This window comes from Salvia splendens, chromosome 11 (assembly GCF_004379255.2).
Source record: "Salvia splendens isolate huo1 chromosome 11, SspV2, whole genome shotgun sequence".
Lineage (NCBI taxonomy): Eukaryota > Viridiplantae > Streptophyta > Magnoliopsida > Lamiales > Lamiaceae > Salvia > Salvia splendens.
Window position 1 is genome coordinate 28,295,194 of NC_056042.1, and position 71,932 is coordinate 28,367,125.

Sequence of the window (71,932 nt, forward strand, 5' to 3'; positions counted from 1 at the left end):
GACAGTGGCTGACGCAGAAAATCATATTGATAGAGGCTATGTTGACTATATTTTGCTTAAAAGTATATTTTTAGATAATTAATAGGGGCTATACATAGTAATTTATGTTAAATTTGGACAAATGCAAAATTTTTATAAAAGAAAATATCCAAAAAATAGGTTTTAGGGAGGGCTTAAGCCCCTTGTTAGCTACACTTGTGCCCGCCAATGGTTTTGGGTGCATAACGCGGCTAGATACGCCTTAATGAAGTCTCCTAAAGGGGCAAAGGCTCACAACGGGGCCCAGCTCCACAAACATTGGGAACAGATGAGGGCAACATCACCAAATTCTATGGCATTTACGAGAACAACCTCCAATCGATGAGCAGCAGCCAGAGTATGGATGACCTGAAAGAACTGTCGCTACGGAAGTTCTCCCAAGACGACAATTTTCCTCTGTTCAAGTACTGATGTCTGGCAGATCCTGAGGGCACCTCCGAATTCCAGTCGGGGTTGGTGCAGAACGCCCCAAAGCGGATGAGGCTGGGGGTCTCCGGCAGTTACAGCAGCAGCACCGACGATAACTCCATCGATAGTACTGAAGATGTCGACACGTTGCCTTCGCCTCCTACCCAGAGGCGTTCAATGGGCGTTAAAGTGACCAAGCGGAAGAGGATTGCAGCAGCCAGCAGGTCCTCGGATGCCCAATTGATGATGTGGGCACAAGATTTGTCAAAAAGCGTCAAGATCCAACAGATGAGAACGTTGTTTGAGCTGTTAAAAGCCAAGGCCACTGTAACCGACCCGAGCATGAAGAGGAAGTATGCTTCTCTCATCCGAGAGCTGAAGCGCGATTTGTGGATGCCTGACGTTGGGGATGATGCCGACCAGTGATGGGACTAACTTGTAGAATTTTTTTTATCATAGAATTTTTTTTTAATGAATTATGATTCTTTCCAATGTTTTATTTCTTCAATTTATTTTGTATTTGTTTTTTTTATACGGAGTATTTGATGACACTAACAATTAAAATGATATAGGGATAGTGATGTGGAAATTGATAAAGACTGAGGATGTGCTGAAGATGGGCTACAGATAGGATGGATTATATAATGCTGATGTGAATGACCTAAGTTTTAGCGGAAGTACACATTATTAGATTGAAAACCTATGACTTGATTTTAGGAGTATAGTGGCTATCCACATTGGTTTACTGTTAAGGGTGTGCCCCTTAACAAGTCCAGCGGCAAGTGCTCGCTTGGCGGAAGAAGAATCCGACGACCTAAAGGCTTGGCGGAGATAGGGTTTGTCCTGCGCGAAGTAGTTTCTATAGGGCAGATTTTGGTAGCTAAGATAAAACACGCATAAATTAAGCAATTTCTTATCATTGATTAATTGGAAAAATATGATAAATGCCTTATTTATACTTCCATTGTCCCTAAAAAATAGACAACATTTAAAATGACCCTTATTTCAATGCACAGTTGGTAAAATAAGAGATAGATAGAAAGAAAAAGTGATTAAAGTATTATTAGTGGAGAATGTGACCCATCTCATTAGAGAGAAAATAAGTTTCCTTAAATACAATTGGTCTATTTTTAAGGACATCCTAAAATGGAAAATATGGTCTATTTTTAAGAGAAAGATGAAGTATTATTTAGGACCCTAGGTTAGTTCATCGTCTTATTAATCTCGAAAAGAACCAACAAAAATCTGAAGCGGAGCTTATAATTACGCTCGACTCAACAATGATTAAATAAATAGCTTAACTACAAATCATTCAAAAATAGAATAAAACATTCAAAAATAAGTAACAACTTGCGAATGGAAAATAATCATGTCGACGTATCCTCACAATCTCGCTGACGGTCGGTTTGCGTTTCGGTCTCGAGTTCTTCACTACCGACTCTACGTACACTTGGTTGGTCTCTACCTGATCCTCGTCGTTGCCCGTCAACTATGTTCAAGCTGGTCCTCGACTTCATGTTGGTCAATCTCTAGCAGTGTTGTTGATGGGGACGTCGTATCATTAACATTGCATGGAACTTCAATACAAAAATGGAATTTGAGAAAACAACTCAACTAGCTAGCTCTAATTTCACAATAAGTAGTATTATAGAATTGAAAAAGAAGAAGTATGCCCAGAATTAGAATAATTATAGCTAAATTTTTAGTGATATATTTGTAGAACCATAGAGTTGTATCAAACTCAAGAAATAGACATGATTAAGGAAATGTTTACTGCAGTTATAAGGCATTGACCCATTGTTTTGGTAAGGTCCTATATATAGTTGGAAAGAATCTAGAATTGCTATTCTAGTAGTAGTATGAAAAACCTAGATTTACATAGAAATTTTCTAGTGTGAAAAAGCTAGATAAATTAGAATATCATCTAGATAATTTTATTTGTTTGAGAACTAAAAGCTAATTATTTTATTCTTTTTCAAATGTATGATTTGGGGTAGCTTGTACTTCAAGGGTGTCTAAATCCTTATTAATGTATCGATCGATAGTCTATATATAGACACATTAAATAGATGAATAGCAAACCTACGATAGTTATTGTAGTGATATTTGAGTGTACACAGATCATATGGAGATTAGTTGTTGTTATAGGCACTGCTAATATGTTTATGTTGTTGTCCATGGTAATATAGATTTATTGTTTGGGATATATTCCGCATGAAAATTTACTGTATCTATTTATTAAAAAATTAAATGAATACTGGCCGAACTCCAAAGGTGACAAATTTCTGATGGAATTAATTGGTCAGTAACAATTCTGAGTTTCTCATCTTCAGAAAGAAGCCCATTCCAATTTCATATCACCAGGTTTCAATTCATGTTTTATTATTTTCCCTTTAATTATGAGTGGAATTTTTATGAAATACATAGATTTTTTTATCTACTGACGTGGCCACCGCTGCATCATTGTTTTTCGGTTAATCAAGTGCTAATATTATTATTATTATTATTATTATTATATTGATGCGCAGTATTAATTATTTAATTCCCACAAATAATTCAAATAAATAGATAAATAAATGATCCTATGCACGCGGGTGAATCTTTCAATATGGGGCGTATATATAATTGCATGAGATTGGTTAGGTATTTAATAGAGGCACCATTGTTCCACCGACTGCAAACAAATACTTCAATTTAGTTTCTAATTATGAATTAATGACACAATATCGTATTTCAACCCTATCTGTCAATGTTTTCTTCCTTTTGTCATAATTTGTATATCCTGCATTACAACTAACGAGTCAAAAAAATTATGTTTTGTGGGGCCCAATTTATAGTTTGTTTAATATTAATATCTGACTTTGAGATGTGGTAAAATTTATGTGTCGGTGGACAAAAGGAGTAGGTTCTCTTTAGCCACCTTTTAATTAATCACAATTAACTTAAATTTTTTTTAACATTTAAATTTTGTCCACTTAATTAATAAGATAGCGTTGAGTAGGGTAGAAAATTGCACTTTGGATCATCTAATCATTTTCCTAATACATTTCCTACTTTACTTTCTCACAAACATATTATATGAGGGTGAAGAAGGAAATGTATTAAGAAAAGGATTAGGTGATCATTAATGAGAAAATTGTAGTGGAATGTAAGCAAGCATCAATTTCTGCTCTCCAACTTACAATAACAAGTCTTCACCTATACTATTCCACCAAATTGTATAAAATGATGTTGACATGCCTGCCACCTTCAAAGTAAAGGCACTCAGATAAAAAAATGTGATTATATGTATAATTGTAACTATCGGTGTAATTATAAAAAAATATTATTAACTCCTTCTAGGAATAGCACGAAATTTTTATCAAAAATATTACTCCCTTTGTACCAAAAACATACTCCTTCTTTGAATAACATGAAATTTTATAATATATTATTATTTCTTATGCTAAACAAAAAGAGAATAAAATATTACAGAAAAATAAAATAGAAATAAAGATATTATTATTTTTAGTAATTAATCATTTTCATTGGGACAAATTAAAAAGAACAATGAATTATTTTCATTAGGAACAGAATTTTATCTTTACCTATTATAAGATGTATAAACGGAATACGAATTAGAATCATAATATAACAATGAATGATTACCTTATTGTTTTTCATTAATTGAATATACATAAATTTTAAAAGCTGTATTGTGATAAAATTGAACCCAAAATCTTTGACTTCGAGTATCAATTATTTTATTCGACTTCGAGCATCAATTACTTTATCACTAAATGAACACACACTTACCTTATTGCATTTTGATTTAGTTTGTTGAGTATATATCTAAATGAGCCATCTTTAATTTTGTTTTCCATAAATAACTCACGGGAAAATGTCAGGCACTTTGTATTTATTAATATGAACACTATTCATTTAGCTAGCTAGAACTTACTGTGCCGACAGCACAATGAAATTGTATTAAAACCAATATTTTATTCAAATGGTAAGAATTTGACAGAGTGTCATTAGCACTTAGTGCAGTGGTCACTTTCACCATCCCAATTTCTATAATTGTGCTCAATAATTATATTAATAAAATAAATTCAGAAATACTACAAAAAATACAGCATCTTCACAGCTCAATTCCCTTCCATTTTTATTACAGTCCAACACAGTCCCCTTTTTTCTCTTCATTCCCACACTCATCTCTCTACTTCATTAACTTTCTCTCTCTCTAAACTTACGTTTCCAGATCCCGGATCTATTGATTGATTTCACAGATCCAAAACCTACCTCTTAATTTTGTTGAAGATTTTGGTCTGAGAGAGAAGGTGCGAGTATGTATGGTAGGGATCCATGGGGAGGGCCGCTGGAGATAGCGGCCGATTCCGCCACCGACGACGACCGCAGCCGGAACTTGCAGGATTACGACCGGGCGGCGCTGTCGCGGCCGCTCGATGAGACGCAGCAGAGCTGGCTGCTTGGCCCCGGCGAGCAGAAGAAGAAGAGGTATGTGGATCTCGGCTGCATTATCGTTAGTAGGAAGATCTTCGTCTGGACTGTCGGCACCATCTTAGCTGCCGGATTACTTGCCGGATTTATCACCTTGATCGTCAAGACGGTGCCGCGCCACCACCACAAACCTCCGCCGCCGGATAATTACACGCTCGCGCTCAACAAGGCCCTCATGTTCTTCAATGCTCAGCGCTGTGAGTGTTTTTCAAACCTGATTCGCTGCTTAATTTTGTTTTTATGCTTTTTGCATCTGATGAGTTTCCTTAGAATTGGGGGTGATTTCTCTGATTTGAATTAGTCAGATATTATGATTTGATTTGTGAAGCCTTATCAATGTATTCTCGTTTTTGATGGATGAATTGGAGTTTGATCAGAAGGAAGGTTCTATTTTGATGCAGCTTCTGCAGTAGAAAACTGATAAATTGATGATTCATTGTATGTCTTTAATTATCAAGTTATGCACAGTCTAATTAATGATGCTCCTGTTCACAGCTGGAAAACTACCGAAGCACAATAATGTATCGTGGAGAGGCAACTCTTGTGTGAATGACGGTGAGCCTGATACTCTGTTTAAAGACCTGTCGGGTGGCTACTATGATGCCGGAGATGCAATTAAGTTCAACTTTCCGCAAGCTTTTGCCATGACAATGTTGAGCTGGAGTGTAATTGAGTACAAGGGGAAATTCGAAGCAGCCGGAGAGCTTAACCACGTCAAAGATATAATCAAGTGGGGGACTGATTATTTTCTCAAGACTTTTAATCACACAGCTGATACTATAGACCGAATCGTGTCACAGGTATAACTCGGGAACTGTAGAAAACCAATCCCATGAATCTTCACTTGTAGTATCATGCTAGGATTTTCCTGTGCTTCAATTAATGTCTTGCCTCTCTTTAGCTTTCCTTCGAAAGTGGCACAATTTATTCTTTTGTTTTGGATATCCTCATCAATTGATCACCCTTACACAGCTTCTGTTGTTTAAAAGACTTCTCGATAGATTTCACCAGATACCTTGAATTGTCATGGGCTTAAGTAAAATATTGAGCATCTATAGTTCTTTTTATGCAGGTAGGAAAAGGGGATACAACATCAGAGACAGAAAATGATCACTACTGTTGGATGCGGCCGGAGGACATTGATTACGATAGACCTGTTGAGGAATGTCACAGTTGCTCAGATCTGGCCGCAGAGATGGCTGCTTCGTTGGCTTCTGCATCTATAGTTTTCAAGGACAACAAGGCATACTCACAGAAGCTTGTCCATGGCGCTAAGACTCTCTTTAAGTTTTCTAGGGATCAGCGTGGTAGATATAGTAATGGTAATGAGGCAGCAAAGTTCTATAACTCTACGGGTTACTATGATGAGTTTGTTTGGGGAGCTGCTTGGTTGTACTATGCCACGGGCAACAATTCGTATCTTCAGCTTGCTACACATCCTGGTATTGCCAAGAATGCAGGTGCATTCTGGGGAGGCCCCTACTATGGTGTGCTTAGTTGGGAAAACAAGCTTGCCGGTGCCCAAGTAAGCAACATACATGTTAACATGTTTCATCTGACGTTGGACTTATTAGCTACTACTTCTGTTTTTGTTTGCTAGTTTATTACTCCGTATTACTTAGATTGACATTAGCAAATGTCAGTTTGTGTTTTATCATAATTGATCTTGTCAACCATTATCATGGGAAAGTATTGTCTCTTTTCTGCAGTGTTGCTGTTTAGTTTCTACTTGTGTGTGGGATTCGTGCTAATCAATTGCATAACCATCTTTTGTTTCCCTGGCAGGTGCTTCTGAGTCGTCTAAGGTTATTCCTGAGCCCTGGCTATCCTTACGAAGAAATTTTGAAAACATACCACAACCAGACCAGCATATTCATGTGCTCATTCCTGCCATATTATACGTCCTTTAACAGAACAAGAGGTAATCTAATTTTCTAGAAAGCATCTCACCCATAGTAACTAGTAATTGGTTTATTTCTGTTGGATGTTTTAGTGATTTTTCTGATAATCATGAGCAGGTGGCTTGATCCAGTTAAATCACGGGAACCCTCAGCCTCTTCAGTATGCAGTCAATGCAGCTTTCCTGGCTACCTTGTTTAGTGACTACATGAAAGCTGCTGATACACCTGGCTGGTATTGTGGGCCTCGATTTTACTCAACAGATATCCTCCGTAACTTTGCAGAGACCCAGGTATGGTTCACTTCATATACAAAGGATGCTGTTTTGACTTTAATATTGGTGATGGTTTAACAACTAGTATATATCTTTACTCCCATTTCTCCAGATAAATTATATCCTTGGTAAGAATCCTAGAAAGATGAGCTATGTTGTGGGTTTCGGCAATCACTACCCGAAGCATGTCCACCACAGAGGCGCCTCCATTCCAAAGAACAAGGTTAAGTATAGCTGCAAGGGAGGATGGAAATGGAGGGACACGTCCAAGCCGAACCCTAATACTATTGTTGGAGCTATGGTTGCTGGTCCTGACAAACACGATGGTTTCCATGATGTTCGCTCTAACTACAACTACACAGAGCCAACGCTTGCAGGCAATGCCGGGTTAGTTGCAGCCCTTGTGGCCCTGTCCGGAGAAAAAACTGCTGGCATTGACAAGAACACGATTTTCTCGGCTGTGCCACCCATGTTTCCGACGCCACCACCACCACCAGCACCTTGGAAGCCATAGATCCTACTTCCATCTTTTTCTTTCTGCTGTGTGACTGGACGATTTGGACACTTGAAGTTTTTGCTAATTTTGGGGAAGAATCTTCAACTTAAGGAAGGAACAAGTAGGCTGAAGATCGGAGTTGGAACATAGCTGGGGTTGTGCTGGTTATTTGGAAAAATGTCCAAATCTAGAAAGAAGAATCTTTGCCAACTCAATTTACTTGGAAATTGTGATAGTGTGTATGTATATGTATTATCAACACTAACATGCATTCTTTGAACAATAGAGTTTGAACATGAACTGCCAATTTGCTGTTTTGTTTTAAATGTTTTTGATGAATGGTTTTGGGAATAATATTTATGAATGGTTATAGAGTTTGAACATGAACTTCCATATTCATGGTTCAGATTTTTGATATACAACGCACATATTAAAATCAATGTATTGAAGCCATATATCCTTTTGCTACTACATGACAACAATAAGAATATATTTCTTTTGTACAAATATATAATATGAAAACATGTCTTCTATTTTACATGTACTTGTAGGCTAGCAGCCGATATACATATTTAAAATTGAAATATGTTTAGCAAGGGAAAGCACCACATCACCTAGTACATATGTAAGAGTATATTTTCATATAGTTAGTGATGATTTAAAGGTCGAAACTATGGCTGTTGAAATGGAACACAGGCTGGTTAGATCGTCGACCGAGATTCTGCGTCCTACACTCCTTAGCAACACTGGTTTGAAGAGTCGAAGGCCCACAAACAACCACACCTATGTCAACACACCCCCATCGATCTCTCATTGCTCCAAATATTTCAGGAAAGTCGGGTCTCTGACCATAACGAATAGTGCTGAGGTATTGTTGCTCCTTTGACGAAGCCTTGTGCAGCACCTCTCTCTTTGTCTTATTGTTGGACACATTTTGAACGCTGCGAGTTTTCATCTCCCAAAAATGCCAGAAAACGATAACCACGCCACCGAAAACAAGGACACTTAGGGTCATGCAGAGGAGCAACAGAAGGCCTTTATACCAAGAATACTCCACATTGTAAGGATTGACGTAGAAGGTGTTCACCAATGCCACCGTTGCTACTAAACCAACTGTTGACACCAACACGTACATCCCCGACCATAAAACGTTACCGGTTCCTACCAGCACGGACATTCCACACCCCTTGGACTCGGAAGCAGGGAAGGTGTCAGGATTAATTGCCTCTACTGATGGTGGTTTACCCTCTTCCTGCAATCAAAATACAATCATCTAGATACTCATTTTGTAATACACAATCACGCTTGAAAACACTTACGAGTGAAGGCTGCGACTGGCGAGTGACATAAGTCTGGATCTCGAGATTTAAGGAGAGGTTGAAGTTGTCCATGCCCACAACTGTTTGCAGGAGAGGAAGCTCATCGGTTTGCTTGACCGCCCAAACGATCAGCACGTTTGTAGGTAGGCACGGCTTGCCGTCATTCATCCGCTGCAGAATATCACTCAACATGGCCAAGAAAGGCGATATTCCAATGCCGCCTGCGACAAGTATCAGATTCTCGTACTTCAAATGGTACGCGGATTCATGGCCGTAAGGCCCCTCCACAGACACCTTCAGCTTGGAATCTTTCTCAGAGATGCGTTGTTCCAATTTCTGAGTCCAGTCTCCCAAAACCTTTATCAGCACCGCCAGATGATTTTCGCCGTCGAGAGGGCTCGACGACACGCTGAAGGGATGCCACTGGAGCCAAGAGAGCTCCCGGACTTGGAGAAATATCCAACCAAGAGCATTGTAGTGCAAATCTGCGCATGCATATATATAATTAAACATCTTGTATACGGAGATGGTTAATTTCATAACTCTTCTTAAAGTTAGAACACAGGACCATAACCGTTTGCAAATACATCACAAAACATATCAGTTCGTCACTGAATATTAGTTCATTTGTTCATGAATATCAGTTTCTGACTCAATACCAGGAACTGATATGCTTTGTGATGCCAATTGATATTAATGTGTCAACAACCGCAGACATTGTAAATACATACTTGGTGGTTTGGAGAGGACTAGTTCTAGAGTGCCGCAAGGGAAGGAACGGGCGGAGAGGACGTCGACAGTCCTCCGGGACTGGCAGAAACGGAGGAAACGGTCGAGCATGAAGAGGAAAATTCCGGCTGCAACGTAGCAGAAGCTGAGGCTGCCGATGTGTAAGGCCATGAAGACGACAAAGACGACGTATAATTGGTGGGTGTAGAAGAAGAGCTCGAAGTTGACTCTCCTAACACCGGGGAGAGATGTGACCCACATGAGCAAACCAGCTGCAAGGCTGATCACACCGGGAAGATTCGCCACGCCTTTGTTTTTCCATTCCATTAGCTGCATCATCAAATATTTGGGTTACAACTACAATATTTGTATTAGTTTGTAAGGAATGAACTAGTGAAGAGAAGAAACTGACTTGATCGAGAAGACGGCCTTCGATGGTCCATGCGATGGCGTAGAAAAGGCCGTGGAGAGTGAAGAGGACCATGGTTAGATGGCCGAGCCAGACGTGATATCGGGCAGCATGCTCGAAGGGGATGTCGATGAGGCGGAGAAGAAGTGAGCCTCGAGCAACCGGGAGAAACAGAAGGGCGACGCAGAATAATCCGATCACACCCAATCTTAGGCCTATTAGTTCTATCATGAATATCCTACAAAACCAAATATTTTGGTTAGAAAGAAACATCTTACCAATTAAATTGTATTTCATCGTTACGTCAAGTTGTATAAAGCAGGGTATTTAAGTTACCCTGATGGATATATTTGGTTTCTATTGTCCATTTTTCATATTTTGAGAATTAACTAAATTTGTTAGATATTTTGGCTTTAAATACTAACAATGATGCATATCGTTAGGGGAAATAGCCTAATTACATGTATTTTCACATGACATAACAGGATTTTGATATATGTAAAACTCATTTTTAATACAAAAATGCAAAATCATCATTTTTAATACAAAAATGCAAAATCAAACATACGATGGTCATTTTTAGGTTATTGTTAGCTTTTCTTTAAGTCATTATAGTAAGGATGACAAAAAATGATCTTAACATGACTTCAGACCCGAATTTTATAATATAACCTAAAAATACTTTATAATAACACTCCTTTTTTTATTTAATTATTAGCTGTTAGATCATCAAATTTCATGTTCAGAATTTGGTCTAGAGTTTGTATTGAGATCAATTTTTATATTGATCATTTTCCAGACATTATATACGCATTTGCATCACACCACTACGTGTGTTTGCACATAATACAATATTATCAAATACTAGCTAATGGTGTGACGAACTAAAAAAAATAATGAAACGTTTAATGGCGGCCGGAGGGTATATTTTTAAAAATAGATCTCATTTCCTATATTAAAATAATACTCCCTCATATTCTATCATTCTTTTTTTAAAAAAATTAGACCATAAACACTTAAAACAAAGCTACTCCACTTTGTTACGAAATGGTTGCATTGAACAGTTGCAAATCTATAAAGAATCATGGTAAACGCACTAAAATAAATGATAAAAACCAAAGCATTATTAAGGCAAACTCTAATTCTACGTTGGTATCCGATTGTAAGATTGACAACTATTCCGTTCCAGTATACTCGAATTCCTAAAATATAGTCCATTTTTGTTATTTTAGGAATTAGTTCAATTCCAATTTTAATAACTTTTCTTATGGGGTGCACTTTATTTTTCACTCTAATAATTTTTTTTCTCATATTTTATTAATTTTACATTAAAACATGTGTCATTTTCAAATTTTTATTTCTATAAGCCAGATGAAGTATTTAAAAACTAAGGAGTTAATTAAAAAATACAGCGCATTTATGAAGCAACAGAGGAACAATATTTTGAAAATCGAATCAAACTGACCGGCTCAACCGTGAACCTTCACAATGTTGATCCAACTTTAATATATAAACCGCTCACCATTTGGATTATTATGAACCAAAAAATGGCCAGTTGAATCTTGAAATGGCTAAGCAGTTGACTCGGTTTTTGAATTTTGGAGTTTCTTTTAAGTTTCTTAATTTTTTAAAAATAACAATGATCATTTGAGTTGCAGTAATCTTCAAGTTAAAAATAAAAGTGAAATATATCATTAGTGCATATCATAAAGTTTATAATTTTCAATTTGTTGCTATGTTAAATTATTTTGATAAATATTTCGTTTATTATTTGATAGTATTTGAACTGTTTTCGTAAACATACAAAAATATTGAAATTTATTTTGGGACCATTTATGGAGTCATATTTTTATTTTGATAAAATTCAACATACTTAATCTCTACTTTATTTACCTACTTTTAGTTGTCCACTTATTGTGGTTTGCAAGTGATATTGGAGAGAGTCAATTGGAAGGCGAAAATTGGGCATAAAAATCGAAGATTGGTTACCTCTCTTCATGAGTAGGCAGATGAAAGTTGGACAGCACCTCAAAATTCTTCACAGTTTCTGCATAAATCGCCCACACTATGTAAGTCGTAAACACCGCGATTCCGATCACCTCCCCCGCCGACACCACTCCAAACGCCCCATCCACCAGAATCGGCATCGTCCACAGCCGCAGCCGAGCCTGCTTTCCACTCTTCTTCCTGCATAATCAGTTCATTTCCAATTCATACACACAGCTCAATTCATCTCTCCAATATAAATTTACATACCCATGATTCTCGTCTTCCTCGTCTCGTAAGTAGATGTACGCGCTAGCAAGAAACGCAATGAGCAGCACCGGAGCACTGTAAATTAGGAATACGCCTCCTACATCGTATTTAAATTGATAAGGTAGATAACTCATCTATCTTGAAATTATTAATTTTTTTTTATATTTTATTTATTTATCTTTCCTACTGAACTGTCACGGTAAGTCAAAATGGTACCTGACACCCCGAACGTAGGGGTGCTCAAAGCTTGAATCAATTTGAGATAAGGTTTATGGACAGCATCGGATGGATAGAGAAATATGAGAGCAGCCCATGCAATGAAAATCACCCACATTGAAACTTTTAAGATCCATTTTGTTGATGAAACAAGAAAATTGGGTGTGGGTTTTAAATTCTCATTTCTTGAGAGAAGAGGCTGTTTGCTTGATTTCTCGTCCATTTTTGGCTAACAAAATCTCAAAGGAAATGCCAAGAGGGCTTTTCTAGGATATGGAATTTCGTCTACCACCATCTATAAATATAGAGAGAATTTTATATTATTATTATTATTATTATTATTATTATTATTATTATTATTATTATTATTTTTAAATGGTACTACAATTTTCGAAATTAAAGTAAAAAAACAAAATACAATTTGGTACTATCATGATGTAGTAATGGCGGGATAACGAATCAACATCAAGCCATATTCATCATGTGTATTCATGAAAAGACAGAAATGAACTTGAACCACATAAAATACCAGAGGCCTACACACTTCTAAATGATTTTATTTATATTATTTTAACGTTTATCGAGCACTACCGCAGGAATTTTTAAGGGAATATATGGGGACAATTATTCCTTGATTTTCTGTTAACTAAGATATATGACGCCAAAAAAAATAAAGGAGAAAAAAAATAAAAAGTAAAAAGTAAAAAGAACCTGCTATATTATTGTACGTCAATAATTAATTAAACCAATAATAATACATAAGATGTACAATAGAGCGAGTGTCGGCCGAGACCCCCACTACCCTATATTTATACGTACATAGTATTTTAATTTGAATTTCTTATGATTATATTATTTTTCACTAAAAAGTCCATTGTTATGTTTTCAAAGATATCATTAATTTTTTATTCAAACAGTTTATGAATTGTAGTAATAAATACTGTACAATTTATTTATGAACATAATTGTATGAAGATTGTTATTAAATTAAAAACTCGTGTATACAGATTACATTATTTAAAAACAAGATTGGGTTCATCTCGCGTTTTTAATCCTAATATTTGGGAGAGTGTGTTATATTGTTAACTTATTCCTAAATTGCTAACTATAACTAAATGATAGACATTGGATCATGAAATCAATGCACAAGATCATTCATTCATAAGTATCAATACAATACATATAAAATGTCAATAAAGGGTATTAGTGTCAATTGACCAAAAGTTAGTTATAACTAACTTTCAAAAAATATCTAAATTTTAAATGATTATCTCTATCTCAGTTTAAATTATTTTTAAACAACTTATATCAAATTAAAGATAATTTCATAAAGATAGCAACGAGATCTCATTGCATATGTTTTGATTGTCAAAATTAGAATTTTTTTTTGAATTTTCGTATTTTTGAAGAAGTAGCTCAATGTCAATGTAGCTATCATAATATGTCAATCTAATGCATATACATTGTCAATGTTAAATTATGTTGACATATTGAATGAATCGTATTGATATGTTTAATACACTATATTCACATTTTGATCCAAAACCCTAATTTTAATAGTTTTCTTATCTTTTTAAACTTAAATAGTAATAAAACAAAATTACACATGACAATTTATAGACCACTAAATTTTTATAATTTTTATAGTTAATAATTAAAGATTGAGTTAGCAATTAACAACTCATGGGAATGAATATATATGTGGGGCGTGGAAAATTGTTTTCATGGGTGTATTTGAATTTTGAATGTTTCGAAGTATGTTTGTTAATTTTAGTTTAATTTTATATGTTCCTATGTGATATTGCAGATATCATTATGAAAAAATTGATCTTTTTCTTAAATGATTGCAAAAGGGTTAATTTATTTTCAATTAGTTAAAATAAATAAATTGATTTTAAATATAAAATACTTCAAGTTTTTAATTATGCAAAATTGTCACTACTCTTCCCAAAATTGACGATTCTTGTAATTGAATAGAATTTGAATTTGAATTTGAATTTGAATTTGAATAGGGGCACCGTGTTTTCGCAAACACAATCTTTTTTCGCTTGTTTTAATATTTGTGAATTTTGTGTTACTGTGTCTCGATGGAGAAAGAAAAAATAAAATCCACAAGTTTCCGTTATGTCACATAATATTATTTCATCATAGGCAAAAATAAATACTACGACTAAATTAAAGAAAAGGGATAAAGTTACTATTTTTTTGTGTTAGTGCGCCAAGAATATAAGCATGCATAAAGTAAAACACTTTTGATGTCAATCTATCATACTCTCTATGTTTCTTAAAATTTTATGCATAAATTTTAAGAAATATAGTACTCGTGAGTTGAAAAGATTAGTGTAATATAAATTTTTAATTTAATTTTATGATAAAATATGAGTGAAAACAAGTTCATAATATATGAGTGATAAAATACATAATGTGAGGTCCACTATTAAAAATGGTAAAAAATAACATATGACAAATTAAGGTGAGATCCGTTATTAAAAATGGTAAAAAAAATAACATTTGACAAATTAGGTAGAATAAACAGAAATAGAAATATTTGATAAATTTTCATAGGTAAAGAATTTACAAATATAATAATGATGAGAAAAGTAATAGAATAATGAAGAACTTAGAAGAAGTAAACGATTATAAAATGTGAAGTGCGTCAACTCATTATTAAGTCACACTCACCTATGTTTGTTATGCGCGCGGGCCAAGTCGGTCTAGACCCGCTTTAGCCTGCCCAGGCTTGACTAAATTCAAACCATTAACTATTTTTAGAGTATAAAGAGTGGTACTTTCTTTGTTGTCTTTCTATATAGATAGCAGTATTTTTTATCGGTAAATAAATTTTCCCTCCGTTATATAATAATAGTGACATTTTTGCAGAAATTAAGAAAAAATTATATAATATATTAAATAAAAATAATAATAATGTAGAAGAGAGAAAAAAATAGAGGAGAGATGGTTAGGTAAGAGTGAGAAAATGTGTTTTTATTTGAAAAAAGGAAATGATTCTACTATTACGAAATGTCTAAAATAGAAAAATGACTCTATCACTATGAAATGAAGGAAGTAGAAATTTAGAGATCCCACTATGGTTAAATTGAAACCGAAAACTTTAGCTTTGGATATTAACTATTGTATTAGTAGGTCAACTACACATTTATTTGGATTAGCTCTCGTTCACTTGTCAATGTCATGTTATTCGGCTGAGGGGCTGAGGAGTTTTGGCGGAATTCTCTTATGCTTATTTTTTTGTTGTTATGAACATGTTGCTAGTAGGGATATCAATGTAACCCGGAATCCGTGGGCCGGCCCGAATAACCCGGTAAAAATATAGGGTTAGGGCTGCAATTTCGTTGCCCGAATTTTAAATCGGGCCATTCGGGGTTGCCTGGTCGGGTTACGAGCAGCGCAGTCTTTGTAACGGCCATAACTTTCTTTACAAAGCTCCGATTGAAGCGTGCAAAATACCCACGCGAAGCTCTTTCGAAGACGAAGAGAATGATATGCATTAGGGGCTTATTGGACTTCAAAATCGCGAGAAACATTGACTCGAACAACGTTGCTGCACATCCACATATTTAATATACATTTTGTAATCTATTTCTATCAATTCTCAACAAACATGTAAACATACAAAAATATAGTATTATAATCAAAATTATCCGCGACAACTCTTTAAAATCATGCAAAATCCAAATACGTCAACCGACTATATAAGATCACGAAAAAAATAATTATGTGGTTCATGGATTAATAAATACTCGTATATAAAAACTTTCTTTTAGTATATATATTTCCAATATAATAGTGCAAAGTGTTTTGGCGTCACTTCGTCATTGAATTATGTATACTTTGATAATTCTTAAAACAAAGATAAATTAGTATTTGACTTATTTACGGCTGAAATAAATTAAATTTGACCAATCATAATTCAAGAAAACTTTAGAGTTACTCCAATTAGCTAGCATCTTGATAATTCACTCTTCAACAATTCAAAATATTCAAAATATTTTCGTTACATTTACGCTCCACCTCTCACGTTATGAAAATTTTATTCAGTTTTCTAAGAATTGATTTATGTTTTGAATTTTGAAACATAGTGTTGATTTATGTTTTAAATACATAAACATACTATTGATAGATATTTTGTAATTAGTTACATTAATATGTAATGAACCAGTTATTTCAATTTGAAAAACTTAATCTTTTTTCAAAAATATTAAAGAAAATTAAAATACGTATTTCATGCATGACTAATTAAAAATGTATATAATTAAAGGAAATTAAAATCACATATTATTTTTTGAAAATATTAAAGAAAAGTAAAAATATGCATTGGCCCGAATAACCCGATGGGTAAGACCGAAACCCGAAGGGATAGGGTTGAACTTTTATAACTCGAAAAAACATAACCCGAATAGCCCGTACCCGAATGGCTCGACAACCCGAACGGATTGGCCCGAACCCGAACGGGTTTGCCCGATTGACATCCCTAGTTGCTAGCCAACTAGCTTGGATTTGAGCAGTTATATATAAATAAGTGATACTAATGTAATTTTTGTTTTGTGTAAGTGATTATTAGTAAGAATAATTGTTGTTACAAAAAAGTGATTAAGTTAAGAGCATCCGCAACGGTGGCGGTGCTCGCCACCGCCGTCCGCGCCGCTGGCACGGACGCCACCCGCCGCCGCTGCGCTCGCGCCGTGCCGGTGAGCAACTGACGTGGCGCGCCCTCATTCGTCAACGGCATAGCCGTTGGGTTTAAATAATTTTTTTTTTAAAATCGGTTTTTAATTAAAAAAACCGATAAAAAAAAATTTCACTTCCCAAAAAATTATATCCGTTTATAACCGTTTTTTCCCACTTTTTAATTTTTTTTATTTTTTTACCCCAAAAATACACACTTTCATCTATAAATACCCCCAATTTCACTCCCAAAAATTCACATCAAACTACACAATTCTCATCATCATTCTCTCATCTCCATTCTCATCTTCAATCTCTCATATCCATTTTCATCTTCATTCTCTCATACCCTACAACATCACTATGTCCGGCCAAGGCGATAACCCTACGGGCTCCCACGGTTGGAACCCCGAATGGTTCGGTTCAAAACCGTTTCCTAGTCCGGAAACAGAATATTCGGGCCCCTCCTCAAACCCAAGATTCGGCCGTTCCGGGTGGCTACCGTCCATACCCAATCGACGACCAAGGTGCCTCCGAAGGACGATACGGGTGGACACCGGAGCCTAGGCCGACCGCCCCTCCCAACCTCCGCAAGCTCCTACTCGCGGCAGCGGTGTCCGCACACCGTATACGCCGGCGGAGATGGATAAATTGTTCAAGGCGTACTTCGAAATCTCTGAAGATGCGGCGGTTGGCACGAACCAATCGGGCGATCACTTTTGGTGGGCGTATCTCGCAGGTACAATGCAAACCGGCCGCCGGGAACGATCGAGCGCAACGAGAGTATGGTGCGCAACTGCATCGGCCGAGCCAACGACGAAATTGGCAAGTTCAATGGCTATTTCCTCCAGGAGTCGCGGAATGCCGGGAGCGGCCGGAGCGAAGTCGACATCATCACTGCGGCGCTGAGCACATACCAATCCATGAACCGTAAGTCGTTCAAGTACCTCAACGTTTGGCAGGAAACGCGGTTCCACCCGAGGTATCTGGGAGGCGTAACATCCTCCTCTAGCGGCTCCGAAGAAGTGACTAGCCAACTCGCCGGAGCTAACTTGGGTAGCCCCGACGCCGGACCAAGCGGTTCCCAACGCCGACCGCAAGGAAGGAAGAAGGCGGCGGCCGAGCGCCGGCGCTCCGCGACTCCATCGGCCCCCGCCCCAGAACCAGCACCCTATGTTCCACCTCCACCCCCGAACAACTCGTTGTGGGCCCTTTTGGCCCAACTCAATATGGCCGATAGGTCAACTATGACCCCCACGCAACTTCAAACGCACGAGGGCATGATAGTGGGTCTCCAAAAACAATTGGGGTTGTTGCCACCGGATGAGTAGTCTTCCTCGGGTAATATTAGCCAATAATTATGTAATTTTTAATTTTTAGTATTTTAATTATGTAATTTTTAATTTTTAGGATTTTAATTATGTCTTTTTTATTTTATTTGTATTTTGTAATATTTATTGTGATTTTTTAATGAATTTTAGTATTATGGAAATGTTTATGTTTAATTGAATATTAAATTAATTGTGCTCGTTCTTGCGGAAGAGCACAGTTGTGGGTGTTGTGCTCTTGCTAGAGAGCAGACATGAATAGTACCGCCCGGGCCCACAACCGTGCCGCTGGCAAGAGCACGGTTGTGGATGCTCTAAAAACAGGGTTAATGGATGCGCACTCGAACTTCAAATTACTATATTAGTATGATATTGTTCTTTTTTGGATATGTTCCCACAATTTTATTCTTTGGGCGAATCCCAAAAGGCTTTATACAGTTGTACTAATGTAGTAGCGGTTGTACGGTTGCACTTGCACTTGTACATTGCAAATTTTCTAATTCTCCAATATGAGATGATTTGAATCCCAACAATATTCCCCTCAAACAATAACCACAAGACAAAGACTACACACTGTCTCAGGTCATCACTAATCTTGATTGAGCTCACACAAAAACACCAGATAACGTGCAAGCAATCAATCGAATCCCAAACCACACAGGCCCAACTCAACTACTATGAGGATTCGTCGATGCACACCCAAACTCCACATTAATAAAAAAATTCGCTTTTAGACAATCCCCATTGTTGTTTTTTTTTGGAACCTTTCAGAATAATGTCATACTAATGAAACAGAATTGCATTTATATGGAGTATTAGTATTTTTATCCGTGTGGGATGGGTTTAGACTCCAACCAGATCATACTATCAAGTAAAGTATTTGAGGTGACTGTCAAAATTTTAGTATTTGTATGTTTAATATTTTGAAGTAACAAGCTTATCCATATTTCAGGAGTAGTATTTATTTATGATCCATATAAAATGTGCTTTTAATTTAAATTATATGGACATGACTTTTTCAAAAAAGAGAGACAAGAAGTGATTATTGCGGCAATGCGGAGTCCACGCACACCATCTTTTTATATAGTGACGCGGGAGTCGGTAGGACCCACTTATTAAATGGAATATGGTGCAACCTCGACTCGTATTTCTATTCATTATTATTTCCCTTTGCTTCTATTCTATTGACAGTAACTATTTTTCCTTGTCCCATATATTTAAAATTATTTACAACGCGATACGACAGCATTGTCTTTAAACAGCATATAGTTTTAGTTAGTGTAAAACAATAAAATGTTTAAAACATTTTTTATTTTGGGTAATACTATAAAAACCAAAATCGCTTCAATGGTTTAACTAAATATTTGTGAACCACAAATTAAGAAAATTATATAACATTTTTTTTAATAATTCATCGCATTAAAAAGAATTACTACTGACTAAAAACGATAAATCAAGTTTTCGAGAAAAAAAAACTAGCAAACATAATCATTTCAGCTATATACTAAATCATGTTTCCGAGTATCGGTTTATTTTACTCTGTGCGATTGGTTAGTCGGTTTCAATTATTTGATGTATGTTGGTAGCCCTATTTAATGAGTTTTAATTCATTTCATAATTTAAGATATAGCATTTGTTAAGCTTCGAATTTTTAAATTCAGATCGATTTTTATAATTCTGATTCAAGTTTTGATCAGTCACGGTCCAATTCATATTCAGTTTTCAGATTTTCTATTTTTCGATTGGATACGAAAATGTTAATCTACAGCATAGCCTATTTAAATGAGTGGACATGTAACCATAATAACTGATGAGGACATTGCAAAATAATGTGAATGAAATAGAATAATAGTAGTAGCAAGAAAGAAACTGGTATGGCTGGCGTATGTTTCCCAAGTAAGCATCACTCAATCACTCAGCTAAACCTTGTACACATATTGCCTATCGGCATGCCTACTAATCAATGCTACCAAATTAATATCCCTATGGCTATCACATCACTTCAAATTTATATATTGCTTGTCTGCACAACCGCATAAATGTTGGGATATATATTTGCTTTGTAATGGAGTACCATTTAAGTAGAAGCAATTAGTATAAAGGGATAAAAATTTTAATTTCACTAAATTTATAAAATAAAAGCTTGATTTGATCTTTTACTCTATAATTACAATAAAATAATAAAATAAAAAATTAAGCTTCAATTTTTATGAATTTTGTAAAATTAAAAATTTAAATAACATTTCTTAATATATTGGAATCAAACTAAATATATAAAACAAAATAAAAAATGCTAAATGTGCGGCAAGCGAGGGTGATATTCACATAAAGAGTTCACATAAGGTATGTAACATATCATTTCACTCAATATAAGTATCCTATATATAAGGGATGGTTATACTTAACTTTTTATCCTTTGTAGAAACTAACAAACCATATTCTTAAAGTGGTACTCCCCCGTCCCCAAAGAGTATGTACTTTGGGTTCAGCACGAGCTTTAATGCATTATTGGTAAAGTAAGAGAGAGATAAATAGAGAAAGTTTTTTAAGTATTGTTAATAGAGAATGGATCCCACCTCATTAGAGAGAAAAGAGTTTCCAAAATTAAAAGTGCATACTCTTTGGGGACGGATGAAAAAGGAAATAGTGCATACTCTTTGGGGACAGAGGGAGTAGTGTAATACTAATGTTTTTCTGAACATAGTAATATTTTTATGTTAATGTATATTATGCTAATTACTAGGGAAAATATTTATTTGATCTTCTTAGCTTCATTAAACAAGTCATTACTTGATAGTAGTAATTTTTATATTTGTGTGATAAATGAATATTATTTCTTTCATTTTCAACAATCAATATAGAAATAAATGGACTGTTAGCAACATTTACTGTGTGATAGGTCACCTCTTTTAATAAGTTGATGAACAATGCATCAAACTGCGTAAGGCCACATTACAATTGATTACCCAAATAGCAACCGGCACTTTGATATTTTTAACTAGTTTGCTTATTTACTTAGCAAGAAATAGTACACATCATTCTTTTTTTCTTTAGCAATATTGCCAATAATTCTAGTATAAAATTACGTATAATTATTTATTGAATAATAAGAATAATTTACATATTAAAGTTTGAAATTGTTTTTCATAATTGTACTATGATGTATGGAATTTTAAAAAGTAAGTTAACTCTTTTTTATCACAAATGTACTGCTACTAGTACATCATCTTTTAAAACAAGGACTTTTCAAATAACACATGTTTTAATGTATTATTGATAAAGTAAAAAAAATTAAAAAAAGGTGATTGAACCACTATAAATAGAGAATGAGAATCACCTCAGAATTAAAACAGAATTAAAAGTTTATATTTTTAAAAGAGGAACTAAAATGAAAATAATTTTTGTTTATAAAGGGTAGGGATATTAACACATTCTCACATGCACACGTGTCAATGATAAAACAACAGATTCTTTATTTCTAGCATTGATAGGAGATTAGGAGTGGAGATGTCAATTTTAAAATCAAGTCGTAGTGTTCTTGATTATTTGCAATGTCAGACATGTGCGACGAAGGATAAGGTCATTTTTATTTCCTTGCGTCAGGAGGTAGATGGTTCTGCACAATGAGATGTTGGGTTTTCATCATATATTTGAGGATATGGTTTTTTTTTTCTTCGGAAATCAGTCTTATTTTCAGTATCTTTTGTTTCAACTTAGGCCATCCACAATGGGGCGGACGAATCGGGCGTGCTATCGTCCACCACCGTGGCTCCGCGGATGACGGACGATGCGTCGTTCACGGACCGCACCCGACGCTTAGTCCGCGGACGATGCGCGGACGATAGGGCATCGTCCGCGTAATCGTCCGCCCACTGTGGGAGGCGCGAACGATGCAAAGCGTTTTTGTTTTGTTTTTTTTTTAAATTCGAAATTTGTCTATTTAATCCGTATTGTAATGTATTAATTTTGTAAATGAAATGAAGGTTTATCCCAATTTTTATAGTTATTTAAATATTCAAATAGAAGAAAATGCTTAGGGCGCGCCTTAGGACACCCCACTGCAGGTGGAAGGGCAGGAGGATAAAATGCTGACGTGGCGGTGCATAGGTCGTGCTTTAGGGCGCGCCTTAGGGTGCCCCATTGTGGATGGCCTCAGTGAGGATCCAAAAGTCTTAATTTAAGGATTGAACATAAGAAAAAATTAATAAAAAAAATATAAAAAAATAATTATTACGATTATCCATCTTTAAAACGACTGAAATTCTTTTATTAGAAATAACAACCAATATTTCCCTCTCGCTTCGTTAAATATTTTTGAAACTGAACTAATTGTATTAATTAACTTTTTAATTCAATAGTAGAATCGGTTGTGAATTTAAGAACACACAATATCAATTCATAATTAATTGTATTAAAAAATAGAAGATATAATAATTTTTATATAATAAAATAATATAAAAAATAAAAAAAGTAAAGCTTATGTAATCAAAATTTACAAATGAAATTAAATGCACCATTTATATGAATAAATAAAGATGATAAAAAGACAAAATTAAAGAAATTCAATTTTCATAGTTTAATACCTGAAAATTTATTCCTAAATGGATACCACAGCCAACACAAAACTGGAAGAACAAATACGTTACTGTTCTCTCCGTTTCCTAAAATAGAAACTTTCGAAACTACACACGTTTTAATATAAAATTAATAAAATAATGGAGAGATAAAAAAAAGTGTTTTAGTTTTAGTAAAAAATGGGTCACAACTCATAGAGAGAAATTAAGTTCTCTAAAATGGATAGTGTCCAATTTTAGAAAACGGGTAAAAGTGAAAAGAATTTTTATTTTTAAATATGAAATTAGGGATGAAATTTCAATAAAAACAGGAATAAATAACAGGTAAATGGGCCATGGGCGATTTAAAAAGCCCAAGAACTTTTTATTAATAATATTAAGAACTTTTTTAAATGGGCCATGGGCCATTTAAAATTAGATTGAATTCAAATTATATATGGAAAAAAGTTAAACGATTTTTTTATTATAATAATCGATAAAATATAATTCAATATTCGCGAAGGAGTAAAGTAAGGTAAGCAACGAAAAATAAAATACGAACCCGTTATTTTGGCAATGAGCATTTGTCCAATACAAAGATTCCTCATGAAAATTTGTAGAATTGTTTATTTCCTTGAGCTGAATAAACTAAATCTCATATTGGAATCAACCATATCCATTATTGAAAGATCCCATTTTTGTTCAGCCAAATTAATTATGCATGCCCAATTTCCCCGTGAATATATGCTAGTGTCACATACTCTAATTTATTGACAATGCGACCATAATTTTGTTTAATAATTGGAGTGGCGTGAGGCTCTGAGATTCCACCTGGTTAAGTATGACACAAGCAAGCAGGAATTAGCTATTTGTCTTATGTTGGGAAAGTTATAGTGATCATATTTATTATTAGGATGAATTGGAGACTGAGTCATTTTGGACTTGTTCCCTTTCGTTGTCTGGTTAGGCATTGTGGTCAACAGAGGGATGGATTGTTTATATCTTCTTTCCTCTTCATAAACATTACTTTGTTTTCTTCACCGGTTTGTAGAGCTCCCAACTCTGTAAAATGGTTTGTAGATTCTTGGTTTGCTTGCTGCTTCTTTCTTGTCAGACTCTTCTTGCATTCGCACTCACACACAGTGGTGATGGTATGTTTCTATTTTTGCTATCCTTTAACATGCTTTCAGTTTAATATGGAGTGTTTGTTTTGAATTTTTACCAATTTTAGTTGAGGCTGAACTGGCCATGCTTGACTTTGTTATTGTTATGTTACTATTCTTCCAAGAATTTGTTTAGTTGATTAGAAACTGCAGTTTTATTCAACATGTAATTTAGGGTTGAGAATTTCCTTTCTGTAATAGAATAAGCAAGTCTATTTGAATTGGTAGATGAAATTAGGTATATTAGGATGTAGAGTATATGGGACTGAATAAACGATTATCAGAAAAATGTAGATACGGACGTAGAGATTATCATCTACTCACCATGACGCATAGCATTAGTCGAAGTACTTGAGACAGTTTTGTGGATTCATGCCTTCCCTTGAGGTGAATTATATCCAAAGAAGAAGGATTGTGAGTGAAAATGAGCTTGTTAGACATATGTTTTAACTCCATAGATGATGTTCCTGTTGTGTGAGTGATCCCTTATAGAGATTGCAGCAATTTCTCTCTCTCGCTCGTTTAATGGAAAGAGTTCAATGTGTATATATTCAAGGTTGAGATACATTTTTATCGATATTCAGAGGTACAACACGCTTAAAATGTATATATACCACCATTTCACCTCTGTTGCAGTTGCTGCTCTAAACGCGATCAAAGCTAGCTGGAAAAACCTTCCCCCAAACTGGAAGGGTGCAGATCCTTGTGGCAACAATTGGGATGGTATTAACTGCACGAATACACGTGTGACCTCCATGTTAGTCGCCATTTGTGTGTTATATGATCCTGCTCAGACTCTCTTATTCTCTACTCTTCTTGGTTTGATGTGATTACTTCAATTGCAGAATGCTGGCAGGACAGCTTTTGGAAGGTAGCACCTTCAGTGACATATCATCGTTGACTGCATTAGTCGAATTGTACGCTCCTATTTCAATTCTCGCTTCTTCATTCCTCAGCTTCTATCAGTTTAAACTGCATTTCCCTAATGAGTAACTATCCCGAATCCAAACATTCTGGATTGTCATTGCAAACTCTGTTCAATCCACCATTTTAGCAACAGTTTAATTTGTATCTTTATTTTCTGATATATCGTTTCTCGTGGATTCAGGGATCTCTCGAATAACATTGGTCTCAAGGCGATTCTTCCGCCATCTATACAGAACTTGAAGAACCTTACCACTTTGTAAGGAAGACGTTGCGACTTTCTTCTTGTATGATGATCATGTGAATCATAGCCAACATTGAATTTTTGTTTTATACTTTTTGTTGTGTGTAGGATATTGATCGGTTGCAGCTTCTTCGGTCCCATTCCAGATTCAATAGGCTCCCTCCCACGCCTCGTATATCTGTAAGGAGCTTCATTCAATCATATACTCATTTTCTTCCCCAAAAGTTTAGAAATAATCAAATAACTTAATCATCAATATCATATGATCACGTGTCTTCAACTTACTGGATTTCGTTACAGATCCTTGAACTCTAACAGCTTCACTGGTCCAATTCCGGCTTCCATTGGCAAGCTATCGAATCTGTCTTGGCTGGATCTCGGTATGAACAAGCTTAACGGCACCATTCCCATCTCTAGTGATACTGCACCTGCTGGTTTGGATAAGCTACCTGTTGCTAGACACTTGTAAAGTTTCTGTATTACTACCATCACTCATTGTTTCAGTATTTTTTTTTCTTTTTCCATTTTTTTTATATTCCGGTTTATAACCTGCAGCCATTTATCGAATAATCAGCTGTTTGGAGAAATTCCTGAAAAGTTGTTCAGACCAGATATGACCCTCATACATGCGTGAGTTTGCACACTTCATATGAACGACTCTCGTACCAATCTACATCCTTTATATGGCAAGTAAAGTTTGTTATTTTAATTGATCACTCATTAGCAATAAATTTATTTGGTTAAGGATATTTGACAACAACAAATTCAACGGGACTATACCCTCGTCTATTGGAACTGTTCAGTCATTGGAGGTCATGTAAGAATATCGACACTAAATCAGCTTTATTCACTACTTGTTTGTCCCAAGCTTGTGCTGAATATCTTCTGTTTTATGCAGACGGTTCGACTGGAATTCTCTCGAAGGACCTCTCCCTCCGAGTATCAGTAACCTTACAAACCTACAGGAACTGTAAGCGCACGAAACTATAAAATAATTTAGCACAAAGTGACTGCCTCAATATAACAGCTTCAAGCTACATAAATTCCTCGAGTGACTTGTTTCCTTTTCAGGTACGTGTCTAATAATAATTTCAGCGGAAACATCCCTGACCTCACAGGCTTGGACCTCCTTTTCTATGTGTAAGCTGTTTCTATCTCGAACTAACTGCATCTTATCAGATATCATTTGCCTAAATATGGGATCGTGAATGTTATGGCGCATATGTTGATCATCTTTTATTTCTTTTTTGCTTCACATGGGATAAATCTGGATTTTTGATGTACAAATTTCAGGGACATGAGCAATAATAGCTTTAATGCATCACAAGTACCCGGATGGTTCTCGAGTCTCCAGTCTTTGACAACATTGTATTTCCCCCTCTCTCTCTCACATGACAGCATCCATAAACTGTGTATTCTGTCTGTTAACCGATAAATAATTTCAGGATGATGGAGAATACAAAGCTTCAAGGTCCAATTCCGGTTGACATGTTCCGCCTTCCTCAGTTGGAGACTGTGTAAGTTCATCCAAACTTGAATGATTTAAGATATACTTAGTTTGCCAACTTCTGTCCATTTCATGAAAATATGAATAAGTTTCTCAGATGCAAGTTACATTGATCAGGAAGCTTAGCAACAATAAGTTGAACGGAAGCTTGGATATCGGCAACAGCTACAGCAGCAACTTGACAGTTGATTTACAGAACAATTCAGTCACCGAATTCCAGCAACAAGCCAATTACACATTGGATATAACGTAAGCCTATTTCTCAAAACTCCACGAAGCATATATTATTATCGCAATATTCATAAAAATTTCTGCTAAAGTGACTTATATTACAACTTCATTTAACTGAACTTCACATTCTTGTCACCGGAAGACTTGCTGACAACCCAATTTGCAATGGAAATGGAGCAGCAAAGCCATTTTGTTCAGTTGTGAAGGTTGACAATAGTCCATTACCATCAAATAGATGTGGAGCTGTTACCTGTGGCAGAGATGAAGTATTGAGTCCAAATTGTCAATGCTCACATCCCTACACTGGAATTTTGCACTTCTTTTCCTTTTCCTTCTCCGACTTACAAAACTTTACATACTACAACATTCTTCATGGGACTCTGATGACTCAGTTTCGCTCCCGTGGGATTCCAGTTGATTCCCTCAACCTCACCAGTCCAACTATAAACATGTACTCTTACCTAGAGATCACATTGCAAATGTTTCCTTCGGGCAAAAATGTGTTTGATCGAACCTCAGTTTCTACGATAGGTTTTGTACTCAACCGCCAGCCATTTCCAGTTGATTATTTTGGACCATTCTTCTTCATTGATGAACAATATTGTTGTCTCCCTGGTAACATCCTTTAGAAAATCTTGTAACTAGGCACTTTAACTTTATAACCAAGCACTTCAACTTTTTTTTTTGTTCAGGACCGAAAAAGTCATCAAATGTTGGTATCATTGTGGGAGTAGCAATTGGTTGTTCATTTCTGGTTCTGTTGATTTTCTTGGCTGGAATGTATGCTCTACGTCAGAAGAGAAGGGCAAAAGAAGCTATCGACAAGAGCAACCCGTTTGGTAAGCCACGGTGTTGAGCTAGAGAAAGATACTTATGTGAGTAAACATAGTTATATTTGACAGTTGTTCGTGTAAAACGAGTGCAGCTTCTTGGGATCCTGAGAAAGAAAGTGGTGCAGTTCCACAGCTTCAAGGAGCGAAGTGGTTCTCCTTCGAAGATCTAAGAAAATGCACTGACAACTTCTCTGAATCCAACTGCGTTGGCTCTGGAGGATATGGAAAGGTTCGTCATATATCGTTGATTGAAATGGATTTTTCTGGTTCTGCTTATTTGCGTGTAGACATGATGCTAGACTACCCGGTGACAGGTCTATAAGGGAAGCGTTGGTTCCGAGCAAGTAGTAGCCATAAAGCGAGCTCAGCAGGGATCAATGCAGGGGGCAGCTGAGTTTAAAACTGAGATTGAGTTGATGTCGAGGATTCATCACAAGAACGTGGTCGGCCTCGTTGGATTCTGCTATGAGCAAGGAGAGCAGATGTTAGTTTACGAGTTTATATCCAACGGCACCCTTAGAGACTGTATCACGGGTATATATATACAATCACACCTTCACCATACTATTTTATGATAAATTGTGAACTTGAGGCATAAATGCTGTGCAGGGAAGTCGGGATTTCGGTTGGACTGGAGCAAGAGACTGAGAATAGCCCTTGATTCTGCACGAGGCCTGTCGTATCTGCACGAACTGGCCAATCCTCCAATCATACACAGGGACGTGAAATCGACTAATATCTTGCTGGACGACAACTTAAACGCGAAGGTGGCTGATTTCGGCCTATCCAAACTCTTGGGTGACACTGGAAAGGGCTATGTCACTACCCAAGTCAAAGGCACATTGGTAAGTAAATACAGTTGTAAAATAAAGGGATATTTTTCCCACGAACTTCAAAATAGGACTAATAAAATAAAGGGATATTGGTCTAAAATATTACAAACTCTCTGTTTCGTTTTCAACAGGGCTACATGGATCCTGAGTATTATATGACCCAACAGCTAACCGACAAGAGCGATGTATACAGCTTTGGAGTAGTGCTGCTCGAGCTGATGACAGCGAGAGCACCCATACAGAGCGGGAAGCACATCGTGAGACTGGTCCACGAGGCTATGGGGGACTCGAAAGATCCTGAGAGTCTTGATGAGGTGATTGATCCAACGTTGGGGTCAGCATCGAAACTCAGTGGGATTTGGAGGTTCGTAGAGCTGGCAATGAGCTGCGTGAGAGAGGCGGCTGGTGAGAGGCCGTCGATGGGCGAAGTGGTGAGAGAGATCGAGAACATTATGGAGAAGGCAGGGCCGCCAAACAAACAAATGCATCATCACACCTTTGTGGAAACAGCGGATGACGAGAGTCCTCTTCGTTCTTATGGCGCTGCTGAGACTGAGAGTGAGGGCTTCGACGTCAGCTACGGCTCGTTCCCCTTCCACGTGCGCCGTCAATAACCGTTGGCTAACTTCTTCTCTTGATATCTTCTGCTGCAGGAAAAACAAATTTTGGACAACCTTTTTCCCTCCAAATTTTAACCATATTCAAATGTGGAAGATAGATTTGTTGTTGAGTCCATTTTATCATGGTGGTGGTGGTAGACTAGCTTACTTCTTTTGATGATTATATATAATGTGCACAGTGGTGAAGAACAGATTTGTATAGTAGAAGTGAATCAGGTTAGTAGTTATTTTAAGGTTTATCATCTTTGGCTTCATTTCGAACAATTAATTTTACTTGACTCGAGTTTTAATTGTATTAGATATTTTCCTATAAAATCAAATTTATGTCTGTAGCTAATTGAAAATTTTGGCGTGTCATTAAGTGAACAATTAATGTTGAGAAGAACATACTCAATTTGTAACTTTTTCAAATTTGGGTAATTTAGAGATTGCAATTTTACCCGCGGGTTTAATTGGGTGAGCAAAACTCTACCCGCTTTCATTGCAATCCCTAACAAAATTTCCTTTCTCTCTTTAAATTGGAGATATGGTTAGGCCATCCACAATAGGAATAGCCCAGCAATAACCCAGCCATAGCCTAGCCACTGCCACATCATCAGCACTAACAATCCTCCTGCCACATCATCAAAACAAGCAAATAGTTCAGCAATAGCCCAGCCATAGCCTAGCCACATCACTATTAACAAATATGTACAAAATGAAATAATTAACAATCACACAATATACGGAATTAAATTTACGACACAAAAACGAGAAAATTCACTAATATTAATAAAATTTAAAAAGTACATTAATTTAAAAAAATTACATAATTAAAAAAAACAAACGTCGTGCAGTCCTCCGCGCCCATAACTCTTCAATTAAATCCTTTTGGAGTCGAATATGAGCCTCCGTTTGGCGCATGTCGGCATGTGCTTGGAGGCGGCCGTCTTCATCGTGGGGTACCCCACTCCGTACGTTAGGGGCGGCAACGTCGTGGCTTGGACCAGCTTCATTATCGTCGTTGGCCCAATCAGTCAGTTGTCCACCTTCATCTTCGACAATCATGTTGTGCATGATTATACAGGCGTACATTATATCAGCAATGCAGTCGACGTGCCACAAACGCGTTGGCCCCTTAACTGCCGCCCATCGAGCCTGGAGCACACCAAATGCGCGTTCCACGTCCTTGCGCGCCGACTCCTGCCGTGCCGCAAAGTAGGCCTTCTTCTCATCTCCTGGGCATCGGATCGTCTTCACAAAGACGGACCACCTAGGGTATATCCCATCCGCCAAGTAGTAGCCCATATCATGTCGGTTGTCGTTGGCGACAAAACTGATGGCCGGACCGACACCCTGACACTGCTCGTTGAAAAGTGGCGACGAGTTGAGGACGTTAAGGTCGTTGTTCGAACCAGCTATCCCAAAATACGCATGCCAAATCCACAGCCGGTAATCAGCTACGGCCTCAAGGATCATCGTGGGATTCTTTCCCTTGTAGCCGGTAGTGTACATCCCCTTCCAGGCGGCGGGGCAGTTCTTCCACTCCCAATGCATACAATCTATGCTGCCTAACATCCCTGGGAACCCATGTTGTTCCCCGTGCATCCGCAGCAGATCCCGGCAGTCATCGGGGGTAGGGCTTCGAAGGTACTGATCACCGAATATTTCAATTACGCCCTGACAGAAATACTTCATACACTCCAGGGCAGTCGTCTCACCGATGTGGAGGTACTCGTCCCACATGTCTGCAGCGCCTCCGTAGGCCAACTGCCGGATTGCCGCAGTGCACTTTTGAATAGGAGTGTGGCCGGGTCTGCCAGCCGCATCGTGCCTAAAGCGGAAATACAGATATCGTTGCTCCAATCCGTTAACAATACGCATAAACAGGGACCTGCGCATCCTAAAACGGCGCCTGAAAAGGTTGGCGTTGAACCGCGGCTCCTGTGCGAAGTAGTCTTCGTATAGGCGCTGATGTGCAGCTACGTGATCACGATCAATCACCGCTCGGCGGTGTACCACTGGTCGAGGTCGAGGTACCGCCGGCTGCAAGGCCCTCTGCATCCATTGATCAATCTCACGGTTCGTATAGGCATCTAGCACTTCGTTCATTATACGCTCGTACTCCTTAGCATCCCCACCACTCCCACCACTACCACCGGCGTTACTCATTTCTAGGTGTTGATCTTGTACAGAAATTAAGATAGAGAGAGTACTCGTTAATACAAGTGGTGCGAATGAAAATGACGGGCAAGTCGCGTATATATAGTGTTTCGGAAACAAAAAAAAAATTAAAAATTCGCGCTAGGCGGTGCGCTAGGCGATCCGGACGCTGCAATAGCGCCTAGCGGATCGCCTAGCGCACCGGAACCGCCGAGCGCTAGGCGGTTTTTTTTCGTGAAAATCGCTGGGCGGCTGCAATAGACCGCCTAGCGCACAGCCTAGCGCCGACGCTCGGCTAGGCGGTGCGCTAGGCGCTATTGTGTATGCTCTTAAATACGCTTGGGGTTGATTAAAGTCTAATGCATATCTTAAATATAAAACGGAAGGTTGATTTTTTTTTAATAGTGATTTACTGTATTATAACAATTGGAGTAGTATTTAAGTGTCAAATTAGATGTCAACAAAATGAAATACTAGCAGACAATAGTGTAGCAAGGTACATAATCCATCAAGTTCTGGGTTAGTCTTACTCAGATTGTTAGCTAATTGGGCTATAATTTATTTGGATTGGGAATTTTCAACTTTAATCCTTTAAATTCAGAAGATTATTAGGGCTAATTCACATATGACAATCCCTAACAGCAGCATATTGAATTGGTACTTAATTAATATAGCGGTAATTTTGTCACAAATATGGATGGTACATCCCCAGACCCTAATAATGAATTGGTACATAATTAATAGAGGGGTAATTTTGTCATAAATTGGTTGGTAAATTAAAGAAGTTTGGGTTGAGAAAAGTCGCATCCGTGAGCTTGGAAAATGAGTGTCATGATTTAAATAATTTCACTAATGGAGGCAATTTGACTAATCGAGTCATTTTAATTTAATCGCCGCCGCCAATCCACTCAAAAACAAAAGAATCTTTATTTATTTTATGTAAATATCTGGTTGCATATATGAAATACAAAGACAATGAAAACTAAAACATACTCCATCCGTCCCGGACTACTCACATATTTCCTTTTCGGCACGGAGATTAAGGAATGAGTATATAGCAAAGTCAACAATTGCAGCTGTAGGTGATAATTTTTACTAAAAATGGAAAGAATGCAAATAACTTGGGACACCCAGAAAGGAAATAAGTGCAAGTAGTCCGGGACGGAGGAAGTACAAGAGTTGCAATTTTATAGACACCACGACGTGACATTAATGCTGAAAAAATTAAATCAAGTTAAGGTTCACAGCTCATTTTCAACAACCGCTCCATTTATATAAAAAACTAAAGACAACTTAGTTCTTACCAAGTCTTCAATGCGTGTGGCTTTTGTTTCATAATGTTCAAGGACCCAACTTGCCCAATTAAGCTACCAAGACAAGTTTATTAGTAATTTATAATAATCAGAGTCAGAATTTTGAACGAGATGATCCAATATATTTTTTTAATCTAATCAAAATCATGTTAATTTGAATATAAATCTGTAAAGTTAGACTAATAAATCAATTAGATAAAAACATTCATACATTAACAAACCATTAAAAAACTTAAAATAATTTCAAAATAAAAAAGGTAGAATGATTTCAAATAAAGTACATTTTATAAAAAATACTAATACGATACGTATACAACTATAAATGCTTTATAAGATTTCTAAGTTAAAATGCTAGCTATTTTATTATATTACTTAATAAATAATAGTATACTCACAAATTTTGACATATGTAAAATATCGTCACTTATTTCAAATTCTAAATATAATTTCATTACTCAGCTCAAATGTATCTACAGCCAGCATAATTGAATAAGACTTATGTAAGTAGACATAGTAATATAAGTTGTTGTATGTTGATGTGAACAAATAAAATAAGATTAACAGACGGTTTCCTGCAAAATATAAGTTGATAGGACCACAAACTCTTTGAAGAACAAGTCCATGCGATGCGAAAAATGTCAACTTGTGAAAGTTTCTCTTTGCACATTCCTTTCAAGCATCCAAACCAAAGTTTATAGTTGGTGGTCTGCATTAGTTTTTGTTGTGTAGTAATCTGGAACGATGGCTGGGAAAATTCATCTCTCAATCTTATTATTGCTGGCTGCCTTGCTGCTCCAATTGCTGGATACAACAGCGTTGACAAATAGCGATGATTGTAAGTAGTTTGCAAGTTCTATAGGAAAATCTTTCTGTAGATTTTCATATCTATTGCATATTTTGTGTATATTGGCCTCAAATCCTTGAAAAGCATGTTTCCTGTGAAGAAACATATGCTACTGTGATCTTCACTTTAGGGGGTTTTGTCTGAGAATTAGATAACTTAGAATATGTTTCTAGAGCTAATACTATCTATCTATCTATCTATCTATCTATCGAAAGAGAGACAGATGTTTAAGGATGTAATCTTAGTTTAAGGATTCAGTTCCTCATGTTCAAAATATGTTAGTACTATAACGAAGAACGTATCTTGCAGAGAGCGAAGCGAGAAAGAGAGATCGGTCTTTTTCATTTTTCACAATGTTATATTGGTATTTCAAGAAAGGGAGCTCTACTTATAATGGATCTTAAGATAAAATTTTCAACAGAAAGTTAAAGGAAGTGGATTTGATCTTTTTTATGCAGTTGCTGGGCTGCAGGCTCTGAAAAGCATCTGGAAAAACTTTCCACCAAATTGGGTAGGGTCTGATCCTTGTGGATCGAGCTGGGAAGGAATCGGCTGCGCCAACAATCGCGTCATCTCTATGTAAGTTTTACTCTCGTGCGTTGATGCGTAGATAGTTATATGTTCTAAAGCCTTTATCTGCAAATTTCAGTACGTTAGCCACCATCAACTTAAGTGGCCAGTTATCATCAGACATTGTGAAAATATCAGAGTTGCAGACACTGTATGTGTTTCATTTCCATAACTTGTAGTAACTACTCATTTGTGTTAGTATGTTACATTGTTGATATCAGCATGGATATGTTGGTTCATATAGGGATTTGTCGTACAACAAAGGCATGACCGGACCTCTTCCTCAAGCCATAGGAGATATGAAGTTGTCGAGCTTGTAAGAATACATCAAAACATTTTATGACATGTCACTTTTTAAGGAAGACTCGTTCTTAAGAAACTATGACTACACGAATCACAGGATACTCGTAGGTTGTGGATTTTCTGGTCCAATTCCATCCTCAATAGGATCTCTGCAGCAGCTGGTATACCTGTAAGAACAGACTATCTTAAATTAATTTTCTCCGATTTTAGCATCGCCCTTATGTTTTTTTTCCATGGCAATGAAGGTCACTTAACTCGAACGGTTTCATTGGAGGGATACCTCCTACAATTGGAAAGCTATCAAATCTCTATTGGCTGGACTTAGCTGATAATAAACTTACTGGAACGATCCCCGTTTCTGATGGAACTTCACCCGGTCTTGACATGCTTCTCAAAACAAAGCACTTGTAAGTTCTCTGCTATGAATTTGTAAATTCCTATGTTTCAACATATTGAATGTGCATATGCCAATCTTACGCAGCCATTTCGGAAAGAATCAGTTGTCCGGTGAGATTCCCTCTGGGCTCTTCAACTCAAATATGACCCTTATACATTTGTAAGTACATCACACTGTCACAAAACTTAAGCATAGTTTGTGATTATCGTACAAATGATGTAAGTTTTTGCTTTGTCCTGATGACTTTTATTCGAGTAGGCTTCTTGAGAACAATCTGCTTACCGGAGAAATCCCCTCCACTCTGGGCCTTGTTAAGGCTCTGGAGGTTGTGTAAGTGACATAAACATTACCTTTTTTTACTTCATTATTTTGAGGTCCCTTTGCTTATAGAGATCCTTTGTTTGCACAGGCGGCTCGACAGAAATTCTTTAAGTGGGTCAGTTCCTGAAAACCTCAACAATCTCACACATGTGCAGGAGCTGTAAGTAAAAAAAAAAGTTAGCTTTCGACTTCATATTCGTTCCCGTCTCTAAAGGTGAAAACCAATTGCACATTTTCAGGTTCTTGGCAAATAATAAGCTCACTGGTGTTTTGCCAAACTTAACTGGCATGGATTTACTCAACTATGTGTAAGTCACATATATTTAGTATTAATAGACAATGATGTATTGTAGTATAGTACTAATGGAGAAGTCTCAAATTCATTGCAGTGACCTGAGCAATAACTCGTTCGATGCAACTGATGTGCCTCCGTGGTTTTCATCTCTGCAGTCTTTAACTTCACTGTATGTTTGTCCTGACTACGTGTGTGTTTGGCCTTTCTCTACATTATCTTATACGTCGTTGAAATGCGCAGGATAATGGAGAAGACACAACTTCAAGGCCCACTTCCACCTTCCATGTTTAGCCTCCCCCAGCTACAGACTGTGTAAGTAACCTTTTGAATCAGTATGTTTGCTAATCATTTCCAACCATCATCATCATAATCATATATACCTCCGATTCCCAATTCAGTGCATTTAAGAACAATCGGATCAATGGCACCTTGAGCTTTGGTTCCAACCCCAGCAGCCAACTGCACCAGATTGATTTGCAGGACAATCTTATTGATGGCTTCACACAACGAGCCGGCCTTAATATTCAAATAGTGTAAATTTTCCATCACTCTCGAAGAAACTATCCCCATATCTCGATGATGATTCTGCTGCTGAGATTTTTCTTCCCATGTTGCAGGCTTGTGGGAAACCCGATTTGTGATGAAGGCGTCACAGAGAGCTACTGCAAGATTCCCGAACCGTCTTCCCCTACGTACACAACACCATTAGAGAATTGCAATCCTTTGCCTTGCACTGAAGATAGAGTCTTCAGCCCCAGTTGCACATGTGCATATCCTTACACGGGAACACTCTTCTTCCGCGCTCCTTCCTTCTCCAACTACGGGAACTCAAGCATTTTCGCGTCTCTTCAGCAAAACATGAAGGCCTCATTCAAATCACATGGCCTCCCAATAGATGCTGTTTCTCTCAGCAATCCAACTAAGAATATGGATAACTACCTGCTGCTCAGCCTGCAAGTTTTCCCATCCGGCCAAGACTATTTCAATCGAACAGGGATCTCCGCTATTGGATTTATGCTAAGCAACCAAACCTTCAAACCACCAAAGGAATATGGTCCCTTTTACTTCATTGGCAACAGCTATCCTTATTTTGCAGGTAAAGTTTCCAAAATGCAAGAGATCATCTGTTGTTGCCACCTTGTTTTATTCTGATTTCTGCAAAATTTGTTTAGGACTGCAAGCTTCATCAAAGAAGTCAAGCTCCGGTATCATCATAGGAGCTGCAGCTGGTGGCAGCATCCTAGTGCTGTTGTTACTCATGGCGGGAGTTTATGCTTACCGGCAGAGGAAAAGAGCTGATACAGCTGACAAAAAGAATGATCCTTTTGGTATGTTTGAGATCCAATACATGATTTTTGTTCTTCTTTATGCTCAGCAGTTGTAAGATGTACTACTTCATATATACGTGCAGCTGCGTGGGATTCAAATGCGAACAGCGGTGGAGTTCCACAGCTGAAAGGAGCAAAGAGCTTCTCATTTGAAGAACTTAGGAGAATCACAAATAACTTCTCAGAACTCAATGATGTTGGAAGTGGAGGATATGGAAAGGTGACTACTTTATCTTCTTTTTTCTAAAACATGAGTTCTAGAATCTTTACTTGCAAAGATTTCAATTTTCCATTCCAAAAATGGATTGGAAATCTTGTATTTCATGCTTACTAACATAATTCTGAATTGTGTCAACTGTTTTGTCAGGTATATAGAGGAACCCTGCCAAATGGACAACTCATTGCCATCAAAAGAGCTCAGCAAGGATCCATGCAAGGCGGCCTCGAGTTCAAAACTGAAATCGAGCTTCTGTCAAGGGTTCATCACAAGAATGTTGTGGCTCTAGTAGGTTTTTGTTTCGAACAGGGTGAACAAATGCTGGTTTACGAGTTCATCGCAAATGGCACATTGAAGGATAGTCTCTCAGGTTTTTCCTTCGTTCTCAACATAGCTAAATCTTGAAATAAATCCACAGTAAAACTGCCTCTGATATTCAGCTTATAGGTCTAGTGTTTGGTGTTTGTGATCACCACATTTAAAAAGGCAAAATATGGAACAATAGTATTTCTTTACAGGAAAGTCAGGAATCAGATTAGATTGGATGAGAAGACTGAAAATAGCCCTTGGAGCAGCCAGAGGGATTCAATATCTGCATGACTTAGCCAACCCTCCAATCATACACAGAGACATAAAATCGAACAACATCTTATTGGACGAGAGACTGAATGCCAAAGTAGCAGATTTCGGTCTCTCTAAGCCTATGAATGAACCCGAAAGAGGTCATGTCACAACTCAAGTTAAAGGCACAATGGTAAGTATACCACAACACTTATTTTCATTTTTCATGTGAAGACTCAAATTGAAAATCATTGATAAATGTTATTCTTTCTTCCTAAACTCAGGGATATCTGGATCCCGAATACTACATGACGCAACAGCTGACAGAAAAGAGTGATGTGTACAGCTTCGGGGTGCTGCTCTTGGAGCTTCTAACTGCAAGAAGTCCCATTGAGAAGGGGAAATACATAGTTAGAGAAGTGAGGCAAGCCATGGATACTGGCAAGGAAATGTATAACCTCGAGGGCATTCTTGACCCGATAGTAGCCTCAAGCCCGTCTCCCAGAAGCGTGGAGAGATTTGTGGACGTAGCTCTGAGGTGTGTGCATGAGTCGGGCGAGAGCAGGCCGCATATGAGTGAGGTGGTTAAAGAGATAGAGAACATCATGGAAGCTGCAGGATATAATCCTAATGCTGAATCAGCCTCAACCTCAGCTAGTTATGAAGGACACAGCAAAGGCTCTAACCATCCTTATAGTAACCAAAGCCTCTTTGCTTACAGTGGAAACTATCCTCCTTCAATGCTGGAGCCTAAGTAGGATTGCTTTATGATCAAAATCCATTGATTTTCTGTAAATTTGTGTCAAAATACAAGGCTTTCATGTTGTACTTACTACTTAGCTTGTCATTTTCTAGCAGCCTTGTTCAAATTGCTGTACAAATTTTTTTTGTTTGACAACTGATAAGAGATTGCAGTTTTGAAGCAATACAATATTTTATTGTTGAGTTAACTACAAAAATGGTCCATGAACTTTGCAGTTTGCACGTATGCGGTCCTTGGACTTTAAAAATATCACTTGCGATCTCTGGACTTTGACGTTTGCACGTTTTTCATTTTTTCGGAGTAAAATGGCCCCAAGGAGGACATTTTTATACTTTTCATTATCAACTCGTTTATGTTTGCAAACTTTAATCTCTCTCTCCCTCTCTCTCTCTCTCTCTCGCGCATTTATAGTAGTTTTATTTTCCAAACTTTCATTAGTACTACTGATGAACTCACTCAGAATTTATAATCTATGATTCTATCAATCTTGATATACTGGAATTGAAGTAGCTATACGAGCACTGAACTATTGCTTTTATATTTATTTGATCCATCTATCATTAAGGTTAACATAAAAAAAAATATAAAGTTTGTTTTGGTGATGATTTCATCTTAGTACTGTCAAGATACATATATACATCGAAATTCTCGAACCATTTTCAGATGCAAAACTATGATATAATTATGTATGGAGAAATTTTTATTACTTAAATATGTTATTGATTGAACCAAGAATTTATTTCACTGTTTAGGTGAATGCACTGAAATAAGATGAACCATAAAAATTGGTAATAACCACCAAGTGGCAGTCAACTCTCATCCAAAATAGAGAGTGAGAAAGAGAAATTTAAGTTTTAAACATAAATGAGTTGAAAAGGTATAAAAATACTTATATAACTTGAGGGCATTTTAGTCTAAAGAAAATAAAAAGTGCAAATATCAAAGTTGAGAGACCTGCAAATGCAAATCCGGGGGATATTTTTTGTAGTTCACTCTTCTTTATTGTTTTGATAAGAGGTATACTAGGAAAATTGTCTGATCAATATGACAGCACAAGAAGGTATTTCCAAGAAATACAGGGGAGATAAGTTTACTTTGGTATGTTAGTATGTAAACAGACAAGTGCAAACAAAATTCACCCACATTATAACTTGAGATTCAATGCAATACAAAATTCTATTAATCAAAATACAAATCTTAATGTTATTTAAAAAAAGAAAAGAAAAAAGCCACAAATATGCCACTCATTCACATTCCATCTCATGTGAGGATGGGCTTCTCCAAGAGAGCAGAGAAGTACCACTCATTCTTCTGAATGCCCCTATCCAGCTTCATCCCAGTGTTCCACCTCAACCTCCTAAACCCGACCCGGTCGAACATCGGCACGTACGTCTCGTTCAGCTGCGACCCGAAGCAGAAGAACCGGTCGAGCCAGAACAGCCCGCCCGGCCTCAGCACTCTGTATATGTCATACAGAACAAACTCCAGCATCGGATCCGGGATCCAGTTGCTCAGCACGTGCATCGAATGCACTATATCCAACGTGTTCTCGAAGAACGGAAACCTCTGCGAGATGCTCACGTGCATCGGGATCAGCCCCCTCGACGCTATGAAGCTGTTGAACGGCCCGTCGAAGTTCATCGACGTCGTCACAATCGTCACGTTCCTCTCCCTCATCCTCGCAGCGAAGGTCCCCGAGCCTCCCCCGATGTCCAGCCCGATCCTCACGCTCCCGGGCGCCTTCGTTGCGAGGACCTGCTCCATCCCGAAGTCCAGCCCGCCGTTGTCGTATTGCCATCTTGATTTCTCCCTGCCTTGTAAATCGAAGCAGTCTTTGCAGTCGTATGACCCGGGAATTTTTTCCTCTCTATTAGGCACGTGTAGTTTTTACACGTGTACGGGTCCCACACGATGCTGGTGTCGTGTGGGGTGGCCCACATGCTCCCCGGGAGCGGGCGCGGCTCCGCGTAGTTTTTAGGCTGCGGGGGGTGGCACTTGCGCCGGGGGAGGGGCTCGCACCCCTTTAGCATTAGTATCTGAGCAAATACGTCGTCGGAGGGGCAGACCCATCCGACGTCGTACGACATGTACTTTGCCAGGTCTTGCTTGTGGTTGAGGCAGCCACCCCCGACCGAGGCGTAGATCTCGGACCCGATCCGCGGGGTGTTCCCGAGGGGGAGCATGTGGGGGCCGGCCGCGAGGCGGGCCTCGTCGGGGAGGTCGTCGAGGAGGCCGGCGTAGGAGGCCACGCCGGGTCGGTTGTCGTTGAGGTGGTCGATGAGGGATTCGAGTAGGTGGTGGGCTGAGTTGAGTTGTGTTTGCAAGTTTTCAATTCGGGAGTGGCTTTGTTGGAGTTGGTCTTGTGTGGCATTGAGCTTGAGGAGGAGAGGTTTGATGTCAAAAAAGGGGAGTTGGGAGATTCTTGAGAGTGGGTGATCAAGGTTTGAGTGAGGAGTAGTGAAAATGTAGAGGGTTATGAGGTTGGTTACTATGATTAGGAATACTATTTTGAGCATGTATGTGAGTTGAACTTGTTGGAATGATTGCTTTCTTGGGTTGGAGTAGGGCTGGCAAATCGTGCGGATTGGGTCGTTATCGGGTCAACCTGATAATGACCCAACCCAATAAGGCCTAACCTGAACCCAACCTGTTAAGGAAACTGTAAATCCGAACACGAACCCGACCTGCTACCTTCAAATCCGAACACGACCCGCACCCGACACGAACCCGTTATCGACACGATATAATATGGGTTGACACGACACGATAACAACCCGAACCTGATATTACACGATTAAAACCTAATATTACACGATTAAACCTTAATTTTTAACCTAATTTACACAATTAAAATTCGTTTTATACTATTTAAACCTAATTTATAAGAAATTAAAACATTAAAGTAATATATATTTTTTAAAATAATAATAAAAATAATAATATTATTTCTTAATGGGTTACCCGTATCCGACCCGCATCCGACCCGAACCCAACCCGAAATTATCGGGTTCTTAATGGGTCAACCCGATAAGGACACGGATCTAGGGCTGGCAATTTTCGACACGACACGATAATCCGACACGAATCCGCACGAAATTATTGGGTTGGGGTCAAGTCTTATTGGATCCGTGTCCTTATCGGGTTGACCCATTAAGAACCCGATAATTTCGGGTTGGGTTCGGGTCGGATGCGGGTCGGATACGGGTAACCCATTAAGAAATAATAATATTATTTTTATTATTATTTAAAAAAAATATATTACTTTAATTTTTTAATTTCTTATAAATTAGATTTAAATAGTATAAAATGAATTTTAATTGTGTAAATTAGGTTAAAAATTAAGGTTTAATCGTGTAATATTAGGTTTTAATCGTGTAATATCAGGTTCGGGTTGTTATCGTGTCGTGTCAACCCATATTATATCGTGTCGATAACGGGTTCGTGTCGGGTGCGGGTCGTGTTCGGATTTGAAGGTTGCAGGTCGGGTTCGTGTTCGGATTTACAGTTTCCTTAACAGGTCGGGTTCAGGTTAGACCTTATTGGGTTGGGTCATTATCAGGTTGACCTGATAACGACCCAATCCGCACGATTTGCCGGCCCTACACGGATCCAATAAGACTTGACCCCAACCCAATAATTTCGTGCGGATTCGTGTCGGATTATCGTGTCGTGTCGAAAATTGCCAGCCCTAGGTTGGAGTCATCACTTCCCATCTCTCACTAAAACAACTACACACTCAATGAATGCATTTAAGTTGAAATTTATATGAAGGGGAATAAAAATATAGACACTTGATTGGGAAAATGTTAGGCATGTGACCCCAAACTTTGCCGGTTAAGATTGAAATATACTCTAGAATATAGATAGAAAACAAAAGGTTTTGAAGTTAATTTAAGATCATAGTGCCTTTAACAAGGAAAGCTGGTGTCAAGTTGAATAGATGGCAACACTACAAAAAGTGCACTCTATTATTTCACGAATTTTTAGAGTGAATTCATATGCATTTATTGAGTAAGCCTAGTGTGTTAATATTATAATTATCTGAGAATAAAATTAATGTTACTTGTTGATGAACCAACAACAACCGAAATGAAAAGAAAGAATGAGGAAGGCCATATTCTCTTTTCGTCTCTTGCGTAGCTGTTAATAGTATCACAAAATATAATTTGTAAGATAGTTTGGTCTTTGTACCAAATATTTCAGCACACCTTTATGATGAACACGAGAAACAAAGTGCATTATAATAGGATAACGTACAATATGGGTAGTCAATACAAACAACTGAAAAAACAAAATAGGAGAACACGTTAATCCTAGAATATTATTGCTATAGCAGTTTTAACATCTATAATTCATCTTAACAAATTTTCTTACTAATTAGTTTCAATTTTGAACGTGTCTCTATTCAACGTGATGTTTATACAAAGGATCGGTCCACTATGCGCACCGCATTTCACGCGGGCCACAAGATAGGCCCATTTGTCATTTATTAGAGAAGCCCATTTCACATTTAATAAATTAAATTAATGCATAATTACTGTAGATTGATTTATATACTAACATATGTGAAAATGGGAAGAAAACAAGATTCATGAAGTGTTTGGATAATATTTTTGGTCTTCGATTTATGGTTTCTGCAATAAGGTGTTTATTTCAAGTAGCCACCTAATAAATGTGGCGAGACAGTACATTATTCTTTGAAAAATTCGCATGAAAGAAAACATGCTAACGTAACAATACAACATCTGTTTCAATTTAAGTTATCTATTTCGTTGTACCTAAATTGCGGAGTAATATACTCATCCGTCTCTGAAAAGTATGATATTTAGTTCGGTACTGGTTTTAATGTATAATTGGTAAAGTAAAAGAGATAGAGTTAAAGTGTAATATAAATAGTGTTTGTGGAGAATGAACTTCACATCATTAATAGTAGTATAGTATAATAATATAATTTTTAAATAAAATAATGTGTTGTTTAACTATTCTAAAATTAGAAAGTTCATATTTAAATAATAATATTATTTAAATATTATACTACTATATTAATTCTTCTATATGCTATTCCATGAATTCCGCATCCAGGATTGTATCCTAGATCACAATAGTATTCGAAATTATGGCCTCGTTTGTTTGGCTTGGTTGGGTTGTAGGAGTAATTATTTATATAGCTAGTTTGTAGCTGAAGTATCTTCTAAAACAACTAAAACAACCGTAAAATATTACTACTTGATATATAGAATTGATTATGGTATAATTGGTAATCCACTGACCTTGTTAGAATGCAACTTAGCCAGGGTTATTTCATGACTACTAAATAAGTACTAATTACTATAGTATATACTATCAAGTCCAGAGTCATATATTTGCAGAGCCTGTATTTTTGTAAATATAGTTATAAAGTTTCAGGCCCAGTTGCCACTTTGATCTAATATAAAGTCCATTTTGACTAATGGATATAAAATTATTTCTCATCCCTTCTACACATTTTAATTGGAATTTTATAAAATTGAATTTGAAAGAATTGATTTCTAGCTAAGTTCCAAATTCTTTAATTAATAAAATGAGTATATTATATGAAATAAAATTTAAAAGAATTGCACATGTACCCACAGACAGGCAAACACATACACAAAATACACTATATACACTGCACACACTACTTACGTAATCTTCTCGAATTTTCGTTGTCTGGTTCTTTCTCGAGTTGTATCAAAAGTCGAATCGCATATTAGATTTCGTTTAAAGAAAAATAAAACCAATTATTATCTCATCTGAAACTCTCTTTATTTTCTCTCTTTACAGTGGTAGGTGTTTCATGGGAGTAACATAACTAGATATTTCAGTTTCAGTCTTCAGAAAATGGTAGATGTTGAACCATAAAACATGATACTTGTGTGGCATATGTTCTTTGTATAGCCTGTAGGTAGTAATCTATTTAGATAGTGGTCCTTAGCATGTTCTTAATGAAGTGGTGCTGAATCAATGGCTAAAAGATTAAGGCCCTACTTGGTATATGATAGAATGAAATGGGAGAATGGAATGACATTCCTACCTCCATTCCATTCCTTTGCTCGGTAAATTTTTTTCTTAGGAATCACCATTCCATTTGGAATGGCCATTACATTCCACATAGGAATAGCCATTCCATCCATTTAGCTAAGGAATGACCATTCCATCCCATTTCATATTCCTTTCTTCTTATTTTAAATTTTAACAAAATTATATAAATATTATTTTATATTATATTTAAATTTAATATCATCACAATTTTATAATAAAATTAAAATTTTAAAATTTTTAATAATTGAAAAATCCACACACACACTTCACACACTACACATATTTCACACACTACACACTTCACACATTACACACATTACACACATTTCACATATTTCACACAGTTCACACACTACACACACTTTACACACTACACACATTTCACACACTTCACACACTACACACACAATATACACAAAAAATACACACATTGCACACAAAATAAACACACTACACAAAATATACACATTGTACGCACATTATACACACTTACAAATTTTACACGAAATACACACTTTACACAATCTAAAATTTCAAATTTAGTTCAGTTTTTTGGTTTGATTCAGTTTAAACTTTTGAAAAATTTGAGCTTTGCAATTCGGTTCGGTTTGGGTAGGAAAAAAAAATCTACTGAAAAAAAAAATTCAAAAACAGGATGCTTGAAATGTGTGAAATGTGTGTAGTGTATGAAATGTGTGAAATGTGTGTAGTGTATGAACTGTGTGAAGTACGTGTATTGTATGTAGTGTATGTACTGTGTGAAATGTGTGTAGTGTGTGAAATGTGTGTAGTGTGTGAAGTTTTAAACATATTTCTATATTATTTGTAGTTATCAAACATAGGAATGAAATCAATCAAGGAATAACAATTCCATTCCTTTTGTATTCCTTGAGTTTACCAAGTACAAGAATGGAATGGAATCCCCATTCCATTCCACCTTCATTCCATTCCCATCTCCATTTCATTTCCTCCTCATTCCATTCCATCATACCAAGAAATCCCTAATTGCTTATGAAAAAGTGTTGCTAAAGCAAATAATCTCAATTGCACTTTCTCACTTCTTAGATGTGGATATTTAGTTCTAGAACGGAGGAGATTAGAAGAAATGGCTTGAATAACTTTGTTGTGCTTATTTATATAGAAGTAGGGCACATAATTTTGTAATATGAAAACAATCTGAATACAATTTGTTCTCCGTTTCCTGTCCGTGGACGTAGCCAACACAACGTTGGTGAATTACATAAATTTTGTTTCTCTTTCCGTTTCTGTTTGTCTTAATTACACAATTGTTTTATTCTGTCACGACAGTTGCCAATGCAATCGATGCTGCCAATGTATGCACTTCAGTTGTGCTTTTAGTCCTATTTGATGGCATAAATGCATTTCAATATATATATATATTGATTTAGTACAAGGGAAGTACATTGAAGAGCTACAAGAAAACCTGAGCATTATATGGTTGAGGCACGGAGAGAGATCGAATATACAAAATAAAATTTGAACATGGTCACTTATAGCTCAAGTAAGCCTCTATAACTCTCTCTCCCCCTAATCCGAATATATGCTCATGTTTAGTCCATGTTAGCATTATTAGTGATGCCCGTGTTTAGTCCATGTTAGCATTATTATTAAATAGTCCTCAACATATTGCGTTTTTTTTTATTTTGGTCCAAAACATTATCTTTTGAATTATTCGGTCCCTCACATTTGAAATCGGATCACATTTGATCCATTTTGGACGGTTCCGTCAAATTTTTTACGGTTGTAATTACCGGGTCACTAATCCGTCACTAATCCGTAACTAACTGAAAGAAACTGATCCGTCACTAATTCGTCACAAATCCTGGGAGCAATATTTGGGCAATTAGGAACGTTGATTGCATGTTTGATGTTCTTGAAAGCCATCTTGGATCAATACCTCCCTCGTCAGCTCAAAGCCTCCGTCGACAAACACTCCCAAAAACAGCTGAATTTGCTCTCCCCTTACATCCAAATCACCTTCAATGAGTTCACCGGCGAGCGCTTCAAGCGCAGCGACGTCTACGCCGCCATTGAGACCTACCTCAGCTCCACCTCCGCTGCTCCGGCGCGCCGCCTCAAGGCCGACTCCCTCCGCGACAGCACCCGCCCCGTCTCCCTTAGCTTGGACGACAACGAGGAGGTCGCCGACGAGCACGCCGACGTCAAGGTCAGCTCGAACTGAAACTATTTTACTTCAATACTAGCAATGCCAGACTCCCTCTGTCCGCAATTTTAAATTTGATTAGATTTTATTATTTCCAATTTCAATAAATTTCAAAAGAGAGGTTTCTCTTGTGTGACAAAGGTGTGGTGGTCCTCTGGCATGCACATCACAAAGAACCAGACCTTTTCCTTCCAACCGATGAGCGACGAGAAGCGTTTCTACAACCTCCGGTTCCACAAAAAGCACAGAAACTTCATCATCGACACTTACCTCTACCATGTCGTGAAGGAAGGGAAGGCGATCGAGGTGAGGAACCGTCGCCGGAAGCTCTACACCAACTCCGGCGCGGCGTGGACCCACGTCGCATTCGAGAGGAGTGGCATGAGCTGTTTCCGAGGATCGAGAGGTTGTTGGGGGAGGTGGAGATGACGCCGACGGATGTGGCGGAGAATTTGATGCCGAGGAGCTTGGCCGGAGATGCAGAGGAGTGCTTGGGGTAGAGGATATTATATACTCCCTCCGTCCGCCATTAGGAGTCCCGGTCACTTTTGCGCAATGATTTTATAAAAATGGTAATAAATAGTTAAAATGGAGAAATTGTAAAGTAAGAGAGAGAATAATGTTGATAAGAGTCTTCTTAACATTATTCTCTCTTTTACTTTACCATTTCTTCACTTTAACTATTTATTATCATTTTTATAAAACAAGTGCGCAAAAGTGACCGGGACTCCTAATGGCGGACGGAGGGAGTATACGATATGGATTTGTGACGGATTAGTGATGGATTTGTGACGGATCAGTTTCTCCCAGTTAGTGACGGATTAGTGACGGATTTGTGACCCGGTAATTAAAACCGTCAAATATTTGACGGAACCGTCCAAAATGGACCAAATGTGATCCGATTTCAAATGTGAGGGACCGAATAATTCAAAAAGATAATGTTTTGGACCAAAATCAAAAAAATGCAATATGTTAAGGACCATTTTGGGACTTTAGTCTTAAAAAAAATCAACACTTGTTCAATTCAATAATGCTACAAATTATGTGAGTATCAAAGCTCAAATTTGTTGTTTTCATTCAATTTGAAGTTGGATTGAAAAATTTTAATTTATGGGTTTGGTGTGTTGTGCAGGATGGCTGCCGAAATGCTTTGTGAATCGTTTCAATACAAAATTGGTGATGATAATTGAAAACCTTAAAAAGCAGGTGGTGGCATGTTCCACCAGAGGGGGTACATGATGTTACAAGGAAATATTGAATATAATAATTGAAGAAAACAGAATGAATGATACACAACGATCAAGACCGAACTATACAAAACTAATATGGGAGAAAAAGGGTTTTCACTTTGAGAGAAAAAGTGTTGCAATTCTCTATTGATCTGAGCTTCGAAGTTACAATCTACATTGAGATTAACTACACTATTTATACAAGAAAAGTAAAGGGAGTAAACAAGATTTTACTCCAAGAAGCTGTTACAACCGCTACTTCCAACTTGAGCTACAACGGATAGTAGCCGTTGGCTAACTACTTTTCAAACTGTGTATTTCTTGATCTGGTGTGATGCAGCTCCAGATCAGTTTACCATGCATCCACGTTGCTTCTTCATCTATCTTCTCTAACAATCTCCACCTTAGATGATAAAGCAACACTCAAACAACAACTTGATACAAACTCACCAGTTTGCAGCAATATCTGAACTTATCTTTACTCAAAGGCTTAGTCAAGAAGTCTGCGGGATTGTGAGCCGTATCTATTTTCACCAGCCTCACTCTCCCACTCTCCACCTCATCACGTATGAAATGCAGCCTAACATCGATGTGTTTACTGCGCTCGTGGAACATCTGATGTTTGGCTAAACACAACGCTCCATTGTTGTCACAATGTATAGCTACTGATTGCTGCCTTACTTCAAACTCATTCACAATCCCGAGCAACCATTTTCCTTCCTTTACGGCTGAAGTCATAGCAATATACTCAGCTTCAGTAGTAGATAGGGCTACTACATGCTGCAAACTCGATTTCCAACATATAGCAGCACCAAACAGGGTGAATACATAGCCGGTTTGCGATCTCCTAGTGTCAACACTTGCCGCATAGTCAGAGTCACAATAGCCCTGTAATGCATCTTCCTCTGCTCCACCCTGATCAGTGAACAAGATCCCCAGATCACCAGCACCTTGCAAATACCTCAATGACCACTTGAGAGCACTCCAGTGCTGTCTGCCATAGGCTGCCATATGTCGACTTGTTGTACTTATTGCATAAGCCATATCAGGTCTTGTACATATCATGAGATACATGAGACTTCCAATGATGTTTGAATATGGGATTGCCTCCATCTCCTTTACCTCCTCATCAGTTTTAGCCGCTTGCTCTTTTGACAATTTAAAGTGAACAGGCATTGGAGTTGAGGTGCTTCTCATGTTATTAACCCTGAATTTCTTCAACACTTTCTGGATATATTCTGACTGGAATAGCCATAGCTTCCTCTCACTCCTTCTTCTGACTATATCCATGCCTAGTATCCTTCTTGCATTACCAAGATCTTTCATCTCAAACACTGTCATCAACTGCTTCTTTACTCTTTTAATCTCCATGGAATCTGCTCCAGATATGAGCATGTCATCCACATAAAGGAGTAGGTAGATAGGAGACTTACTCTTCTGCTTCTTAATGAACACACAGCTGTCATACATTGATCTAGTGAAACCAAGATTGGCTAAACTTTCTCCAAACTTGAGATACCACTGTCGGCTGCTTTGCTTGAGGCCATACAAACTTTTCTTGAGCAAACACACTTTCTCCTCTGACCCAGGGACCTCAAAGCCTTGTGGCTGAGCCATGTAAATGGTTTCTTCAAGATCCCCGTTCAAGAAAGCTGTTTTTACATCAAGCTGTTCTAGATCCCAGTTCATCTTTGCTGCTACTGCCATAAGCACTCTGATGGAGTTGTGCTTCACCACTGGAGAGTAGACTTCGTTAAAATCTATCCCCTCCTCTTGATTGAACCCTTTAGCAACGAGCCTGGCCATAAACCTCACCTTCTCTGCAGCTGTTGTCTCAATTTTCTTCTTAAACACCCATTTACAGCCTATAACCCTTCTCATATCTGCCTTCTCAACCAATATCCAAGTCTTGTTGGTGATGAGAGACTCAATTTCCTCTTTCATTGCTTGGAGCCACTGACTCTTTTCTGGTCCATTCATGGCTTCAAGATAAGTACTAGGTTCTGCTGTTTCAAGCTGATCTGCCACATTTAGAGCATAGTAGAGCATCTCATAATCTTGGAATCTTGCTGGAGCCCTTACTTCTCTTCTTGGTCTGTCTCTAGCAATCTGATGCTCAGGGGTGGTTGCTTGCTGATTATCAAAACCACTAATCTGATCCTCCGGAACTCCACCTACTTCTCCATCTTCCAAATCCACACCATCACCATCAGATGAAGTGTGATTATCAATGAGAGTAAAGGGATCAGATTCTTTCTGGACTTTGTCAGGCTCTTTCTTGTTGAGAAATGGCATCTCATTCTCCATGAAAACCACGTCCCTGCTTATGATAATTTTGTGATTCTGAGGCTCAATGCACCAAAGCCTATAGCCTTTCACTCCTCTTGGATAGCCAAGCATAACACATCTCAAGGCTCTTGCACTGAGCTTCCCCTGCTTCAAGTGAGCAAAAGCCTTACAACCAAAAGGCTTCAGCTTTGAGTAGTCAGATTTGGAGCTATACCACTTCTCATCTGGGATACACCCACCTATTGCTGAAGAGGGACACTTGTTAAGTAGATAAGCAGCAGTAGTCACTGCCTCACCCCAAAATTCTTTACCCATACCAGAGGATGACAAGAGGCACCTAACCCTTTCAAGCAACGTTCGATTTAGCCTCTCTGCCACCCCGTTTTGCTGCGGATTGGCTGGCACGGTCCTGTGCCTCCTTATGCCATTTTCCTTGCAAAAGTTATCAAAATCATTGGACAAGTACTCCAATCCGTTATCAGTTCTTAGTACCTTAGGATAAGAACCTTTTTCAGCCTTCATTTCCTTGCACCAGCTCTTGAAAATACCAAAAGCATGTGATTTCTCTTTCAAGATGAAAATCCACACTTTTCTTGAGAAGTCATCTACTATTGACATATAATACCGGCCTCCTCCAAGGCTCTTGATAGGAGATGGGCCCCAAAGATCCGAATGAATGTAATCCAGAGGGGAAGAGGATGTGTGAATACCTGCTGGATATGGCAGTTTCTTCGATTTTCCAAGCAAGCAATCTTCACACTTCACCAATATTTCTTGGCTTCTTGCCTCTATTTTCCCTTGCTTTATCATCTCCTTCAGGGTTCCATTTGCTGGATGTCCCAATTTCAAGTGCCATGCATGAAGATCATCAAGAACCACAACATGAGACTCCCCTGACAACACCTCAGCATCCAAATAATACAGACTTCCTTTTCTCTGAGCCACCATTTTTATCTGATGTCCTTTGCACACTTTCATCTCCCCACCCTCTGAAAGAAAACTGAATCCCTTTCTTTCAAGAGTTCCAAGTGACACAAGATTCCTTTTTACTTCAGGTATATATCTGACATCAGCAAGGATCTTGACAGATCCATCTTTTAATCTCAACTTTATGCTCCCAATGCCTCTGATTGTGCAGGCCTTGTTGTTGCCAAGTAAGACTGAGCCATTACACTCCTTCATTTCAGAGAACCATTCCAAAATTGGACATATATGAAATGAACAATCGGAGTCCATTATCCAGGATCCTTGCTCGATCCTGTCATGAACATTCAATACCTCAGCTGGCTCCTCATCATCACCACTGACTAGATTTGTGTTGGGTTTGGACTCAGCTGCCATTTTCTTCTTCCAGCCATAGCAATCCTTCTTCAAGTGGCCGGGCTTCTTGCACCAATGGCAAGATCTTGTTTCCTTGGATCCAGAGCCTTGATATCTTGGCTCCTCAAATTTCTTGGTAAACTTCTTTTTGTTCCACTTCTTGACATTCAATGACTCGGCCTGAGTGTCTGCTTTCTTGGTGCTGCTGCTTTGTAATTCTTTGGCCATGAGGGCAGAATAGACTTCATTGTAGGAGATAGCCTTGTCACGACCATAGAGGATTGCATCCCTCAATTGATCATAAGAACTTGGCAAGGCATTGAGAACAAGAATAGCCTTGTCCTCATCACTGATTTTAACATCCACTGCTTCCAAGTCATCAACCGACTTGGAGAAGTCTTCAAGCTGCTCTACAATGGATCTTTCATCAGAGAAGCTATAAGAGTAAAGCCTTCTCTTCATATACAACCTGTTGGCCAAGGATTTTGCCAAGTAAAGTTCGTCAAGCTTCTTCAAGATACCCAGGGCCGTAGTTTCAGATTGAACCTCCCTCAACACCTTGTCTCCCAAGCATAGAATAACCGCGCTATGGGCCTTCATTTGCATCTCATCAAATTTGGCCTGCGCCTTATCGTCCAACGCAGGAGCCTTCGCTTTCCCATCTGATTCAGCCGAAGTCAGAACCGCTGCAAGCCCCTGTTGAACGAGTACAGCCCTCATTTTCATCTTCCACAAACCGTAGTCATTCTTGCCGGAGAATTTTTTGGTTTCAAGCCTCGCAGCCATTGTATGAACTCTTGATCGATTAATCGCCTTCCCACAGACGGCGCCAATTGAAGAAAACAGAATGAATGATACACAACGATCAAGACCGAACTATACAAAACTAATATGGGAGAAAAAGGGTTTTCACTTTGAGAGAAAAAGTGTTGCAATTCTCTATTGATCTGAGCTTCGAAGTTACAATCTACATTGAGATTAACTACACTATTTATACAAGAAAAGTAAAGGGAGTAAACAAGATTTTACTCCAAGAAGCTGTTACAACCGCTACTTCCAACTTGAGCTACAACGGATAGTAGCCGTTGGCTAACTACTTTTCAAACTGTGTATTTCTTGATCTGGTGTGATGCAGCTCCAGATCAGTTTACCATGCATCCACGTTGCTTCTTCATCTATCTTCTCTAACAATAATTATATCAATGGTGAACTTTGTACCTTTATTACTCATGATTTATTGTGTACTTTCGATATAATTTATTAAAAATACTTTACGTCATAATAAAATGCCATCATTTTGCACCATAATATAAACAGCATGCAATTCAATAGTTTTACAGACTAGCTAGATTACCCATTTCATTTGACTTTGCAGACTGTTCTGAGAATTTGTCGTTTCATTCGTCAACGGTAGTGGAATTAGTTGTCTGTTGTAGGTAATTTCGTCATTCTTGATTTGGTATATCTTCGTTTTCAGTTAGGATTTTCCACCACCTTCTAGTCCTCCGTTGTTATTTAGTTTGATTAATTCAAAACTTTGGTTATAAAAAATTCTTTATGATAGTGATTAATTTTTTTTATCACATAATTCTGACGTAAACCGCCGGTTTTTCTGCACACCTAGCCTGAAAACCTACGCCCTAGCCGGAATCCTACCGTTGTAACCGTCGAACCGCCGGTTACGGTTCACGATTTTTTTGAACCTGAACCGGCTCGCTTGAACCGCCGAACCGCCTGCGCCTGTTCTGATTCCGGTTTGTGAACCGGCGGTCCGGTTCGGTTTGTACATGCCTATATCTACCAAAGGCTACGAATTTTCAGAAATGTGGCCAAATGGTGTACTTTCTTAGTTCTATAAGAGTATGCAATTTTTCCTTTTTAGCCTGTCCTATAAGAGTATGAACTTTCTGATTTTGGAAAAAAAAATTCTAGGTGTGACTCATTCTCTGCTAATAATACTTTAATTATTTTTTCTTTCTATTTTTCTCTTATTTTATCAATAGTGCATTAAAACTCGTGTTCAACGAAAAATGCATACCCTTGTGGGACTGAGGGAGTATATATTTATATACAAATAGAGATATGTCAACACAACGTCAATCGGTTGACAATGTTATCGTTGTTTTGATATTTCCCTATGAAGTAATTTGTCGTATGTTGACATCAAATCTTAAAATCTAACTGTCTAAATCATAGTTTGAAGTTTATATAATATATAGAGTTTGCATCCGAATACATAAATACACAACCTTTTCAAATTTTCTAGTTTTATCTAACCGTAGATCGTTTCTCTAAAATCATTTCACGTCCAATCAGTGACATATTATTCGTCACTACTATGAGACCAGGGAACACAGTTTTAGTGACCGCTTAGTCCATCACTAATTCAGACAGCTGAATGTAGCGCCCAGTTGGTTTTGTAACAACGTATTCCGCTAGTAATGTTGTTGTTAAATTTATTGGCAGACAAAATCAGTCATTAAATATTTTTACTGTCAAGGTTTTTAATTACAGCTACCTTTCAGCGGTAATATGTCACTGACAGAAATTCAATGATTAATGACGCATATTTCTGTTACTGATTGGCGATTTTTTTGTGTGAATTATTATAATGATTTATAAGGCGGATTAGCTATTAGTTTCCAACAATTAAATTAGTTATTATTCACTGTGACTTTTTTATAGAATCAAATGTAGCTTCAACCTATATGTCATCTAATATAGTGTTAAATAGTAATACCGTATGAGCCTAACAGAAAAGAAATTCCTTTGGTTTATAAGTATACAATACAAACAATAAAGTGATAAAAATAAAACAGTACATATAAACTACTCCCTCCGTCCCTCCGTCCTCGTAGTCCCATTTTGTCATTTTAGTTCGTCCACGAATAGGAGTCTCGGTTCACTTTTACCATAAATGGTAATAGGGTCTCACCTTCCACTAACTCATTTCACTCACATTTTATTTAAATTTAATATAAATAAGTGGGACCCTTATTCCACTCACTTTTTTTTCACCCAATTTTCTCAACATTTCTTAAAACATGTGCCGCCAAGGAAGGAATGAGACTTCTAATGGTGAACTGAGAGAGTATAAAGCAAATATTTCCAATTGAATTTATGAATTAACGATATTAGTACATTACCAATTGCTTAGTTTATCATTTTCAACTTTTCAAAACCTCGTTTATAAGTATACAATACCAACAATAAAGTGATAAAAATAAAACCTTACATACATATAGAGAAAATATTTCCAATTGAATATATGAATTAGCGGTAGTTGTAAATTACCAATAGCTTGGTTGATCATTTTCAACATTTGTTTATAAGTATACAACACCAACAAAAATAAAACCGTAGCAAATATTTCCAATTGAATATATAAATGGGCAACAATACCAAATAGTCAATTACTACTTGTTTATCATTTTCAACTTTTAAAAAACAGATAAAAAAACTAATAGATTCAAAAGACCAATGAAGCAGAGGATCCACACACAATCACCCGAATGAAAATCCAACTCCATATGGTGCCCTCCGCCGCGGTTTTAGTCATATTCTTGGCCGTTGTGGTTGGGGAAGGCAAAAAGCTGAAAATGTTCAAGGGAAGTTGATGCAAAACGTATAGAGAAAAAGATTGAACGGAGAATTAATCAAAGAAACCCTAATTTCTATGAAAATGAAAATAATATTATCAAAAAAACTATCGTCCAAAACAAAGGCAACGCTATTTATAAGCATTTAGAAAACCCTAGGAACTCAAAAGGAAATAAAACGTAAAATAGGAAATTAAAACTAAACCCTAAAAAATAGTATATTGTTCGATTTCTACGCTCAATTCGCATGCACCGTGCGAATTTCAAATCATTCAGACATAGAATGTTTTAGCCCGATTTCTACGTTCGAACTACATCATACTCCTCTTGAAAAAGACTCGACCTCGAGTCTGCTTCATCTGCTGCCGCCATTTCATTTTGTTCAGTTGCTTCATCCTCACTACCACCTTGATATGGAGATAAATCATCAACACTGAATGTAGCTGACACATTGTACTGACCTGAAAAATCCACCGTGTATGCATTATCATTTATCCTCTGAGAATACGGAAAGGACCATCTGCCCTTGGTTGCAACTTTCCCTAACGCCCTCTAGGATACACTCATTTCTCAAATGAATCTATACAAAATCCCCCTCTTCAAAAATCGCTTTCTTCCTTCGCCTATCAGCTCGCAGTTTATACTTGTCATTCTCCTGGATAATGCGTAACGCCCCACTTTTTGAACCCTAATTTTTTCGAACCCTAAGTCGAGTGCTTTTATTTCCTTGATGGTCGCGAATTAAATGACAAATAGTTATGTGACTTCCTTGGTGACCTAATTTTGTTTTGACCGAGTCAAATTCGTTGATTTTATGACGTGGCTTTTAAATAATTGATACGGGATGAAATATATTGCAGTAAATTATTTCTTCCTAAGGGTGAGTGAGATTTAAATAGGATCATCAGTAATTACCTTGCCCTTTTATTTAGAATTTTCGACCCCTATTAATTATTGAAGAGGAATTCTATTTTCTTTGATTTAATTATTTGCTTGAGATAATTATCCAATTAAATCCAAAGCCTAATTACTTTATTTCTTCATGAGGAAATCGACTCCTATTGTTGTACTAAGGGAGGTTTCGAAATCTTCCAAATTTTGTGAGAGGAAGAAATTATTTATTATTTATTTGAATCCCTTCTTTATTTCTTTCCATGAATGAATTGGAATATCCTAGCAAATCTTATCTTACTTTATTTTATTAAAGATTTGGAAATTCTTCCTTGTGGGAGGGCCAAATAACACGCCTACTTCCTTATAATGTGGGAGGATTTTTATTAATTTTCTGCTACGTATTATTTTATTCTACTCCGTGAAATACAAATTTAATCATAGGCTAATTAAATAGCCTATGATTTTCGAAATTTCCTCCTTATTCCTCCCCAAATTCACGCCACTCTCCCCCTTCAAATCTCCCCAAATCCTCATCTAATTAATTCTCTCAAATCTTTAATTAATTGTGGGGTATTCTATTCTTAACTCTATAAATAAGAGACTAAACCCCTAACCCTAGCCACCACAATCTCACACGCCTACTTCCTCTTTTCACACGCCCATCCCCTCACCTCCACTCCTCTCACACTTGTTCTTCTACTCCACTCAAGACCCTTTGCACCCTTGCCAAGAGTTTGTTGAAGAATCAAGATTTCTATTTGTTCTACCGATTGTTTCGATCAAGAAAGGTACAATCAAACATCTATTATTCATCCTCTCCATTCAAACATTCTTTTGAGTCCCTCATGCATATAGTGTGTAGGGATTTCAAATCTAAGGATCAAATCGGTGGGGAATTTTTGTTTGTATGTGTGTATGCGTTTGAATACAATTGCGTGAAGTCTAAATAGATCATTGGTGAATGATGTGTGATTATATGAAAACATGAGTGTGAGGACTCTTCTAAGCATGTTTTTGTGTTAGAAGCATGAAAAGGGTGTGTTTGAACGAATGGGGATAAAACCCTAATTCGAATTTTGAATCATGAAAAAAAATGGTGAGTTCGGACAGTAGGCTCCGACGCGCAATTGACCGACCAAATGAACTTCTTTTTGTTCGATTACTTTTTCTGAGTAAACTTCATGGTGTCTTCTATGTTGTGTGTGAGTTTCAACCCTTTTGGACAAAGGATGAATATTTGGTAAATTTTTGAAGTTAACTGCGCAGTTCTGCCCGAAAATGTTTTCTCGACCAGTAGGTTACTTTTTCGATTTGACCGACCTAAAAAGGTTATTTTGACGTGAATTTTTAACTGGAAGTTATTTGATGAGTCTACTGCATTGTGGTAAAATTTTAGCCCCAACGGAAGTCAGGTGAAGTTTTGATGATTTTTACAAAATGATTTCGCAGTGCTGCCAGATTTCTATCTTTACAAAAAGCAACTATGTTGTTATGTGAAATGATATACATAATTTATGTATGTGTTAAAGAACCACTCTATGAGGAAGTGATGTGTTATTCAAGGATGTATGCTATGGTGTGTTTCATTTTGTCGATGGGGAAAAGGGAAAAACGTGGGGACATGCATAATTATGAGTCAATGTTTGTGACTGATTGGTAATACATATTATCTAAAGTTGATAACTCGTGCGCGAAGCGTGATAACAAAGGGAAAGCAGTACTTGAAATCTAAACGATCGAGGTGGGCTTTCTTTTAAATGAGGACAATGTCCTAAATGCTTTATTGACGGAAAATTCATATGTTTATCATGTCGTGCTTTGTTTTAACGTGCCTAGCTGATGTGACATTTGCCACTATTGTTTAAATCGAATTCGGGTCCTCGTAGGGCCGCAAACCCTACTTGGATTAGTGTACACCTATGGTAGACCGTGTGCTAGCGTACGGGCTGGCCGGTCTAGTGACCTGGTTTGCGGCCGCATTCCTTGTCATGTATGAGCAGATATGGTTGACGTCTATGGGAAAATGACTGCGCAGTCGCGATTTTTGAACAATGGAATATTTTGGTGCCTCGGGCCTTTCTAAAGCTAAAACCCTAATGGTTACTTACATATGACATGATAAAATATACTCTTATTTTAAATGTTTTCGGCATGAGCCATTGAGTAGTTTATAGTACTCAGCCCTGCATGTGTTTTCCCTATGTGCAGGTTGAGCGGCGACGAGCGGTTGGTGGTGTTGAGCAGAAATAAATGAATTACTATGGTTGTCTTGAAACTCCGAGTATCGTGGTGTCTTCACACATTACTTCACTCTTCTCTTGGATGCTTCCGCTGTGACATTTTCTTTACTTATCTATTATTAACTTTGAAACTGTTTATTTGGATGTGGAAAACTCGTTATCTTTTGGATAATGTCAAACCTTTAAGTCTTTTCCTTTATTAAACATAAATACCCTTGGTTGTTTATTTATTTAACTTAAATTCTTGGTCAAACCGTTATTGAAACCCTAGTTTTCTATGTCTGCTCATTAAGTCCCTTAATCACGATCGCCCGCATTTATTAACCCTAAAGGGCGGTCGTGACAGTTTGGTATCAGAGCCTCAGTTCTTCCCGCTCTGGACCCAAGAGTCTTGTTTAAGTCAAAAATCTATTCACGTGTAAATTGGCTAAATGAAAAACGTCGAGAGCTCAACACCACAACTCGTCCCTGCTCAACCACGAAGAATGAGGTAACAAGTGTTCTGATGGATTTTGTTATGAACTGTGAATTGTTGGAAATTTCGATGGGAATATTACTCTTGTGTGAATGAAAGTACTTCTATGAAAATCGAAGTTAATACAACATTTTGGAAGATTTGGCTTGGAATATGAAATGATGAATATGCGTGGATATGAAATTGTCAATTGCGTCTATGCCAAAGATGATGAATGTTGTTATGAAAATGAACTTGTATATTTTACTCGAATATGTGTTAAATCTATATGAGTTGGATGAAATTATATGATGACTATGCGATTGCAGCATAAAGCAATATCTGCGATAGTAAATTTGAGCATGCTACTGTACCTAGTTGTAAAGTGTGCAATGAATGTAAACCTTACGATAATAATGAACGTGGAGATGCGAAATGCTTAGTGCAAGGTGAGCGGCCTATGGGGAAGTCGGCATACTACGACTCGACAAAACGCGAAACGCGCGAACAAATAACCTTGGGATATAAATTCTTGGCATGATGCTACTTACATACCTAAGTCTTTTGATATATAGCCATCTTCATACGCATCATGTTCTCAGCATCTCACTTTGAAACTTAAACCCCACTGTTTCCTTCTATCCTTGGAATGATGTTGAGTTTTCTTTTTTTTCTTTTAGATGGTCCATCAGTATTATGCCCCGATGCGTAATCGTTACTCCAGCAATAGGGACCACCCAGTTGAGTGCTACCAATACTACGAGAGGGATGGGAAGCTCTTCCTTATGTCCTACGTCACCGAATTTTACGATAGATGGATGAATGCCTACGTGTATGGGGGAGCCACCCATCACGAGGGCGGTCGTGACATAATGCGTTGTTTCACTTGTTCATGCAACTCTCGAATCTGCTTAGTCTGCTCCTCCGCAGCGACGCTAAATTGTTCGATGATCGAAATAGGCACCAAGTCCAATGGAGTGATTGGATTGCGCTCATAAACAATCTAGAAATGACTCTTACCAGTTGTTCGCTTCTGCGACTGGTTATACACGAAGTATGCTTGTGCCAACACCAAGTCCCATTGTCGAGGACTGTCACCAACTAAACTGCGAAGCAAATTCCCCAAACTCCTATTAACAACCTCAGTTTGTCCATCCGTATGTGGGTGATATGCGCTACTAAACTGAAGTTTCGACCCAATTCTTCTCCACAAAGTTTGCCAAAAATAACCCACAAACTTTACATCGTGATCAGAAGTAAGAGATTTAGGGATACCATGGAGTTTGACGATCTCTCGAGATTCAAACCGATTGTGGTTATCGGTCGGATCGAAGCTTTGCTTGGAGGTGTTGAGCTCCACGATGACTAATCTATTAGTGGAGTTGCCGTCGGTGAAGGCTTAGGTGAATCTAAGGTACCCGCCGGTGCTTTGGGGCGGCGGGCCAACGAGGTCGGCGACAATGATGAAGGCCAGGCCTCCACCTAGAGTTCCGTTATCGATGGGGAAAATGTTGACTAGGAAGGATGTGTTGAATAGGGTTGGCAAGCTAGATCTTCGCAGAGGCGAAAGCGCTTGTTGAGGAGGATGCGGCCGGAGAGATTGGTGATGACGGTATTGGAAATGGTTACCTGTATAGCTTTAAGGTGGATTGATGAATTTCCTTCCCGAATAAATGTATCCTTGTCTCTACCCGCATCGAAGTCACTATAGCTTATGATGCAGTTCAAACGTAGAAATCAGGCTAAAATCTTGTGTTAGAATGACTTGAAATTCGCACGGTGCACTTGAAATTCGCACGGTGCACTTGAAATTCACACTATGGATTTTGGCCATCTGACATCGTTTAGGGGGTGAAAAAGACAATTTACTATTTTTTAGAGTTTAGTTTTAATTTCCTCTTTTTCGTTTTATTTCCTTTAGAGTTCCCAGGGTTTTCTAAACGCTTATAAATAGCATTGCCTTTTGTTTTTTACGGCAATTTTTTTGATAATATTATTTTCGTTTTCACAGAAACCAGGGTTTATTTGATTAATTCTCGGTTCAGTCTTTTTCTCCATACGTTTTGCATCATCGACAGCATCAGATCTGTGGCAGTTAAACCTCTGGCGCCGTACAACATCACCCTTACTTCTTCACCCACACTGAAATTTGAAAATGTTTGGGTCGACTACGGTGGTGGTGGCCACATCCAGGTCTACATCGAGGGAAGACTCCACGCCGTTGAAGCCGTGGGAGGCGGTATTATCGTATGATCTGAGTCTGCCATAGCACGTGGGCCGGGACTCATATTTCGGGTTTGCGGCGTCGACGGGGGACAACATGCAAGTGAACTGTGTTTTAAGGTGGAACTTGACCGTCCACCACTTGGATGAAGACATGAACTTGCTGGTGATCGGGCAAGGGACGGGGATTGGGGCGGCGGTGTTGCTGGTACTAGGCGCGGTGGGGTTGGTATACTACTTCTGGAACGGGGGCTTTTTTCGAATCTGAAGCTGGTGGGGGTACTGCGGAGCCTTCCTGGAACGCCGGTGGAGTTTAAGTTCAACGAGTTGAACAAGGCTACCAACGGCTTCGACGAGAGAAACATACACGGCCAAGGCGGCTACGGCCAGGTTTTCAAGGAGAACTTGCCCAAGGAGAATCTCGACATAACCGTCAAGAGATTTTCCAGAGAAAGCATTCAAGGGCAGGACGATTTCTTGGCGGAGCTCACCATCATCAACCGTCTCCGCCACAGCGATCTTGTCAAGTTACTCGTTACGTATCCATTTTTCTTAATGTTTGTTTGTTCAAATTCTGCCACTTGATTTTGTTTTTGAATAGTAATCCAATTATGTTTATTGAATGCCATAAATGCATCCACGTGTCCAGATCTCCACATGTCTAAATTTATTAAAAAGTCATTTTGTCATCTCTTGCGTATGTATGAACTGTTGCTAAACAAGTTAATAGCTACCAAGAAAACCAAGTGTGAGGATGTGTCCATGCATGCACTGATGATAGTCAAGTGATAGAGCCGTTGGAGCTCAAGAAAGAGATCAAGAAGAGGAGCTCGTATTTGGTGAGCTCGAGCTAGCCGTTGGAAAGTGGCAGTTATAACTGATTTTTGGAATGGGAAGTCAGTTGGTTTTGTTACATCTTTTCATATCTTATATAGCTTGATTTCAGTTGTAATGTAGTACACGAGATCAACACAATACACATACACAATTAGGAGATTACTACTCTAGCTTGTGATTAGGGCTTTTGAGTAGTAGAATTGTGTGAGTTCCTTGTATTCAAGAGTTCCATCAATAAAATTCTGGTCATCTTCTCCGTGGACGTAGGTGTTTCTTCACCGAACCACGTTACATCGTTGTGTGCTTTATTTTCTCATTCGTGTGCGTGTGAGATTGGCAGTATCACGACCCAACAAGTGGCGCCGTCTGCGGGAAGCGTTGAAACGTCTTCTTGATTGGATTTCTGGGCGAGTTGAAGTCCGGAAGCTTTGTTGTCTGAGCCGATCTTGGCGATTGCCCACCATTTGTTCGAGAAATGTCCACGGCCAGGTTTGAGGTGGAGAAGTTCACCGGCAGAAACGATTTTGGGCTGTGGAGGCTGAAGATGAAGGCCATCTTGATGCAGTAAGGCCTATGGGATATCTTGAAGGGAGGCAGTGATGTTAAGGAAAATCCTGAGGCCAATGAGAAGGAGAAAGAGAGGCTTCAAGATATGCAATACAAGGCCTATAGCACCCTGATCTTGAACTTGACAGATAGGGTGCTGAGGGAGATCTCCAAGGAGGAGACAGTCGCAGGGGTGTGGACAAAACTTGAGTCATTGTATATGACCAAGTCCCTTGCAAATCGATTGCATTTGAAGCAGAAACTTCTTGCCTTCAAGTTCTCGGATGGAAGAAGCATTGCTGAACAGCTTGAGGAATTCGGGAAGTGCATTGATGATCTTGAAAACATCGATGAGGTGATCAAGGATGAAGACAAAGCCTTGATGTTGCTGAATTCTCTTCCTAAAAGTTTTGAGCATTTCAAGGATACGGTGCTACTTGGAAGAGAGTCCAAGGTTACCTATGAGGAGATCCATTCTTCCCTCAAATTGAAGGAATCACAGAAGATTGATCATCCAACTTCTTCTAGACAAAATGATCCAGTGGCTGAAAGTTTATACTTGAAGAAAAATCAGAACAAGAAAGGCTTCAAGAAGAAGAAACAGAAGAAGGAGAGAGCTGAGGGAGAGAATGAGACCAGGAGCTGCTATTATTTCAAGAAACCGGGCCATTTGAAGAAATCTTGTAATGCTTGGAGAAGAAAGCAAGAGCAGGAGATGGCCGGCAACCTGGAGACTGCTGATCTGGCTCAAGAAGTGGAGGCCAATGAGGCCTTGAATATACACTCAGGAGCAAAGATTGAAGAGTGCTGGATTATGGACTCGGACTGCTCCTTCCATATATGTTCTCACAAATCCTGGTTTCAAGAATTGTCAGCATGGAGAGGATCAGTGATGCTGGGGAATGATCAGACGTGTGATGTCAAGGGCATTGGGGAGATCAAGTTGAGGCTAAAGGGTGGGAGTGTGAAGACTCTGACGGAAGTCAGGTTTATACCACAGATCAAGAGAAACTTGATTTCTCTTGGATTTTTGGAATCAAAGGGATACAAGTTTGATTCCAGTGATGGAGTTCTCATAGTAACAAAGGGTACAAGAATCATTATGGAGGCCCAAAGAAAGAATAGCTTGTACTACTTGATGGGAAAGACTGTGGTTGATGCAGTGAATGTTGCTCAATCAGAGAATCTAAATATTTGGCATGCTAGGCTGGGGCATGTGGGTGAAAAGGGTATCAGAGAGCTGGCCAAACGTGGTGTGATGAAGCTAGGTGCATCAGAGAGGCTGAGTAAGTGTGAATCTTGCATTCTTGGAAAGGCAAAGAAGCTGCCATACACTGGTGGGAAGCACACTTCAACAGCACCCTTTGTGTATGCCCACAGTGACCTTTGGGGGCCATCTCCAACAGAATCCATAGGTGGAGGTAAGTATTTCATCTTCATCATAGATGATTACTCAAGAAAAGTATGGATTTATATTCTGAAAGAGAAGTCCCAAGCATTTGAGAAGTTTAGAGAATGGCATGCTAGATATGAGAATGAGAGAGGGTCAGTGTTGAAATACCTTAGAATTGATAATGGCATGGAATTTCTGTCTGCTGAGTTTGATCATTTCTGTAAAGTAAAGGGAATAAGAAGGTATAGGACAGTGCCAAGAAACCCTCAACAAAACGAGTTGGCATAGAGAATGAATAGGACATTGCTACAGAGAGTGAGATGTATGCTATTCTATTCTGGAATGCCAAAGAAGTTTTGGGCAGAGGCTGTTTCCACTGCAGCTGCTCTCATCAACAAGTGTCCTTCTTCAGCAATATCTGATGAAACCCCAGATCAGAGATGGTATGGAAGCTTGGGAGATTACTCTGCATTAAAGATTTTTAGGTGTGCAGCTTATGCTCACATAAAGCAGAATAAGTTGGAGCCAAGAGCCAAGAAATGTGTAATGTTGGGATACCAAGATGGTGTGAAGGGGTATAGATTGTGGAACTTGGTTGGAGAGGGTCAGAATTTTATTGTGAGCAGAGATGTGGTATTCAATGAAGAAGAAATGCCATTCAAGAAAAATGGAAGAGCCTCTGATGGTGGCAGCAGCTCTAGTATGCAAAATTTTGAGTTTGGTGAGGGATCTGGTGGGACAGATACAGATGAGGATGCTGAGATTACAGAAAATCAAGAAGAAGGTGGAGCACTTAGTCCTCAACCAGCTCAGAATGCAGGTGATCATGAGTCACCAAGGCAACAAGCTGCTGCAAGTCAGGAAATCAGAAGGAATCCAAGAAGAAATGCGGGCTTGCCTAGTAGGTTTTCAGATTATGATATGAGCTTCTTTGCTCTATGTGTAGCAGAAGTACTCATGTTTTCAGAGCCCTCAACCTATGAAGAAGCCATGAGTTGCAAGGAGAGTCAGAAATGGATCAAGGCCATGGAAGAGGAAATTGATTCCCTATTGAAAAATGGAACTTGGGTTTTGGTGATTGATCTAGGGACACAGAAACTGATCAGTTGCAAATGGTTGTTCAAAAAGAAGGTGGAAGTGGGGGAGACTGAAAGCATACGCTTTAAGGCAAGGATGGTTGCTAGGGGGTTCACACAAGTGGAGGGCATTGACTACATAGAGGTGTTCTCTCCAGTGGTGAAGCACACTTCTATTCGGATCTTGTTGGCTATGACTGCTCATTTCAACTGGGAGCTGCATCAACTCGATGTGAAGACAACTTTTTTACATGGAGATCTAGAGGAAACAATCTACGTGATGCAGCCCAATGGTTTTGAGAAGCCTGGAGAGGAGAAGAAAGTTTGCTTACTGAAAAAGAGCTTATATGGGCTCAAGCAAAGTAGTAGGCAGTGGAATAAGAAATTCCATGAGCAGATGGAGCTGATGGATTTTGAGAGATCAAGCTTTGATAGTTGTGTGTATATCAAGAGAAAGGGAGATCTGATAGTTGTCTGTTTATTGCTGTATGTAGATGACATCCTATTGGCAGGATCTAGCAAAAGTGAACTGCAGATTGTCAAGAAGGAATTGAAGCAGAAATTTGAAATGAAAGACCTTGGGCAGGCAAAGCGGATCCTAGGGATGAATATCATCAGAGACAGTGGGAAAAGAGAGCTGAGGTTGGTTCAAGCTGATTACATCAAAAAGGTGATAGAAAAGTATCAAGTAAAGGATGCAAAGTCAGTCTCCACTCCATTGGCAGGCCATTTCAAACTTAGCAAGGAGCAAGGGCCAAAAACAGATGAAGCTAGAAGGGAAATGAGCCTGATACCTTATGCGAATATAGTGGGTAGTGTAATGTACTTAATGATTTGTACAAGGCCGGATGTTGCTCATGCTATAAGTGTGGCCAGCAGGTACATGGCTGACCCGGGCAAAGAGCATTGGGCTGCACTGAAGTGGATCTTGAAGTATCTAAAGGGATCTGTTATGATTGGTTTGAAGTTTGGTGGAGGAGCTTGGTCTGAAAAGGATGAAGTTCTTGAGGGATTTTGTGATTCGGATTATGCTGCCAACTTGGACAACAGAAAATCCCAGAGTGGCTACATATTCACATTATTTGGCACAGCAGTTAGTTGGAAACTAATCTATAGTCCGTGGTTGCATTGTCTACGACCGAGGCTGAGTATATTGCACTAACAGAGGCTGCAAAGGAAGGAAAGTGGCTGCAAGGGATACTACAAGATCTAGGAATGGAGTTGGGAGCAGTAAAGATCAACTGTGACAGCAACTTAGCAATTTGCTTGGCTAAGCACCAAATGTTCCATGAGAGGTCGAAGCATATTGATGTGAGGAGACACTTCATCAGAGATGAGATCCAAAGTGGGAAGATCAATGTGGTGAAGGTTCCTACTGAGGAAAATGCCTCAGATATGTTGACAAAATCTCTGCCAGCTTCGAAGTTCAAGCATTGCTTGAAGTTGGTTGAGATTGTGGAATGTTGAAGGTTGAAGCAAGGTTTGAGAAAGGAGTTTAGATATTGATGGAGCATTGCAAGGACAAGGTGGAGATTTGTGAGGATGAGTCCATGCATGCACTGATGATAGTCAAGTGATAGAGCCGTTGGAGCTCAAGGAAGAGATCAAGAAAATGGGCTCGTTTTTTGTGACCTCGAGCTAGCCGTTGGAAAGTGGCAGTTATAACTGATTTTTGGAATGTGAAGTCAGTTGGTTTTGTTACTTCTTTTCATCTCTTATATAGTTTGATTTCAGTTGTAATGTAATACACGAGATCAACACAATACACATACACAATTAGGAGATTACTACTCTAGCTTGTGATTAGGGCTTTTGAGCAGTAGAATTGTGAGAGTGAGTTCCTTGTATTCGAGAGTTCCATCAATAAAATTCCGGTCATCTTCTCCGTGGACGTAGGTGTTTCTTCACCGAACCACGTTACATCATTGTGTGCTTTATTTTCTCGTTCGTGTGCGTGTGAGATTGGCGGTATCACGACCCAACACCAAGTTGTAATCGCAGGCCTTGTCATGGTGATCGACCTCATCATCATTTTTAGAATAATAATTGATTATGACTATAATTTAAATTTTCTCAGCATATTAATTTATTAAAAATATGCATCGAAAAAACATTTTCTTCTAACTTTAATATTTTATACGTTAGCATTAAAAAGCCCATGTTGTCGTCTATTGTCATGGTAATCATCCAATAATAATGATTGTGTGCTATGTATCTAGGGTGGTGCCACAAGTCTAGGACGCTGATGTTGGTGTGCGAGTACATGCCCAACGGCAGCCTAGACAAGCACCTATTTGTAGGGTCGGACGTGGAGCCGTTGGGGTGGCACTTTCTCTACAATATCATATCCGGCGTAGCCTCCGCTTTGCAGTACCTCTACAACGAGTACGAACAGAGGGTGGTGCACCGCGACGTCAAGGAGAGCAACATTATGCTCGACTCCAACTTCGACGCCTACCTCGGTGACTTCGGCCTGGCCCGGGCGCCCGAAAATAGGGAGACATCCTATGCGGAAACTGCACCATGGGGTACATCGCGCCCGATTATTTCCTTATGGGCAGGGCTACGCAGCAGTCAGACATTTACGCGTTTGGCGGCGTGGTGCTATGGCTAGTGTGCGGGAGGTTGATCAGCGGGTACCAGCTGCTGGTCGATTGGGTTTGGTCTCTGCATCGTGATGGGCTGATGCTGGAGGCCGTAGACCCAAGGCTAGGGCAAAACTATGTGGCTCCGGCGGCGGAGAGACTGCTGCTACTGGGGCTGGCGTGCTCGCACCCGGACGCGGCCCAGAGGCCTAAGACGCAGGCTGTAGGGAAGATCATATCGGGGACAGTGGCTGTCCCGCGGTCCCATCGCTTAATCCCGCATTTGTGTGGCTTGAGGAGTGAGGATGGGCCTATGTGTTAAACTAATGTATGAAACCATCTATTTCTCGAATCTAAGACTTTATAGGCAGAAGAGTAATGACACTAAAAATTATGCAAATTTTTTTCTTCAATTTTTCCAATTTTTTTTTATAAATACCCCACATTTCACTCCCATTCACACACATCTACACCCTTTTTCCACTCTCTATATTTTGGTTTGATTTTTTATGTTAAATTATGTCTTTTTTCTAATTATTATTGTCCGATAATTTTTAATCGAATTTAACAAAAATATACCAACAGTTGATAAAATATTGTGATTTGTGGATGTGGAAATGTCCACTATAGGGATGGATAACTGTTTTTATGGCTGTGGACAACTTGTGCTTTTGTGGCTGTGGACAACTTTTGGTGGTTGTGCCACCAGCCATATCCACCCCATAGTGAATACTCTTGTACAATTTGGTTTTGGGCCACGTGAAATGAAAGAACAAAGAGAATTAAATAATTTGTTCTACAAATTTAGTCTTTAACAACTAAATGAGTCCAAATAAATAAATCAAATAACTTTTGGGCTTGATTTAATTTGTTAAATTAAATTATAATTGGGCCAAAACAAACAAGTAATGGTGCAATTTAAACTATTTTTTAGAATCAAATAATATGTTATTCTCATCATATCTATGATAAATAACAAAGGAGACTACAAAATAAGAAATCTATACTCTAATAAAATAAGAGAAAACTAAATATATTAATTTTTGCTAAAAATAGAAAAAGGAATATGAGTAATATATCTACTAAAGGCTACGAATTTTTAGAATGTGGCCAAATGGTGCCACAAATATGACAATTATTTTGTGTTTCCTTCGTCCCATAAGAGTATGGACTCTCTTTTCTTTCTAATTATTCTTGTTGGCAATTGAAACTAAAAATATAACATATAACTGTCCCACATCGGTGTCAAGATAAAACTAAAACTAGTAACTGAAACTAGTATATAAGTCTCATGGGCCCCTCCTCCTATCACCAATTGGTTTTAGGATGGAACCCATAGATTTCTATCATGGTATCAGAGCGGGTCGCCGATTGTGGGTCATATTTAACTGACCCAGCAGTATATCTGGGCTGAAACCGAAAAAAATGAACCCAGCAATATAACTGGGCTGAAAATTTGGGCCAAGTGGTCCCAACCGATCGAAAAAAATTGGACCGATTGTCCAATCGATTAGAAAAAAGTCCAACCCCTCCAAGGTTCACCTTGAAGGGTTTGAGGGAGGGTGTTGGCAATTGAAACTAAAAATATAACATATAACTGTCCCACATCGGTGTCAAGATAAAACTAAAACTAGTAACTGAAACTAGTATATAAGTCTCATGGGCCCCTCCTCCTATCACCAATTGGTTTTAAGATGGAACCCATGGATTTCTATCAATTCTCATAAGATGTGTTTGGTTTCTTAGATAAAGAGTAGCAAGTTATAATCTAAGATTAAGTTATGAGATTATTTAGTAGAAGAGGATTGGCTATGACTAATTATCACATGACTATTCATCTAGGATTAAATCATGAGATTCCATCTCATGAACTAAACATTATACAAATCATGGAATATAATCTTGCAAACCGAACATCCCTAATAGTATGCAATTTCTAATTTTAGAAAAAAAATTTCTGAGGTGTGACTCATTCTCCGGTAACAATTTCTAAACATTTGTCTACAAATATAAATATCTAAATGCAGAATATATGTGTCATAAAATTTATGCTTCATTCAAGCCATTAGACATTGTCTAAACCAATATATAAACAACTTTAATTTGATCAAATTATTCGGCAGAGAAAAAATAACACTTTTCAAATTCAAACCAAAAATTTCAAATTATGCACTTTTTTTCTTATCGAATAAAAACTACTCACGGGCTATGTATAATCTGTGTACGATGTCGCTTATTACACGGATATGGTATTGACCCCTAAGCACATTAATTAAACCGATTAGTGAAGACTTAATTTGTCATCGTCACAGCAAAATAAATGAGGCCGATAACACTAATTTTTACGCTTCAAAATGATGATAAACGATTATTTTAAATTATCTAAAAATTAGTAAAACTTCGGGCAACTCGAATAACAAGTTTTGGGGCTCCACACATATTTATTATAGCGCCTCTACTAAAAGTTTGTCTACACAACCCTTGTAAAAATTGATTTTACTTCAATTAATGATTATCCGATGTAATTTTGACCAATGCATCAAAAATCAAACATCTTGAACTTACTGATTGGTTACTTGAACATAGTATTAGTGCCCTTATTGGTAAGTAATTTGAAGTATATCTGATATTTAAAGAGAAATAATAAGAGAATGAAAAGATCGTTGGGGGAGAAGAGAATGGCGGTTTCTCTCAAGAGAATGATAAATTTATTTAATTCTTTATTCTTAATTATAATGAAATACTCAAAAAATCTCCTAAAATAAGGAAACTAAATCGAATCCTGACAGACTAAATTAAACATAATCCTAACAACATATAGAAATAAATAATGAAAATAAGGTGTGGGTTCCGAGAGAGCAATTACTTGTGTGTTAAGCGGATTGAAGTAATTAATTTTATTTTTAACCGGCAAGAACATAGCCTAATTTTTCCCATGACTGAAACTTAATTCTTTGTTATTACGACAAACACTTGCTTGCTTGCTTTTTCCTTTTAATGCCTCCTACTTTGGGGGTGAGGGGTTAAGATTTTGAAGGTTATTCCAAGTATTGCACTTCACCTATGAATTGTTCCAATTCCAAAAGTTGCAATTTGTTTGGTATGTACTAATATGAGGTTCCAAATTGACAACCACAACTATAGTCGGTTTTATATCCATTTCTTGACAATTATTGACAACTGAATATTTGAAAATATATACACATGATTCCAGATTTATTCTTTCCCTCAGCTGAATAAAGGCTAATTTAGTCCTTTTCCGAACTCTCAAGATATTATAATTGATTCCTCTTCCGTGGTCTCATTAACATAGTTCACTTCAATCTTCATATGTAATTGTTTCATATGTACTCATATATGTAATTGTTTCATATGTAATTGTTTCAGATATGTAATTGCTTCATAGATACTTCAATCTTCAATCTTCATATGTAATTGTTTCATAGATACTTATATAATTGTTTCATAGATACTTATATGTAATTAGTCCTTTCAGATATGTAATTGTTTCATAGATACTTCAATCTTCATATGTAATTGTTTCATACGTACTCATATATATGTAATTGTTTCAGGTTCTTAGATAAATATTAACACAATTACAGTAGTAAATTACATTATTCACCCAATGTCCTCAAGCCTAAAACAAGTACTCCCTCCGTCCGCCATTAATTATCCCATTTTTCATTTTCCGTCCGTCCGCCAATTAATATTTCATTTCACTTTTATCATATTTGGATAAGTTTTTTTTAGTGTGGCGTGACTATTCCGTCTTTTTGTGGATACTCTAATACCAACAAATTTCGTTTAGGAAATATCTTTCAAACATGCAGGCAAATAAAAAGGGGTCAATTTAAGGGGTGCCGTCTCATTAATAGCAAAAGTTGCAAGTTGATTGTCTGTGTAGTCTGAGGCTAAAATTAACTTGAAATAAAGAAAAATAAGCACTTCGAGACAAAGTTTGATTGATATACAACCTAAATACAACTAGTCTTCAAAATTGACATTTTTCACACACATGAACCGGAGCTAAATCGCTCGTCAAATTAGAGCTTTTCGCGATGCATATATGAATTTACTGGACCAATTCAGCGCCACAAAATTTTCACATGTCTCTTAATTAATGTTGGTTGGAAATTGATTGAATGAAGGATGCATTATATGATGGAAGTGACATAATAAAGATTAACTTGATTCGTAAATTACATAAAAGAACCCACTTTCGATAGGGCTCGCAACACGTAAAATGAGCACGCACAAAATTAATGAATCTGGGTCGTCAAGACTTATTGAGTTTGTGTCCTTATATCGGGTTGACCCATTACGAATCCGATTTGGATTTGAGTTGGGTTCGGATAACGATAACCAGTTAAATAATAATAACAACAATAATAATAATAATTTTTGTTACTTTTATTTATTTTTTTAATAACAATGCATTAGTTAGTTTTATTCTCCATGTTCTTTTGAATCAGATATTT

The 71,932-nt window shown here is 38.0% G+C and overlaps 5 protein-coding genes and 1 pseudogene across 5 annotated transcripts; 4 read left to right on the top strand and 2 right to left on the bottom strand.

Annotated features, from left to right (window-relative positions):
- Positions 1-4,584: 4,584 nt before the first annotated feature.
- On the top strand, positions 4,585-8,001 carry LOC121754284 (endoglucanase 25-like). Its single transcript, XM_042149657.1, has 6 exons — positions 4,585-5,144; positions 5,443-5,747; positions 6,020-6,472; positions 6,733-6,868; positions 6,966-7,138; positions 7,233-8,001. The coding sequence occupies exons 1-6, from the start codon at positions 4,775-4,777 to the stop codon at positions 7,632-7,634; spliced, it is 1,839 nt and encodes a 612-aa protein (XP_042005591.1). The 5' UTR covers positions 4,585-4,774; the 3' UTR covers positions 7,635-8,001.
- An 88-nt stretch (positions 8,002-8,089) lies between these two features.
- LOC121754283 (ferric reduction oxidase 7, chloroplastic-like) lies at positions 8,090-12,826 on the bottom strand. Its single transcript, XM_042149655.1, has 7 exons — positions 12,546-12,826; positions 12,330-12,426; positions 12,063-12,260; positions 10,077-10,311; positions 9,667-9,994; positions 8,936-9,420; positions 8,090-8,868 (listed from the first exon to the last, which is right to left on the bottom strand). The coding sequence occupies exons 1-7, from the start codon at positions 12,766-12,768 to the stop codon at positions 8,275-8,277; spliced, it is 2,160 nt and encodes a 719-aa protein (XP_042005589.1). The 5' UTR covers positions 12,769-12,826; the 3' UTR covers positions 8,090-8,274.
- Positions 12,827-24,029: 11,203 nt separating this feature from the next.
- Positions 24,030-29,709, top strand: LOC121756463 (leucine-rich repeat receptor protein kinase HPCA1-like). Its single transcript, XM_042152013.1, has 19 exons — positions 24,030-24,263; positions 24,912-25,032; positions 25,121-25,192; positions 25,384-25,458; positions 25,552-25,623; positions 25,744-25,908; positions 25,999-26,073; positions 26,189-26,260; positions 26,342-26,413; positions 26,515-26,583; positions 26,737-26,811; positions 26,889-26,960; positions 27,068-27,199; positions 27,324-27,796; positions 27,874-28,020; positions 28,107-28,243; positions 28,329-28,548; positions 28,624-28,859; positions 28,979-29,709. The coding sequence occupies exons 1-19, from the start codon at positions 24,182-24,184 to the stop codon at positions 29,459-29,461; spliced, it is 2,850 nt and encodes a 949-aa protein (XP_042007947.1). The 5' UTR covers positions 24,030-24,181; the 3' UTR covers positions 29,462-29,709.
- Positions 29,710-33,511: 3,802 nt separating this feature from the next.
- On the top strand, positions 33,512-38,708 carry LOC121756329 (leucine-rich repeat receptor protein kinase HPCA1-like). Its single transcript, XM_042151837.1, has 19 exons — positions 33,512-33,757; positions 34,225-34,345; positions 34,416-34,487; positions 34,581-34,652; positions 34,737-34,808; positions 34,885-35,046; positions 35,121-35,195; positions 35,295-35,366; positions 35,446-35,517; positions 35,597-35,665; positions 35,747-35,821; positions 35,893-35,964; positions 36,051-36,185; positions 36,270-36,748; positions 36,825-36,980; positions 37,064-37,200; positions 37,348-37,567; positions 37,716-37,951; positions 38,043-38,708. Exons 1-19 carry the CDS (start codon positions 33,664-33,666, stop codon positions 38,514-38,516), a joined length of 2,865 nt encoding a protein of 954 aa, XP_042007771.1. The 5' UTR covers positions 33,512-33,663; the 3' UTR covers positions 38,517-38,708.
- A 1,073-nt stretch (positions 38,709-39,781) lies between these two features.
- LOC121754729 lies at positions 39,782-41,037 on the bottom strand (annotated as a pseudogene).
- Positions 41,038-46,469: 5,432 nt separating this feature from the next.
- LOC121754730 (AAA-ATPase ASD, mitochondrial-like) lies at positions 46,470-48,005 on the top strand. The gene is made up of 3 exons (XM_042150044.1): positions 46,470-46,769; positions 46,884-47,172; positions 47,899-48,005. Exons 1-3 carry the CDS (start codon positions 46,470-46,472, stop codon positions 48,003-48,005), a joined length of 696 nt encoding a protein of 231 aa, XP_042005978.1.
- The last annotated feature ends 23,927 nt before the right edge of the window (positions 48,006-71,932 follow it).

Coding starts and splice junctions, on each gene's coding strand:
- LOC121754284 (XM_042149657.1), top strand. CDS start 4,775: ATGTATGGTAGGGATCCATGGGGAGGGCCGCTGGAGATAGCGGCCGAT. Junction 5,145..5,442: donor GTTCTTCAATGCTCAGCGCT/GTGAGTGTTTTT, acceptor TCCTGTTCACAG/CTGGAAAACTACCGAAGCAC. Junction 6,869..6,965: donor GTCCTTTAACAGAACAAGAG/GTAATCTAATTT, acceptor AATCATGAGCAG/GTGGCTTGATCCAGTTAAAT.
- LOC121754283 (XM_042149655.1), bottom strand. CDS start 12,768: ATGGACGAGAAATCAAGCAAACAGCCTCTTCTCTCAAGAAATGAGAAT. Junction 12,261..12,329: donor GAGGAAGACGAGAATCATGG/GTATGTAAATTT, acceptor CTGATTATGCAG/GAAGAAGAGTGGAAAGCAGG. Junction 10,312..12,062: donor CTGCCTACTCATGAAGAGAG/GTAACCAATCTT, acceptor TTGGTTTTGTAG/GATATTCATGATAGAACTAA.
- LOC121756463 (XM_042152013.1), top strand. CDS start 24,182: ATGGTTTGTAGATTCTTGGTTTGCTTGCTGCTTCTTTCTTGTCAGACT. Junction 26,961..27,067: donor CTTCCTCAGTTGGAGACTGT/GTAAGTTCATCC, acceptor TACATTGATCAG/GAAGCTTAGCAACAATAAGT. Junction 28,021..28,106: donor CGACAAGAGCAACCCGTTTG/GTAAGCCACGGT, acceptor AAACGAGTGCAG/CTTCTTGGGATCCTGAGAAA.
- LOC121756329 (XM_042151837.1), top strand. CDS start 33,664: ATGGCTGGGAAAATTCATCTCTCAATCTTATTATTGCTGGCTGCCTTG. Junction 34,653..34,736: donor GATATGAAGTTGTCGAGCTT/GTAAGAATACAT, acceptor CACGAATCACAG/GATACTCGTAGGTTGTGGAT. Junction 36,981..37,063: donor CAAAAAGAATGATCCTTTTG/GTATGTTTGAGA, acceptor ATATACGTGCAG/CTGCGTGGGATTCAAATGCG.
- LOC121754730 (XM_042150044.1), top strand. CDS start 46,470: ATGTTCTTGAAAGCCATCTTGGATCAATACCTCCCTCGTCAGCTCAAA. Junction 46,770..46,883: donor ACGAGCACGCCGACGTCAAG/GTCAGCTCGAAC, acceptor AAATTTCAAAAG/AGAGGTTTCTCTTGTGTGAC. Junction 47,173..47,898: donor CTGTTTCCGAGGATCGAGAG/GTTGTTGGGGGA, acceptor TGTGTTGTGCAG/GATGGCTGCCGAAATGCTTT.